Below are 72,089 nucleotides of genomic sequence, written 5' to 3'. Positions count from 1 at the left end.
TGACTGGCAGATTAATTAGCTTGATTTAATTATTCAATACTGTATTCATAAATTATAAAAACATTTTGTACCCTACAAATACAGACAATTATAAATTATCAAATTTTTAAAATTTAAAAATTGATTTTATAGCAATATTTTTTATTATTAGCTAGATAAAGTAGAGATTTTGTAGTCCAAATGTGGACTTAAGTGAATGCATGAAAGCATAAGCTGGTGAGTACTGATGACTGGCTCATTTCTCTCTGAAAGGCAAGATACTTCATGAAAGCTAGAGGCAAACTTTGATGTAGAAATTAAATTTAAATCACATCACTAGGATAGTCAACTGGGCCAATAGATAGTTGACTTCTTAACCTACAGAAAGTTGGAGTTCAGAAGAAAGAACTTTTAGTAGTAACCATCTTTGTTATGTATTGATTATATTGATGAACAAATCTAGTTCACAATCTTGTGACTTAAATACCATCAATATTGATGTCAGCAAGATGTCAGATATTATCACCCACTCATACTGCCCCTAAACAATAAGAATTCTTCACTCATTTACAGGCAAAAGACTTTGTGGGAGCTTTGGAATATAGGTAGGAGGTTGTAAAATCCTGGTGTAGTTGAAGACATAGGAGGGTTGTTTTGAGAATGCACTCACGTGGCAGAAGTGCTAATCATGTTGCTTTGTTTAAATATAGAAACAGCCCCATTTTTCGAAATGGCCCAATTTCTCTTTAGTCACTTTCTTACAAAGTCTGGGAAATATCACACCTGTGCAAGAAGCAGCTGGGAGACTCAACCTTATAAGCCTATTTGACAGGCTGCCAGCCTCCTCTCACAGGAAATCCTGAAGAGGAGTTTTAGAACTGAAAGCACCCCTGTGAGTATTCTTAGGGACCACAAAGTCAGTCTGCTCAGAACTGACAGAAGGCCTACAGTAAAAGAACTGCCACAGACTTCTTTAATGCAAAGAGATCAACATGACCACAAGGGATCAAGCGCTATCTAGGAACATCACATCACCAAGCAAATGAGGCAATGTATCAATGTCTAATGAAATGGAAATGTATGATATGCCTGAAAAAGAATTAAAACAGCTTTTAAAGAAAAGCTCAATGGACTTTAAGAAAATATATAGAATTCAGAAATTTATATGGAAGATTGAAAAAATAAAAAGATCAAACAAAAATCTTTGAACTGAACCATACAATGAATGAAATGAAAAAATGCAGAGCGAGATCAGTGGAACTGATCAAGCAGAAAAGAGAGTGAGTTAGGGGGAAAAAAAGTCTATTTGAAAATAAACAAAGGAGAAGAAAGAAAAAGAATGAAAAGATATAAAAAAAAACCAGTGGGACTTATGAGACAAAATAAAAGGAGCAAATCTTTGTATCATTCAAGTTTAAGAAGGAGAAAAAAAAACCACATAGGGGTAGAAAGCATATTTAAAGAAATAATTGTATAAAACTTTCCAAACTGAAGGAAAAGTATAAATATCCAGGCACAGGAAGGGTAAAGGGCACCAATAAATCCAACTGAAGATATGAAAATCATATTGTGAAAACATCAATACAAAGAGAGAATTTTAAAAGCAGCAAGAGAAAAGAAGAAAATAACATATAAGGGAGTTTCAGTACACTCACAAGTAGATTTCTCAACAAAAAACTTATAGGTGAAGGCAATAGAATGATTCATTAAAAATGCTAAACGTATCTAGTTGTAGTGGCATATTTCTGTAATTCCAGCTATTCAGGAGAACTGGAAGGAGAACCACAAGAGTGAGGCTGACTTGAGAAACTTAGTGAGAACCTGTCTTTAAATAAAATAAATGTTAAAAGAATTGGGGATGTAACTTAGGGATAGAGTGGTTGCACAGCATGTGCCAGGCCCTGGTGCAATCCCCAGTAGCACAAGACAAAACAGAAAAAACTTCGTACCAAGAATAGTGTACTCAGAAAATGTATTCTTCAGAAAATAAGAAGAGATACTTTCCTAGAAAAACAGAATCTGAGGGAATTTATTGTCACCAGACCTATTGTACACAAATGCTAAAGGTAGATCATAAAGGTACACATGAGGAACACAAAACATCTGAGGTGAAAGTAAGTATGCATTCAAATTCAGAATAATTATAATAATTGTGATGTGTTCCCCCTTAAGTATAAAGATTGAAGACAATATTATTTTAAACAATAACAATTTGTAGGAAATTTTAAAAAAATGTAAATTACGGTAACAAGACCAGAATGGTATTGGCACCAAAATAGACAAGAAGACTAGAGGAATAGAATTGAAAACACAGAGATAACCCCACATAAATACAGTTATCTCATATTAGATGAAGGCACCATAAACATATATTGGAGAAAAGATAGCCTCTTCAACTATTGGTGCTAGGAAAACTGGAAATCCATATGTAGTAGAATGAAATTTAACCCTACCTCTCACTCTGCATAAAACTAAAATCAAAGTGGATCAAAGACCTAGGTATTAGACCAGAAACCCTGCACGAAGTAGAAGAAAATATAGGATCAACACTCCAAAATATCAGCTTAGGAACTGACTTCCTCAACAAGACACCTAAAGCTCAAGAAGGAAAATCAAAATCAATAAATGAGATGGTATCAAATAATCTTCTTCACAGCAAAGAAAACAATCGAGAGCATGAAGAGAGAGCCTATAGAATGGAAGAAAATCTTCACCACCCACAGCTCAGAGCATTAATCTACAGGATATTCAAAGATCTCAAAAAACTTAACATCAAACAAAACAAGAAAAAACAAAACAAAACAAACAAACACCCAAATAATACAATCAACAAATGGGCAAAGGAACTATACAGAAATTTGTCAAAAAGAAGAAATATGAAGAGTCAACAAATACATGTAAAAATCTTTAACATGTCTAACAATTAGGTAAATGCAAATTAAAACTACAATGAAATTTCATCTCATTCCAGTCAGAATGACAATTATCAAGAATACAAATAACAATAAATATTGATGAAGATGTGGGGGAAAATTACATTCATACATTGTTGATGGGACTGCAAATTGTTGCAACCACTCTGGAAAGCAGTATGGAGATTCCTCGAAAAACTAGAAATGAAATCACCATTTAACCCAGCTTCTCGGTATATATCCCAAGGAGTTAAAATCAGCGTACTACAATAACATATCCATATCAATGTTTTAGCAGCTCAATTCACAATAGCTAAGCTACAGAACCAACTTAGGTGCCTATCAATAGATAAAGAAAATGTGATTTATATATACAATAGAATAATACTGAGGCATAAAGAAGAATTACTTATAACATTTTCTGGTAAATGGATGATCTGAAGACTATCACGTTAGGTTGTGAATAAGCCAACCCCTGAAAACCAAAGGTCAAATGTTCTTTCTGTTATGTGGATGCTAAGACACAACAAGGAGGTAGAATAGAAGTTAACTGAATGAGACAAAGGGGAATGAAGGGAAGTGAGGGAGAATAGAAATAGGAAAGATAGTAGAATGAATATGACACAACTTTCCTATGTACATAAATGAATGCACCACAAGACTGGGATCTTAATTGGAATAAGATATATTTCATGTTTGTATAAATATTCCAAAATAGATTCTACTGTCATACATAACTAAAAAATATGAAAATAAAAATTAAATAACTATATAAGTTATGATATCATAAATTAAAATTGGAAATATGAAGTTAAAGTGTGTGATTTTGTGTGTATGATTATGAGTTTAAAATGAAATGTTTACAGTATTTTACAATTTTTGTAAGCTTCAGGGTAACCACAAAATAAAAACCCTGTAATAGGCAAGATGTAAATATCAAAACCCCAAACTTACTAACAGAGAAAAACACTAAATCCTAAAGAAAGAATTGAGAAGGAGAGGGAGAGGGAGGGGTTCAGTGAGGAGGAGGGGGAGAGGGAAGGAGAGAGGGGAGGGGGAGGGGGTCCACAAAACAAGTAGGAAAAAATAAATAATAACTAAAACATTTATAAGTAAATAATTATCTTGAATGTAAGTGGATAGGATCTTCCAATTAAACAGAATGACTGAATGGATAAAAAACAAAACATAATTAAATGCTGCTCACAGGAGACTCTCTTTGCCTGTAAGGATACATATAGACTGAAAGTAAGAGATTGGAAAAATATAATCCAAGGAGATTGAAACCAAAAAAGAGCAGGAGTAACAATAGTTATTTCAGAAAAAATAAACTTTAAGTCAAAAAGTATAAAAAAAAGACAAAGAATATAGTTATGTAATATAAAGGGATTCACTCATCAAAAGGATATAACAATTATAAATATATATGAACCCAACATCCGTGAACCTAAATATATAAAGCAAACATTAATAGAGCTACAGGGAGAGGGAGACTTCAATATAATAATGGTAGAAGACTTCAAAACATCACCTTCACAAAGGACAGATAATGCAGACAGAAAATCATCCAGCATTACATTTAAACTGTTCTCTAGACCAAATTGGTTCAACAGATATTTACAATTGTTTTACCAAACAGCTGTAGAATATAAATTCTTTTCACAAGCACATGGAACATTCTCCAACATAGATTGTATGTTAAACCAAGAATAGTCTTGACAAATTTAAAATCCAAATCACATCAGTATGTTTCCTGGCTACAAATTAGAAATCAGTAACAGGAAGACTTTCTGAACTTTAGACATACATACGAAATTAACAAATGCTCTTAAACAACAATGGTGATTGAATAAATTAAAAGTGAAATAAACTGGGTGTAGGAGCAAATATACCTGTAACCTTACCTACTCGGGAAGCTAAACAAGGAGAATAGTAATTGGAGGCTACTCTGGGTAATTTAGTAAGATCCTTTCAAAAAATTAAAAGATTAAAAGGGCTGGGCTGTAGCTCAGTGGTGGTAGATTGCATGAGCCGCTCTCTTGATTTAATCCCTAGGACTGTCAAAAAAAAAATTATTGAAACTGATAAAAGCTCAAGTGATTGTAGAATGATCAAGAGAAAGCAAAAAATTATTTTATGAGCCTTATGGACTTGTTGACAGTAATAAGGTGCTACACAGAGACTGAATAAAAAACTAAAATGAGGGGTTGAGGTTGTGGATCAGCGGTAGAGTGCTTGTCTAGCATGTTCGAGGCCCTGGGTTCAATCCTCAGCGCCACATTAAATAGATAAATAAATAAATAAATAAATAAATAAATAAATAAATAAATAAATAAATAAAGGTATTGTGTCCAACTACAACTAAAAAATTAAAATTAAAAAAAAACTTAAATGAAAAAAAGTTTCAGAACTTTGTCAATATTTAATGGGCATTTGGAACCCCCAGATGAATAGACTACCTCTGGTATGGATATTTCAGTACACTTGCATATAACCACTCTAATTTGTTCCAGTAAACCTTATTTATCTCCAAAGAATATTTAACTGTATGCCTTACCCCTAAATACTAAGTTGTGTGTTCTGTGTTCTCCTTCCATTTAAAATAAAAGCCTCAGTCCTACCTCAATTCAGAACACCTGTTCTGTTTCTAACGGAATTAGTGTCTCTTGATTTGCAAATGTGTTCTGCACCTGAATAAAATTGCCTTTGCTTTAATTTTAACCTCATTTCTAATAGTTCATTCACAGTTTTGAAACCATGAATAGGCCTAGAGACCTATTTATGATACCCGCCCCCTGATTTTCCCCAGCCTCTCAGACCTTTGAAACTGCCAGTGACAGCAGCACATTGCTCTTCCATCAATTCCTGGTTGCTCAGGGGAAACCCCAATTCTGGTTAGGTTCATTTTGTTCCAGTTGATATTATATTCAGGTTCACTTCTCTTTTGGAAGTGTTTCTCCTTCTCATTAAAGAGAAGGTGGACCTGCTTTAGGCCAGTGGTTTGAATATGAGGTGTCTCCCTAAATCTCATGGGAATAATACAATGCGAAAATACTGCACTGATGCAGCACTGGCCAGAATTGAATTCAAAACTGTGAAGGTAAACTGTCCCCGGCATTCCTGGCAATAACTTGGAGAAGGAAGTTCCCAAGATTGCTCCACTTGGCTGAGATTCCTAGTCATACTGCATTTCAGTTTAATATTATTTGGTTTATGCTGACATCTTGTGGCTATTTAAAAAATCGTAACTGGAACGTTTTAGTCGCTTGCCTATAGGAGGGATATTTATGTTCAGATATTAGAGACCACTTCTCCATCTGACTCCCTTGGGTGTGTTTTTAGATATCTAGAGACCTCACAGTAATGTTAAAACTTGTGGTTGATAACATATGTTGGCTCAGTTGTGTGGTGCTCACAAGACTAGTCATCTCAGCACCTTGAACACCCTTTCCCCAATGGGAATTTAGCTTCCTTCCTGAGACACATAAGAAAGTGACTATTGACCCAGTTGGTGACCCTTTGGAGAGAGAACCTTTAAACAGCAAATTTTATAGCTCAAAACATGCATACTGGTATTATTCAACTAAAAGCAGCTTTCTTAAATTTTTAGTGGGCAGCGATTTTCTAAAAATAATACATTTCCTCCTGGAATATTATATGTTTAAAATTTATGATCCCTTTTCATGCAAGGACCTGTCACAATGGACCTATATCACCTGGAATGATTAAAATTGTCTTGACCAACTTAAGATCTTTTAATACCCTCCCTAATTAGTGTATTTGTTTGCTCAATTGGAAAAATAAAATGCCTTGACAAAATCCCCAACATTTCCTGAGAGAGATTATAGAATTTTGATGAAAAACAAAACAAATTCTAAATAATGCAACTTCTAGAACATGCAAGAAAATATCCCCTTCAGTGACCCCACCTTTATATATTATGGTCCAATCTAGTGTACATTTCACATTTTTTAATCCATAAAAAAATCATTATTTAAAAAATTTTTTCTTTTAAAGAAATTGAAGAAGAAATTAGAAGATGAAAAATCTCCCATGTTCTAAGATAGGAAGAATCAATATTGTCAAATGGTTCTACTACCAAAAGCACAATATAGATTTAGTGCAATTCCTATTAAGATGTTCTTTGTAGAAAGAGAAAAAGCAGTCATGAAATTTATTTGGAAAAATAAGAGGTTCAGAATAGCCAAAGCAATCCTCAGCAAGAAACATGAAGCAAGAGGTATCACAATACCAGACCTTAAATTATACTAGAGCTATAGTAACAAAAATGGCATGGTATTGGCACCCAAAGTAGACTCATGGAATAGAGTAGAAGACACAGAGACATAACCACAGACATAAGAGTTATCTCATACTAGACAAAGTCACCATAAACATACATTGGAGAAAAAATAGCCTCTTCAACAATGGATCCAGGAAAACCTGAAAATCCATAAAATAAAATTAGACCCCTATCTCTCATCCTGCACAAAACTCAACTCTAACTGGATTAAGGACCTAGACATTAGACCAGAGACCCTGTGTCTACTAGAAGAAGAAGTAGGCCTAAATCTTTATCATGTTGTCTTAGGAACTGACTAAGCTCAGAAGTAAAATCCAGAATAAGTAAATGGGATTGTATGAAACTAAAAAATTCCTTCAGAACAAAGGAAACAATCAAGAATGTGAAGAGAAAGCCTACATAATGGGAGAAAATCTTTACCACCTAGACCTCAGATAGAGCATTAATCTCCAGAATATATAAAGAACTCAAAAAACTTAACACCATAAAGACAAATAAGATAATCAATAAATGAGCAAAGGAACTGAAAAGACACTTTACAGAAGAAGAAAGAGGATTGATCAACAAATACATGAAAAAATGTTCAACATCTCTAGCAATTAGAGAAGTGTACATTCAAACCACACTGATATTCCATCTCCAGTCAGTATGGCAATTATCAAGAATACAAGTAACAATAAATATTGGTGAGGATGTGGGGAAAAAGCTACACTCACACATTGTTGGTAAGACTGCAAATTGGGGAAACCACTATGGAAAGCAGGGTAGAAATTTCTCAGAAATCTTAGAATGGAATCACCATTTGACCCAGATATCCCACAACTTGTTTTATACCTAAAAGACTTAAAATCAGCATAGTATAATGACATAGCCACATCAATATTGAGAGCACCTCAATTCACAAACTTAGCTAAGGAACCAACCTAAGTACCCTGCAACAGATGAATGGTTAAAGAAAATGTGGTATATATACACAATGGCATATTACTCAGCAATAAAGAAGAATGAAATTATGGCATTTGCCAGTAAATAGATGAAACTGGAGACTATTATGCTAAGTGAAATAAGACAATCCCCCCAAACCCAGAGCTCAGCTATTGTAAATTGAGCTGCTCTAAACACTGATGTGATTCCGTCATTGTAGTATGCAGATTTATGTAAGTCTTTTGACTAGAGACCAAGGAGTGGGATAACTGGGTCAAATGGTGGTTTCATTCCAAGGGAAAACACCATTCTTGAGCTGCAATTATAGGATTAACATTTAGAGGCCTTCTAACTTTATTTTTTCTTTACTTTGAATCTGTTAACATTTTGCTTATATTAAGATAATTTTGTTATTCAAGTTTGCTTGGAAATTTATTTCAACAAATCTTACCTAACATGTAATATCAAGAGTTATCTCAAAACACATTTGAGACTGAAAAAAGCAATAAAATGATAAAAGGGAACATTTGAAACAACCAAGGTGCAATGGGAACAGTTTTATCCCAAATTTTGGTTCATGGCCTTCATAAGTCTATCAAGGCAATGGATCATTTTAAAGTTTCATCATATAAACAGAATGTCTTTACCTTGTCCCATTTTGCCAGAAATATAAGTTGGAATGAATTGTCTTTCTATATACTGGCAAATTTATATTACAACATTTTTTGTTCCACGAATAACACTCTAAAATCACTATATTTGTTTTAAGCAACAATAAATCTGGGCAAGGATGTGGGGGAAAGGTATACTCACACATTGTTGGTGGGACTGCAAACTGGTGCAACCTCTATGGAAAGCAGTATGGAGATTCCTTAGAAAACTTGAATGGAACCACCATTTGACCTTGCTATTCCACTCCTTGGTTTATGCCCAAAGGACTTAAAAATCAGCATACTACAGTAATGTGGCCACATCAATGTTTATAGCAGCTCAATTCACAATAGGTAAACTATGAAACCAACTTAGGTGCCCTTCAAAACATGAAGGGATAAAAAAGTATATGTATATACACACAATGGCATATTACTCAGCCTAAAAGAAGAATGAAATTATAGCATTTGCTGATAAATGGATGGAACTGGAGAATATCATGCTAAGTAAAATGAGCCAATCCCAAAGAACCAAAGTCAAAATGTTTTCTGTAATATGTGGATGCAAATTCACAATAAGGGGGCAGAGCTGGAGAAGACTAGAGGTACTTTGGATTATACAGAGGGGAGTGAAGTGAGGGGAAGGGGTATAGGGGTAGGAATGATAGTAGAATGAATTAGACATTTTTACCCTATGTGTATATATGATTACATAACCAGTGTAATTCTACATCATGTACAACCACAATGAGAAGCTATGTTTCATTTATGTATGATGTATCAAAATTAATTGTATTGTCATGTATAACTAATTAGTACAAAAAAGAAGAAGAGAACTAAAGGGGGAAGTAGAGAAAAGGGAAACCCTTAATGAGTGAAAAATCTTCATAATTAAAATCTTTATATTCTTTTTTGTCATTGAAATAAAATAATGGGTTTATTAATAATAAAAAAGAATGATGTGAATTTTCAAAGGTAGGGGTGGATCTCCTAAAATCAAAGGGAGATCAGTAGAAGAAAGGAACCAAAGAGTGGGAGGAAGATAGGGAGGTGGAAAATGCTGGGGAGTGATATTGGCCAAATTATGTTGTTATATTATGTGCATGTATGAATATGTAGCTACAAATCCCACTGTTATGTACAGCCTTAATGCACCAATAAAAATGTGGAAAGAAATGATCTTCATCTTTCTGTGTTTTATGCATGTTACACACATATGTGGCAATTGTATGTTGTGTCTACATAGTAAAATTCCTGAAGAACTCTTGTTAATTGGCTCACAGATAAATATGCTAATGTAAATTAAAATTATTAAATTATCCCAAATAACTTTTAATTCACTGACTTAGGTAAATCTTTGACAAATAAGCTGTTTTTAAATTTTCTGGTAAATAAAAATTTTATAATGTCTTCAGAATTGTTAGCATACACTTTTGCCCAGGTTTGCTGGCTAAGCAGGATTATGTTTATTTCTCTTAGTTGTAAAAAAAATATAAAAAATATGTTTGTCCTAACATCAAATAGTTCAGATAAAAGTACATAATATAATGTCCTTTTTTGCATATATATAAAACAGTTGAACTTTGGTTTTTTTTTTATAGATAAATAACTTGAAATGATGATTATGCTTGTTTAATATTCTGATTTTCATAGATGCTCTAAGAATAATTTTCAGAAATAAATTAATTAACATAAATTATATATACATTTTAAATGAAAATTTCATGTAATTTAAATCTTCATAGTACATTGTGTTAAGCTAAGTAATATTGCCTACATATATTATATATTGCATATATAGATCTGTCAACTCTAAGTTAAAATGACTTTTGTGGCCAGTAGCCTTCATCCCCTAAGGACCAAAGGAGCTGGAAGGCAGGGCAGAGGCCAGGTTGTCTTTGTCCAATTTTATACAGCTCAGGCAGATTATATGATTTTGTTTTCAAGCCCAGGGCTGGTGTCTCTGACCCACAGCCAGATGATCTGCAGTTGTCTGAGGTCAGGCAGAGAAACTGCTGGGATTGCCAGCACAGGTTTTAAATGATTTTTTTATTTAAACATTTCTTCTGGTGCCCTGCTATCCTTGAATACCAGAGGCAGTGCCTTTTTGTATCACCAACTTAGTTTTTGACTGTTCAAAACTCCTTATCATGTAACTATGTAAGTGCCTGCCCAGGCAAAATCTCTTCCAGACCAACTCTGAATGCAAGATTATGTAATAATCCAGAAAAAAAATATTTAAAGGCTAGTGTTACAGTAAAACATATTTCTCATAGACAGGCTTATACCTATCAGTGGCCCATTCAGCCAAGATCTCTCTCTGCAATAGGCTACTGGTAAGATCAACATAGATGCTGGTCCATGTATAAAAGGAACAGCAACAGATACAATAAAGAAAGAGAGAGAGACAACAAGAAAGGTTCCCTAAAACCATGGCTGACAGACAGGAACTTTGAAACAGAAAGACTTGTATGTACAGGCCAACGTCAACTGCAAGATCATGTAATAATTCAGAAAACTCTTCAGAGATTATATCATTACAGTAGAGCATTATCTTTTTTTTTTGATTTATACCCATAGATGACTCTTTCAGCCAAGGTCTTTCCAAAACACTTCTCACAGGATCAACACAGTATTGCTCATAGGTTCATAATTATAGGTGGCCCTTTCTTCCACTAACTTTACCTCTGACCAACAGATTCCCACTGAAATATTTTACAAAAATAATTACAGAGACATACAACCAGAAAGGGTCCCCCAAAACTATGGCCAATAGATAGAAACCTTTAAAACACACCAGCCTCCAGGCACAGTGGCACACACCTGTAATCCCAGCAGCTCAGGAGACTGAGGTAGGTGGATCATGAGTTCAAAGTCAACTGCAGCAACTTAGCAAGGCTCTAAGAAACTCAGCAAAACACTGTCTCTAAATATCAGAAAGGTCTGGGGATATGGCTCAGTGGTTAAGTGCTCCTGGGTTCAAACTCTGGTACTAAAAAAAAAAAAATCAAAACAAACCACCCCAGATATTTCCAAAGAGACTACATATAGGATCAATGCAGTATTGCCCATGTCTTAAAAGGGACAGTAATAGATCCAAACAAAAACACAGACAATCAGAGAGAATTTACAACTCCAAGGCCAACAAATAGATAAGAAACTAGAACAGATCAGAATGGAGTAAATATCTCTTGGTTGTTCTTTTTTTTATTTTTTGTTTTAGTTGGAGACAATACCTTTATTTATTTTTATGTGGTGCTGAGGATCAAACCCAATGTCCCACACATGCCAGACAAGTGCTCCACCACTGAACTACAACCCCAGTCCCCTATGTTCTTGAGTCCCACTTAACCATGACTCCTACACCAGCAGTTCCAAAGATGTTCCTACAAAGAGGGGCTAGCTTTCCCATAAAGAGGAGCCAGATATGTAGAATCGAGTGCACACTAGAGTACTTAACAGGTGGCTGGAATGTTATGACTTTATTGAGTTCAGTTTCATTTTTCTCAAAGTGGACCAAGATGGAGAAACCTGTACTGTTCAAGGAAAGAATGTAGGAGTTCCCTGAAGAAAAAGGAGCTTCAGTAGCTGCTGTGAGGGTCCCTCAATCCTCCCTTTACTCACAGGATAACTCCTCCTGTTTGACCCAAGGCAAAATCATCTCTCTCCTATCTCTCCAGTAGTTGGCTGTCAAGTTTTCCAGGTACCTTGCATCCTCAGCAGGGAAGTGAGGTTGCTTGGAGTGCCAGGTCTGCCAAAGAAAGACAGATCAAGGGTTGCCTTCAGATCCCTTTGTGGGTCGCTAATTTTTCTACCAAAATCTTGGTCCTTGTCCCTGAAAAAGGAAAAAGAAGTTTTATTGCTTTGCTAATAAAGGAGAAACATAGGAGATTCCTGTCCCAGAGGCTGTGATTCAGCCCATCACGGACAACAGAGGTGGTCTGTTTGTTTGCTTGTTTGTTTATTTATTTATTACTAGGGATTAAATCCAGAAGTTCTTAAACACTGAACCACATCCCCACCCTATTTTATATTTTATTTAGAGACAGAGTCTCACTGAGTTGCTCTGGACATCACTAAGTTGCTACACCTGACTTTGAACTTGCTCTCCTCCTGCCTTAGCCTCCCAAGCCACTGAGAATACAGGTATATGCCACTACACCCAGCACAGAGAGGGTGTTTTAAAAGAGGTTTCAAAATTCCTGCTAATGGGCAGAATCTCAGCCTCTGGGACAGGAGTGCTGTGTTCCTTCTTTGATGGAAAAGCATTAAACTTCTTCTTCTTCTCCTCCTTCTCCTTCTCCTTCTCTTTCTCCTCCTCCTCCTCCTCCTCCTCCTCCTCCTCCTCCTCCTCCTCCTCCTCCTTCTTCTTCTTCTTCTCCCCTCAAATGCATGTCTCATTATTAGATTGGCATCAGGGATAAGGATCAAGATTTCAGCAACAAATTTGTTTGGGTTACACCAGAGAAGCTATTCCTGTGAGCAAATGGAGTGAATGAGGGACCATCACAGCAAAATACTAAAGTTTCTTTTGTTTTGTGGATGTCCTGCCTTCTCTCCCTGATAGGTATAGGTTTTTTCATCATGGTCCACTTTGATGAAAAGGACACTGAACTCAGCAAAGTGATGACATCTTTGGCCATCTGGTAAGTTCCCTGGTGTGCACACCAAAACCCTTGATTCCACACATCTGATTCCTCTCTGTGGGAATATCTGACTCCTCTCTGTGGGAATATCTGGTTCCTCATTCTGGGACATCTAGGTACCACTGGTGTAGGAGCCATGGTTAAGCAGGAATTGAGAACCAAGGGTATATTTATTCTGTTTTGATTTGTTTTAGGTTCTTATCTGTTTGTTGGCTGTGGGTGTGGGAATTCCATCATAGTCTGTGTTTTTGTTTTTGTTTTTGTTTGTATCTGTTACTGCCCCTTTTGATACATGGCCAATGCTGCATTGATTCTATAGGTAGTCTCTTGGGAAAGATCCTGGCTTGACAATTTAAAGATTTCTGTCTGTTTTCTTTGGTTTTTGGGTTCCACTCTTATTTTTTCCTCTCTGTGTCTTTTTTGTACAATCTTGCAATTGGAGTTTGTCTGTTGAGGTAAGGGGAGTTAAAGAGTCACCTATAGGTATAAGCCTTTCTAAGATAATGTTTTATGTAGGTATTCTGACCATGGAAATGTACAGGGAAGCATTCCTCTGGTGAGAAAACTCCCAGGGGGTAACAGGTGCTCTGTTTTCCACTTTTGGAATGCCCAGTGGTTTCTCCTTGAAGCTAGAAGATAACTATACAGGTGCAGTATCTAGCTACTATGGTAATATCCTTAGAGAAAAAGGCTCTGTGTCTTATCAGCCTGGACTGTGATCGAAGTTATCTAGTACCTGGGATTAAATGAATACTAAATAATAATGTAGTCATGGCATTAACAAACTAATGTAACTTTTGATATAAATAAAAGCAGCTGCTTGGAGGAGCAGTGACTTCTTTTCCTGCCTCTGCATCCTGTCTCTGTGTCTCCTTTTATTTTCACTACAATTGGTGCTCAATGTTGGGGCATGAGAAGAGTTCTCTCCCCACATGGCCTCCCAGTGCACAGAGAGTTTTGAAGAACAGAATTCACCCTAATAGAGACCCTCATGGACACTTTAACAGGTAAGAGGAAGGGAGTAGCTTACTTATGCCTGGAACAGGCTTTTGACGTGCATCTTTCATCAGCTGGTAATGATCCCTAATCTATGGGTAATTCTCAAACTGATGCTCAATGATGTCATTGGGTTGAGCTTTCTCTCCTACTTAGCAAGACTGGACATAACTGTAAGTAATGCTGAACTTGCTGCTTTTCTGACAGAGATAAGCATTTATTGTCCTTTTTATCCAGAAAGTTCATCACTAAACTTGAAAGATTGGGAGAAGATAGGTGAAAGGCTTCATGAGGAGCCATGAGCACTGATACCTGTGCTACAAGCTTGTTTTTTTTGTCATGATGTTATTGATAAGGCCTCTGTTTCTTAACCTGCCTGCTCTTTTCCTCCTGTGCCTGGGTATGCAGCACCACTCCCATCACAGCAGCACAGCTTTGGCAGTAACAGGATGCCTTAACTGTTCTGGAGCCTCTTGGGTACAGGGTTCCTTTAAGTAATTCACTGCTATTGCCTCCATGGCTTGCTTTGGCAGCCACCCCACCCTCTACTAGATCCAAGTTAATAGAATGTTTGGGACAAGCTGTGGAGGAAGGGGAGTTATATATTATCTGTCTGTCCTATTAAGCAACCAAAATATGAATAATTACCCTTTGCTGTATTTAAAGAGTTGCAACCTACCAACCCAGGGCAAAAGAAGGGAGAATCCATTTTTTCCAACCTCCCTCCAAAAAATCTCTATTGCTCAATTTATTGTAATTTTCCATATTTCAGCTCAACAACATTTAAATGAAAGGGGAAATGCAAGGTTCCACTCTACAGTTATTGGAGCATGTTTATAAGTTACTGAAAGTAGACTTATATTAACTCTTTGTTTAAATGAGCAGTCTTACAGGATTATCTGACACAAATACTAATGTCATAGAAATAAATACTTTTATGGTATGGTCTTATGCACTGCCTCAAAAGGCCACCTAGTCTGGGAGAGAAAACAAAAACAGACAAGTGACCAAAAGCTCCCTGTGGCTACCATGCTCTGTTCTTACCAATCCACAACAAAGCATTCCTTATATTCAACCATAAGTGGAAACTATTACAAGATTTGAAAGATTTAAAACAAAAAGAAAAAAAGAACTCCCCAGAAAGAATATAAACTACAACACCAGCCTTTAAGAGAATAGTCTTATTTTTTTTTAAATGGTTACAACAGTTTTCCTTACTTTTTAACTTCTACAGGATCTCTAACTTTCCTAGCCTTATACTTAAAATATGAATTATAGGCCCTATATGATTTATTTGGTTATAAAAAAACAGTTTACACATAAGAAGGAAAAAAAATGTCTCTTTTAAATCCAAGCCACTTGGCTGGTTATCTTCTCTGTTTTCAACCAGCTTTCTTAACCAGTTCCTCCCTAATGTTACAGGACAGAAAGAGAAAAGTAGAAAGATTCCAAATGTACAAGCTTTCTTTTCTTTTTTTTTTAATATTTATTTTTTAGTTGCAGTTGGACACAATATCTTTATTTTATTTATTTTTATGGGGTGTTGAGGATCAAATCCAGGGCCTCGCATGTGCTAGGCAAGCCCTGTATCACTAAGCCATAACACCAGTCCCACGCTTTCTTTTTTTAAAAAAACATTTTTTTAAAGAATTTCACAGGCTTTCAACTGACTCTTTACGCTCTGACCTGATAAAGAAGTTAATATTATGATGATGTATATTTTTAAATATTCTATGTAAGTTGATGTATTTTTCTGATCAGTCTTGTTTTATTTAACTATAAAGGTTTTTACATTCTGTCTTTATCCAAAGGTCAATTTCTCCAGAGTTAACTCTCAAATACATTAAAATTTTCTTTTAATAAATTCTTAGAAGGATATGAACATGATTATGTTGGGAATAAGTCTGATAACTATCAAGGACAAAAATTCAGCTATCTGAAACCTTTAATTTCAGTGTCCATCATGGCTGTTGGATTTTATAACTGACATTTCCAATTATGCAGGCCTGTCTTATGTCTATATATTATATACTTGGTATTAAATTGACATTTAAACAAATGAGTGCTTATCAATAAAATTTTAAAAAATTAAATGGATCCAAATACTTTAATTCAAATGAAATAATTAAATAAATATATAGATGTCTTTAAGGTTCTGATTCCTAGGTTTTTTAGGTGGCCAAACAATAAAGTCTTAATTTCTAAAAAATATATAAAATATAACTTCCATTACTTCTAAAATTTTTATTCAACAGGAAAGTGATGGTTAATATTATTAATCATGTTCCTCTGGTATTTTTATTTTACAATTAAAATAAATAAATTAAATTTAACATAAATGAGATTAATCTTCATAAGCATGGTTTCTTAAATAAATAAACAAAAAATTACAGCTGACACCCATCTGATCTCTCCTTTTTTCCAGTTGTTAAAGAAACAAGAGGACCCAGCCTCTCCTTTGTTTATTTAACTCCTTCTTTAAAACAGGTTTTACAGAAAATTAAGAAGGATTGTAAACAATAATGGTGGATCAACTTTCAATATCTAATGTACCATTGTCATTAATAATTTTTGTTAAAACACCTTATGCTTTTGCAGTATAATAAAAAAATTATATATATATATATATATATATATATATAAAATTATATAATTATATTATTATATTGTCCTTATTTTTCAGGCTGTAATTTTTTGCCTTTTGCTGTTATGTATGCTCAATTAATTGGTGATTGTCATACTAAAATTTTATCCTTAACAGGCATGGAAATTCATGTTTTATACCTTACTTATAAAAAAAATTTATATCTCCAATACCTACAGTTTCACCCTACTATCAAGTTGTATTTACTGACTTTTTAGCACCAATTGCCTTTAATATGCCTCTTCAAGGCTAATTCTCTTTGTTATATCAGATTACTTAATTATATCCCTCTTTCTTAATTTATACATTCCTCTTGTAGATGGACTAATGGTGTACACAGGTAGAGGTAAACAAAGAGGAGTAATATCTATTTTTATTAATGGTAAATGAAATAACTATTAATCCCTGCCTCAGATCTCTCCACAGCAAGCTTCATTAGCCACCTTTATCCTAATGCTGAGATTATTTTCTACTACATTGAACATCATTTTAGATTCTCAATATAAAACTAAATTTGTTCCTCATATTTTTTTAATTAATTTTTATTGTTGGTTGTTCAAAACATTACATAGTTCTTGATATATCATATTTCACACTTGATTCAAGTGGGATGTTCCTCATATTTTTATAGCTGTGTCATGTCCTCATTTGGATTACAATTTACTATATCTCTTTTTTTAATCCTTTAAATTCTTTTGCAGCATTGTATGTCTCCTATTTTCCTTGCTCATACATGCAGCAGACACCAAAATTCCTGGACCTTTGATGGAGGGCAACATTCATGCAGATGAAGCTGTGAAATTCCTTTGTCCTTTGTTTTCAGATGTTGTAGAATTCCATTGATCTTTTCATCAAAATGCTCAGTCACTAATGAAATTGTCTTTCATCTCTTCTCAACAGGCTCATGCTACAATTAATGACTGTTCTCATTGTGTACCCTTTCAGGCCCCTATTTGGGAATCATTGAATCCATTGAGCCTACGTTCTAATATACTTTGACAAATGGATGTTATTCATCTCCCTTCTTTTCATCCTTGTTTCTTTCTTTATGTTTTTATTGATACTCACTTTGGGTTTATTTGAGCTAATGCCCACAGGTCTACAAAAGTATCTGATTATATTTCTTAATTATTACTCTGCTTTGCCACTACAGGCAAGTCTTCTCATTTAAAAACAGATAATGCATATACAGCTTGTGTTTTTGCACAATTTTGTAATCAATTTTAAATCATAGAATTTCTCAAAATCCTACTGGACAGGCTTTGGTTAAATGAGCACTTTGTACTATTAAGACTTGCCTTTTTTTAAAAAAAGGGGGGGATCTAACCTCTTTCATATTAATAATGCTTTAAATATTGTTTTATTTACAGTTAATGAACACAATATGCAATACAAAGTTAATGCTCACAATTGGTCATCTGCTTTGGGTAGATATTTTATTCCCAAACAGCCATTACCAAATTTATGTAAAATATAGAGTTCCACCAGACCCAGGATAAAAAGAACCTATGCCTCTATCACATGGGGGAAAAGGATAGACTGCTATGCTTACACCAACAGGTTCTGTTTGGATTCCAGCTTAACGCATGTGATCTATCAATTATGACTAGTAGAGGAAAGCTAAAGGAGCAAAGAGGCTTTGCACATGTGCCTGGAGTGATCTCTGAGGAACCTCAGCTGACTCATAAGAGTAGATAGGAACAAGGTCAGTTTTGACCAACTTGGCCTTAAACACCTGGCAGGAGAGTAAAACATAAGCATGGTCCTACATGGACAATTTAAAAAAAAAAAAAAACAATTTTTTTTCTAAAAAAATGTAACCTAGGATGTACACTTATGGGCTGAGGCTGTGGCTCAGTGGTAGAGTGCTCACCTAGCATGTGTGAGGCACTGGGTTTGATCTTCAGCACCACATACAAATAAAGACATAAAAATATTAAAAAAAAAGATTTAAAAATTAAAAAAAAAGATGTACACTTATGACAGCCCTACCCAAAGTAAGTAAACCTGGAGGCTATAAGGGACCAGACAGCCAGGCGCTGAAAGAGAAGAGTAGTGAGAAAGTGAGGTCTTATCAGTTGCATCCCTACAAAGCAACCAAGTTTGTAACATGGGTATACAAGCATGTGGCTGCTTATGAATTATTTCACCTATCTCCTCCCAGTCTTTCAAATTTAGTGATCTACTTTTTGGATAGGAGGGATAGTGAGATCTTATCTCTTCCTTGGAAGAGTAAGGAAGTAAGATTATTATTACTTACAGTATGTCTAGCCTTGCAAAGTAGGAAAGAAAGTTCAGTCCAATGATGCATTTGTGCATCTGACAGAAAATTTCTCATGGAATCACTGATTAGGGATTCACACCAGCTGATGAAAAGATACCTCTAATGCCCTCTTTGGGCCAGTATCAACCACTCCCTTCCCTCATTACCTCCAACATCTGGAAGGATTTCTGCCAGGGCTGATTTTGTTTTCCCAAACTTTTTGAAGACTGGGAGGACATGTGGGGTCTCCTGTCCCATGTTGGGCACCAGCTGTAAAGGAACACCTGTGGAGAAAACCTGTGGGGAGATGCACAAAAGAACAGACACAGACACAAAGTATCAGTGGGCAGACAGAGGCGGAGCAGAGAGGAGTAAAGTAAAATGCTGAAGAAGAAGTGTAGAAGTGAAGTGTCTGTTCCTCCCTTCCTGCCTGGGAGTTTATTAACTCAAAGAACACATACCTCTCATTACCATGACTATATTAGTATTTCTTTAACTGGAGGGCTAGCTAACTGAGATAAGGTCCAGATTAATACAAACACCAGAGCCTCTCACATCCAAGGACATTACCATGAAAACCAGGTAGTGCCTGAATAGTTATCTTATTACCTCAAAGGGAGACAACTGGGTATCCTGGGTCTAGGAAGCAGGGTACACTTGTGAAGAAAAATTCTATGGCATCCAGGCATCCCCTGCTTTTGCATAGGAGTTTCCCTGTGTCTAGGTATCTCCTAGCAGCCAGGAATTCTGTACCTTTACACAGAAACTTCCTAGTCACCAAGCATGTCACAATCACAAAGTTTGTAGACCCCAATCCTAAACACAGAACTCCCACAGCTCCAGTTTTGGTGACTCTCTTTCTGTATCTTTTTGACATTGATTAATCCTTAGAGATGTGGGCCATGTTGCATAGATATTCATGGTAGGACTTGAGCAGAGATCTTGGCTGGATGGGCCATCTATATGTATAAGCATGTCTGCAAGAATGATGGTTTACTGTAATGTAGTCTTTGAATAGTTTTTCTGGATTATTATACAATCTTGTCATGAAGATGGTCTGTCAGCGGTAAAATATGTTAAAGAGATTCTGTATGTATAAGCATTTAGGAAATTGCATGATAATGGTTCTGAACCAGCAGAAACTAAGTTAAAGCCATCAAAAGGCATTGCCTCTGGTGTGCATGAATAGCAGAACACCAGAAGAAAGTGTAAGAAGATGATTTAAATCCTTTAAACCCAGTTCTGGCAGTCTCAACACTGTTTCTCAGCCTGGCTCCAAGTAGATGAAGATTATCTCACTGTGGGCCAAGAACACCAGCCCTAAATTGGGGTGGGAGGGAATTCCAGAAAAGTTGCCACGGCTGTAGAAAAATGGCCAAAGAGAACCAGACCTGTGTCCTACATTCCAGACCCTTTTTTTACTGGGGGGTGGAGACTTCTGGCCACAAAGGATGTAGCAGTATGTTCCAGCACTGTCAGTTTATGACTTGGGGACAGAAATAGTCTCCCCTTTTGAGATCTGACAAGACACCCCATTTGGCAAGGTATGTTCATCACTGGGGCAAAGCAATTCTTGCTACAGTATCCCATTAAACTAAATGTCTGAGGAGACTGACAGAATAAATAACTGTACCAAACTATTAAGGCACAATTGTTGTATGTGCTGGATTGTCTAGCCCTCTTCTGGGATTAAAATTTATTGTGTAAAATTACATATAAGAGGTTGTGAGGGGAATGGGAAAAAAAACAAGGAGAGAAATGAATTACAGTAGATGGGGTAGAGAAAGAAGATGGGAGGGGAGGGGAGGGGGGATAGTAGAGGATAGGAAAGGTAGCAGAATACAACAGTTACTATTATGGTATTATGTAAAAATGTGGATGTATAACCGATGTAATTCTGCAATATTTGTAATGTTTTGAATAACCAATAAAAAAATTTATTGTGTAAACTAAATGCACAAACACAATTCATAAGGATTGTTTCAGAATATAAACTTAAGAATCCAAAACTAGAAGAGATAAAAAAAAGAAAATTATTGGTATGGAAGCATATTTTAGTACAAAAAATTAGAAGGTAAAAGAAATGTTTCTGGATGAGAAAGTAGCTAAAGTTTAAGATGAAAGAGGAAAAAACTAAGGATATAAATTGTGAAAATTTAATTAAGCACAGAAGGTTTGTGGAAGGTAAATCTCAAGAAGTTTGTGCTTGTGATTAAATTGGCTATAATTAGCATCATCAGTTAAAGTTATATGAGCTTTAATATAATGATATAAAGCAAAGTCTGAAACATTGATCTGCTCTTATCTAGTAAGATAATTTTCTTGTACTTGTTAGTTTTTATTACTCAGGGAAACTAAGTCTTCAAGGAACTGGGGCTGTGTCTATTTTCAAATCATAATTAATTACTTTGTAAACTGGTTAAACAAACAACTAAGTGCTATGTAAAAGTTAAAAAATGAAAGTTTATGTAAGTTTACTGGCAAGATAACCAATAAGTTCTCTCTTTTATACATTATATCTGACATATAAGGGCCATACTGTCATTTAAAGACCTATATCTTTTTGCTATGACTAAGTAAATTTCTGGTCCTTAACACTGTTTTATAAATGTACAAGAGATTTAAGGTTATCTTTAATTTTTGTTAACCCATGCATACCTGTGATTACTGTTAATATACACTTTGTATTCTAAAATGTACTGTAAATGTTAAATAGTTATATGTAAAGAGAGCACTTTGCCAAATTGCTATTCTTCAACCTAAATTATCTGTAGCAAAAGACATGGATTTATATAGAAAAAACAAATTTGGTTGGTATTTATTTATGTCATTTGATGTTTTATGGCTGAGTAAAGTAGCCTGTTGTCAATAAGGTATATATAATTTTTTTTGTTACTCTTCCTGGAATTGGAATTTAAATGCCTTTTTTGAAAGATAATGAGGAGATCCTGATCTGTTTAAAGGTGACACTATAAAACATGGAAGCATTTTGCCACGTTTTCCACAAAAAGAATGTTAAAAAGTTCTCACAGCCCTCCTAGCCTTTCTTTGATTCATGTTTCAGATGTAATGTTGTATTGTGTTATATGAGATGAGCCCTGTCTTACCTGAGATAAGGCTCTGCTTCCCACCTCACTCCATGTTAGAATGGCTCTAAAATAGTTTAGACTTCAATGCATTTAAATTTGTGTTCAAAAGATTGATTTTTGTTGTAAAGATTACTGTGATCTCAAACAGGGGATATAACATATAAATAAGTAAGCTCGATATGTTAAAATCATGTATCTTGATTCATAGGTATTATACAAATTGAATATTTTTGTTCCATTAATTTTATTCTGCATTTTCCCTGTAAACTTTATAACTGTTGCCTTTAGTGTTTTGCATAACTACTGCTTCTAAACAAAACAAAACAAAACAAACAAAGAAAGAAACAAAAACAACACAAATAAATTTGAGATAATAAGCCATCACCTACAGGACAAAGAGTATAAAATTCTAACTTCCAGTACTAACGCTGACCCAAATTAAATGAAAGGAGTAACTGTAAAATTATAGATATTGAAGTTATAACCTGTTACTCCCTCTTTAAGACTGGTGAAACTGGTTTGCTGGGTGTTTAAAACCAAAAAACTTGGTCAAGGAAGTAAAAGGGTCAAGGAAGAAAGCAGCCAAAATTTTGGCCCTTGCCCTCTAAGATCAGCCATTAATCCAGAGAATGATGGGACTCATCTCTAGGCCCTGCATTCTGATTAATCAATCTGCTGATCAAGGAGATTGAGAGGATCTTAGAGAACAGGAAGCCAACCCGTGCACATAATGAAAAGAGGAGTGTCATTCGAGATGGAAACATTCCTGATGCTTCTAAGAGAAGCCACATATTGCCAGCAGGACTCTGACCCATTCTGGCCAATGGCACCACTGGTAGAGGAAAGCAAAAGGAGCCAAGAGGCTTTGCACATGTGCCTGGAGTGATCTCTGAGGAACCTCAGCTGATGCTTAAGAATAGATAGGAACAAATTCAATTTTGACCAACTTGGACTTAAACACCTGGCAGGAAAGTATAACATGAGCATGGTCCTACATGGACATTTTAAAGAAAAAAACAATGTTTTCTTTTTAAAAAAATATAACTTAAGATGTACACTTGTGGAAGCCCTACCAAAAGTAAGTAAAGTTGGAAGCTATAAAGTAAGAGTTCTTATTATGGGAATGCCTTATAATAATGTTCACAAAGAATTCCTGAGTTAATTTGAATCTTATCTCATAGACTTACACATCTTCCTAACCCCCTATATTGATAAACTTGACATCTGTTTTTCACTGATAAGATTAAGAGTTACTTTCCTCATGGTATTCAGAGATTGGCTGAAATAGTAATTTCTTTTGTGGTAATTTTTACAAAAAAGTACTGCTTTGCTGTCTTGTTTATTGTTGGCTTAGCATAATCACTGCCATATGTATGCCTTTTCCAGTTACCTGCTCTCTGCCACTGTGGACCTCTGGATTGCTATAATGTTGAAGGCCCTTAGCTGTCCATGCTCCACCTGATAGAGAACAAGGACTTCATCCCTCTTCAGCAGGAAGCAATTTGGAGATGTTGTTGCACAATTTTCCATAGAAATAGAATGTAGAAATTGACAGTGGGAAAATGTAAGTCATCCACTTTATGCTTTAAATATAACCCTTGCTGCTCTGCCACTGTAACTGGTTTTTAAAATGGACATGTTTCTTTCTCTTCCTCTCTCCTGATCCTCCCTAATCTCTCCCCTTCCTCAATCTCATCAAGGAAAAAATATTACTTTTTTCCCTAGAGTATACACCCACCATAGGAACAATGTAATCCAGACTTTGGAGATGGTACCAGAAGATCTCAAAAATGACTATCTCCCAAATTAACAAGTGAATTACAACTCCATCAGAGATCACATGGAATGTAACCTTTGAATCATCTGTTTAAAATCTATTTGTTCCTGCTAATGGGCAGAATCACCACCTTTGGGACAGGAGTCTACCTGTGTTTCTCCTTTGCTAGCAAAGCAATGAAGCTTCTTTATCCTTTTTCTCAAAACTGTTACCTCATTATTCGGTTGGTGTGTACTCAGTAACAGGTAAATCTGCCTAGGATGGGGAAGAAAGAGAATTCTGTTTCTCCTGAGATTAGGGAGAGGGAGAAATTAGGGATGAGCAGGGAGAGAGAAAGAGAAAGAAATATGTCCATTTTAAAAATAAATTGCAATGGCAGAGCAGCAAGGGTTATATTTAAAGAATAAAGTGGACACACTGTTTCAGAGCCAAGTAATTCAGACTTGGGGGTGTGGCTCCAGAAGATCTAAGGCATGGCCATCTCCCAAATTAACATGTGAATCACAGTTTTCCTACAAGAAATACTTGGAATAAATCACTTCATCAAAATCCCTCTGTTCTGGAGAAGCAGAATCACAGCCTCTGGGACAGAATTTCCATGTGTTTCTCCTTTGCTAGCAAAATGATAAACCTTCCTTTTCCTCTTTCTCAAAACCATTTTCTTGTTATGGAATTGGCATCAGTTACAGGACTGAGATTTTGGTAAGAAATTAGCAACCCAAATGGAACCTGAGCATAGCCCCAGCTCTGGCTTTCTTGGGCAGACCTGGCACTCAAAGAAACCCTTTGTTCATCTTGAGGATGTTAGGTAAACTTTTGAAAGACAACTTCTTGAGAGTTAGGAGATGTGTGAGTTTGCCTTGGGTCAAACCAGAGGAGCTATAGCTGTTAGTAAATGGAGGGAGTGAATGACTTTCCTAGCAGCTGCCAAAGCCCCTTTTGCTTCAGGGAACTCCTGCCTTCTCTCCTTGAACAGAACAGATTTCTCCATCTTGGTTCACTTTGGAAAAAAAATAAAGACACTAAACTCAGCAAAGTCACAACTCTTTGCCCATCTAGTAGTCTCCCCTAATGAGCATACTGGAGAACCTTGATTCTACACATCTTGTTCCCCTTTGTGGGAACTGAAAGGAAAGTGACCACAACACTTGGAGCAACCAAGAGATCTTTATTGCAGCAGTGCAAAAGAGGAGAAAGAGAGAGGGGGATGGAGAGAGAGAGAGAGAGAGAGAGAGAGAAGAAAGAGAGCAAGGGAGAGCAAAAGCAAGAGAGAGAGACAGAGAGAGCAAGAGCACAAGAGAGGGGCCTGGCAGGAGGGAGTTTTTATAGCCCAAATCTAATGGGATCTCTGGGTCTGCAAGCTGCCTTGTTGGCATACAATGATTGGACCACACAGTAGTTGCTAAGGGTGTCATCTTCTGCCTTCAGGCAGATGGGGAAGGGGTCAGATGTGGGTTTCTGTTGCATCAGACCAGTAGGGGTTGAGTGTTCAGACTTGATGCAAACAGGTGATAAAGGACCAGACAGAGGGGGTTTGAGTGCATGGGTTATCCTGCAGCTAACATTCATTCAACCTGCCCTGCAGACAACATAGTTCAGCCTGTCCTGCACCTGATTGGAACACTTCATTTCTCTTTGTGGGGACATCTCTGGTGCCACTGGTGTAGAAGTCACAGTTTAGTGAGAGTTGGTAATTTGGGGGAATAATCTCCTCATCTGGTCTGTCTATTTTAAGGTTCCTGTCTGTTAGCCATGGTATTGGGAATTCTCTCTGGTTGTCTGTCTCCGTGTTTTTCTGTTTGTATCTGTTACTGACCCCTAAAGACATGGGCAATACTGCATTGATCCTATAAGTCTTCTCTTAGGCAGAAAGACCTTGGGTAAATGGGCCACCAATAGGTATAATCCTGCCTAAGGAAAAATAATGTAATATTTGACTGCAACAATCTGGCCTTTGGATGGTAAGTTGTTGTACAATCTTGCAGTTGAAGTTGATTTGTCAGAGATAAAATAAGTGAAAGAAATTCCATAAGTACAAGCATATGCAATTGCATTATAAGAAGTTTGAACAATCAAAAAGTAAGCTGAGAATGCAAAAAGTCAAAGCCTGTGTGTGTAAAGACAGCAGGACACCAGAAGAAAAGGATAAAAAATATAAGCCCTTTCAATTCAGTGCAGGCAGTCCCAGCACTTCTTCTCAGCCTGGTCCCAGCAGCTGCAATCATCTTACTGAATGTCAGGGACACCTATCCTCAGCCAAGGAAAACAAATCCCAGGGAAACTGCATGGGATGTAGATAAATGGGAAATGAAGACCTGATTTCAGCCCTGCTTTCCAGCCCCTGTTTGCTCAGGGAAATAAAACCAGAGTTTAAGAACAAGGATCATTTCACCACTTCTGCTGGTGAGTGGCATCTCAGTGGGCTGTAGGCCTCACTGAATTCTTTCTGATTTCTTGTCTCATGGGTTCAAATAATAAAATCCACTGATTTATTTGAATAATAGGAGAAAAGATGAAACTCCTGTGGTGTAAGAGGAAAACTGGCAGAAGGCTTTTTCACTTGAGTGTAGTGATTTGGGGACTTACAGCCTCTGCATGAAGGCATTGATCAGAGTCCATGATGAAGACATTGCTGGGGCTAATTGCTGGAATCTATATTCTAACTGAATATGATTTTTTTAGTCTTCAATGAGGAACCCAGCCTAATTCCATCTTAAGATTGGAAGCCATCTTGTCACAAAGTCATGAAATGTTAATTTCTGTTTTACTATAAATTACTGAGATTTGTAAACTTGCTTGGAATGCCTGCCCGTGCCTTGAACTCACCCATGCCTGGCCTTCCCTGACCAGATAACAACCCTCTCTGAAACCTTAGTGTCACCTCATAAATTCTGGTGTTGGGATCTAAATTTATTTGCTCATTTGAAATGTTGAACCATTTAGATCATTAACCTACTATCTGCCTTGTATTATGCTTGTCAAAATCCTGTTATCTGTAAGTTCTCAAGACACCCTCCCTTTTGCAACTTTTTGTGCTATAAAACCATGCTCCTAGAGAGCTGGGGCACTTTCCTCTAACCCAAGGATTTTGAGAGAGACAGTCCTAGCCAGCTGGAATTACAAGCTTGCTTTAATTTGATTTAAAATTGAAGTTGGTGGTCTTTTCTTTGCATTGTGGTTTAACACTCAAGTCTTAATTTGTAATTTCCACTTATATTTTCCTGCCTGATAATTAACCTATCTAATTCAGGAGATGAAAACCACTAGTCAAAACAGGCATGGCAGTGGGTTCCAGCACTATTAGATTAAAACCTGGGGACAAAAATGCTATCTCCTTTTAAGATCTGAAAGGATGCCACATTTGGCCAGGGGACACTTCTGAGTGTATCTGTGCCTGCTGCACACAGAGCTAAAATACAGGGGCCTCCTAGAGTGCCCATGTATGCAGAAACCTATGTTTTGGCCTGCTGATTTCTGCAGAGAGAGGTCCCTAACAGTCTCTGTATGATCAATGTGGCCTTCATTGGACAGAGTGCTCGGAACATAAAAAATGTCTCTGAGTGTTGTGGGAATCAGGCAAGAAGTGGCAAGCAGAACTCAAAAGAGTAGGAGAACTCAAACTTTATTTTATGCCAGTGGGCCCAGAGATCAGAATTCAAGTTCTGAGCACCCATCACCAGTTTTTCACAACATATATAGGCTATCTAGTGTCATAAACATTCTAGTCTACATGATATATGGTTGTGCACAGGGTTTCTAGTGGGAAGCATGTTAACAGAGGCAGCGTGCCATAAGGGAAAGAACTGGTTTCTTTTTCAAAGCCTTCAATAAATCTCTAGCCTTGAGCCTGGAGCTTGCACAGGGGCATTTACACTTCAAAAGGGAGTCGTTATAGCCTTAGGGGAAGTCATTTACAATCCAAAAGGTAGGGGTGAATGCTGTTAATCAGGTTTCTTGAAGATGGAATGACTAGTAAGGGAAAGGATACTCTTCCTCTCCCAGACACTAATTGTTATGACAGTGTTCTTATAGTTTATTTTACAACCAGGCTTTTTTTTTCCTTTTTCTTTCTTTTTTTTTATTAGTTGTGCATGACAACACAATGATCTTGACATATGATACATTTGATTCAAATGGGGTATGAATTCTCATTTTCCACGTGTACAGGTTGCAGGATCACATTGGTTATATGGCCACGTATATACATATAGCAATACTAGTGTCTGTTGTATTCTGCTGCCCTTCCTACCATTACATGAGTACAATTGAGTGTGCAGACAGCTTGAAGTTGATGGTATTGTGAGAAGAGAGAGAGAGGTCAAGTTCCAAAATATCATGTGCTCCAACCTCTTAAATCCAAAGTGGAAAGAAAAAAGATTAAGGCACAGTTTTTCTTTGTATGCACCAGATTGTCCAAGTCCTCTCCTGGGATAAAATTTGTTGTCTAAATTAAATGTACAGATAACATTTTTGAAAGGAAAGCAAGGAATCAGGAGATGGGCAAGTGAGAAATGAAAGATGAGGACCAGGCAGAGATACACAAGTGTTTATTTGCCAGAACTGACAAATAAAGGCCATATCTCCATAGACAGAGAGAGGCAACACAGGCTTGGGGTTTGAGACTTTTATGAAGGAGGCTCAGGGATTAGAGCTGGTGGGTCCCAATGTAGGCAGTTAATGGTGGAGTTGGTATCAAGTGTGGTGAGCCTCTCAGAATGGCCTTTGGCTGGAAAGCAAATTTTTTCTTAAAATGGCCACACAGATGTTAAGCAAGGACCTTACAGTTCTCACCTAAAATGCAACAATGTGTTTTTGTAAGTGCCTCATAGGAAAAGAAAACAAAGCCTGCTATGCTGTAGGCCTACTAAGAGTGAATAGGGCCTTTTAGGTCAAAGTGGCCATGAGTATTATCTTAACAAAGATTTTGTTTAAGGAAGAAATAACTTGCTCTAGGGAGAAAAATAAGCCCTTAAAGTAGAGACATTAAAGGGGATCTATTCTCTTCTGGACAAATGTTTAAAACATAAATTGAGTCAGCTTTGTCAGATACCCAACAATATACATATTCTGCTTGTTAAAATCACTTCACTCTAAGCCAAGTACAGTGATGCATGCTCGTAATCCCAGCAGTTTGGGAGGCTGAGACAGAAGGATCACAAATTTACAGCCAGCCTCAGCAACTTAGTGAGACCTGAGCAACTTATCAAGACCCTGTGTCAAAATAAACAACAACAACAACAACAACAAATAAACAGGGTTGGTATGTGGCTCAGTGCTTAAGTGCCCCTGGGTTCAATCTGTGGTACAAAACCAAACCAAACCAAACATTACAAATAACCCTTCCAAAATAAGAAAGCAAACAAACAAACAAACAACAAAACAAAAATCTCACTCTGATGAGTACCAATTTGTGTAAGCCTTGAGAGATATAAAATGTTTAAAGTGTAATGTCCTTTATTTTTAGGAATTTTCTTTGGTCAGGGGGAAAAAAAACGACAGCTTAAAATGTTGACAAAGCTTAGTTTTTGTAAATAACCTATGTGACTAAAATTTGTAAACACCTGAAACTAACTTTGTTTTTCTGAGCCTCATCTAAATGTTCTTTAAAAGTTTACAAAGTGAACATTTGTGTAGGTTTATAGGCAAGGTAACAAATAAGTCCTCTTTTACATACATTGCATCTGGAATGAAAGAACCTCACTGCCATTTGAAGAATTAGCTTATATTTGTCTGCTTTGCCTAAGTCTATTCATGATCATTAGTACTGTTTCCTAAATGTATAAGAGATTTAAGACTATTCTTTGATTTTTGCTAGTACTAGTAGACTATATACAACTGTATTTATCATTATTGTACATTATAGATCCTGAATTTTACTTTAAAAGTTAAATTTAATATAAATACATCTGTGTAATTATGCTAACAAATACTGGCTTCTTTTTATATTATATGTATTTATGTTTCTCTAGTATACAAGTTTTTAAAATGTCAAGCTTAGAAGAGCACTGGTATTTTCCAAACTAAACTTGTCTGTAGTGGTAATCTCTTTTGAACTTATATAAAAGCAGAAAGTTTAATTGGAGATTTATTTATGTCATTGAATGTGCTGCTACTGGATAAAGGTAATCTATAAGATATTTATAAAATTTTGTTACTTTGTATACTTGGGTGGGAATTTAAATGTATTTTTAAAAGATAATAAGAAAACCTGATCTGTTTAAAAGTTAACAATATGAAACATATAAGCTTTTTGCCAAATTTTCCACAAAAAGAGAGTTTGGAGCTTTCTTTTGTTTGATTGATGTTTCAGAAGTACTGCTGTATTGTGTTATTTGTCAAGAACCCCACCTCACCTGAGATAAGGCTTTGCCTCTCTCTTTACTCCAAAACAGGCTCATTTAGAGTTATTTTCAAAGGATAATTGTGTTTTTTGGGTACTGGGCTTGTTATGCTCGAATTTGGGACCCCCAAAAGACCACCAGAGACCAAGATCAATGTAAGCAGCAAAGAATTGTTTATTGCAAGCTAGCTCGGTCCTCTGTGTGCACAGCTACTGGTGATGCTGAGAGGCCCTGGGCCCAGGGTTTGCAGCAGTTTTATACACTCTTGAGGAAGGCAGGAACTTCACATACATCATAGCATCTCTTAGCAAATCACCACACACCACGGGAAAATCACAAACAACTCTAAAACATGATTAGTACATTCACTGGCGGGAACGAGTTGGGTAAGGGTGACTGGTTAGTACAAGAGGGGGATTCCTTTGAACTGATTGGTTTAAGCCACGAGGGGAGTAGTGCTGAACTACATAGTTTCCCAACATGTTATCAACCACCAAAAACTACTGGGAGGGTCATCTGGCATCTCAGGTATTTTCCCTGTCTCATGTTGATTGGTGGTTGCTAGGGGGTTGCTATGGGTCCTCACCTAGCCTGACTGAGTCAGGGACACCTGGCTCCACAGATCTCTCCTGTTATTTGTAGATAAACAACTCAGCAGGGTGGATATGTGCCTAGGAGTGCTCTGTGGGACTTTCTAAGGACAAGAGTCATGCCCCTTTCCTTGGACAGGCTTTGATCTGAGATAGAGGCTGGTTTTTCAAGCTGGGAACTCAGGGATACCCTACCACTATGTCACATCCCTAGCCCTACTTTGTATTTTATTTAAAGACAGGGTCTCACTGAATTGCTTAGCACGTTGCCATTGCTGTGCCTGGCTTTGAATTCATGATCTTTCTGTCTCAGGCTCCCAAGCCACTGGGATTACAGGTGTGCACAATCACTCCTGCTAGGATAGATTTTTGTTGTAAATATTACTGTGATCTCAAACAGGCAATATCATACATAACTAAATAAAGGTTTAAAATTCTAAAAATCATGTTGCTTGGCTTATAACTCTTATACAAACTGAATATGGTTTTGATCTTGTTAATTTTATTTTGTATTTTCCTTGTATACTTTATAACTATTGCTTGTTGATGTTTTGCAGAGGTACTTCTTCTAATAGAATTACCTGAGTTAATTAGAGATAATAAGACATTACCTATAGAACAGACGGGTTATAAGGCTTGCATCTAGTACTAATCTTGACTGCAATTAAGTGGAATTGATAACTAAAATCATAGACATGGAAGTTAAAACCCATTACTCCCACATCAAGACTGGTGAAACTGACCTGCAGTGTTTTAAAAAACAAAACCTTGGAGACTAAGGTCAAGGAAATAAAATAGCCCAGGAAAAAGCTGCCAATAATTTGGTCTTTGTCCTTTAGGGTCACCCAGAGTCCAGGATCCAGGAAACAATGGGAACCCTCTAAGAGGACCCTGGAGGACAAGAAGAAAACCAGTGCACATTTTGCAAATAGGAGGATCATTGGAGAGGGAAAAAGGCCCTTATGCTTTCAAGGGAATCCAATTGTGGTCAGCAAAACTCTGACCCCTCCTGGCAGATGGCACAACTTGTGAAGAAGTCAAAAGTGAAGCCAGAATTAAGGACAGGCAGTTAGTGTAGAGTAGGTGATTGGGTCAAATCAAGAAAATGGAGGCTGATTTGAGTCCAGGAATTTGAAAACTGCCCTTGGGAGTATGAAATGTATGTCTCCAGAGCCCTTCATACTACCCCTCCCCAAAAGGTTGTTTTAGCAAGTCCTTAGCTGACAGAGAGTTACTAATTAAAGTCCTCTGGGCTGCCACTCCCTTCCTGCTTAGCATTTCACCTTGACCCTTCCAGCCCACCTGTTCCTGCCTCTGGGGGATGTCATTCCACCAACATTTCTGAGTCACTATGCAGGAGAAGATTGCAGAAGAACAAGGGAAACTTTAGATGTATAAAAGGGACAGGATTTTCTTATCCCATGGATTCCACCTTTGGGTCTTCTTCCACAAGAAAGAAGTCTTTCTTACTATCCTTTAATAAAGCTTATTTTCTACTCTATACTTGTGTAGACATGCTTCTCTGTTGTCATACTTCAACATTTGAGGAAGCAGGACTCATCAAGGTAACTGGTAAATGGGTGGTATCAGAAGGAACCAAGAGTTTTTTTATGTGTTCCTAAGGGTGATCCTGAAAAATCTCAGCTGACTCTTAACAATACATAGGAACAAAGTCAATTTTGCTCAACTTCATCCTAAGCACTTGCAAGAGAGTATAACCGAAGCACTGACATACATGAACATTTGAAAGGAAAGATGATTTTTAAAAAATGTAACATATACTTGTGTCAGCCCTACCAAGGGTAAATAAAGCTGGAACCTATTAAGGAAGGGTTCATTTGGAAATCAATTACAATGAGCAGAAAGGAAATGGTATTGGTAGAAACTTCAGAATTCAGGATAAAACTGAATTCTCAATTCTGGCATTTGGAGGTATCCTTTTATTAAGTATAATGTTCCCATACTTCTCTGGGACCTTATAGGCTCAGGATTCAGATTTGAAACCTATGTTCAATATGTAAACTGCTTTTTATAGGAGATGGAAAACTGTACTTGGAGGGAGACTGTAGAAGAAGTATCTTGCAAAATGCTCCAAGCACATTAAGAAATTATTTATCATGGGAGCAAAGCCTCAATATTGATCTTAAGGGCAAGTAAGGCCTAAACTCAATGCAGCTGAATATGTGCATTTTGAAAATGGCTTATAAGAACATGAATGAAATGAAAATGGCAGGCAGCTTCCAGAAACAGATTTAATTCACAAAGCGGTCTTATTGAGTCTGCTTTTTCTGCAACAAAGGCTTCACATTCTTCCCAAGGGCTTCCTAGTTAGCATGCTCAAAAGAAATGAATATATGCCATTGGAAAACAGCTACAATGAACAGAAGGCAAATGTTATGTTAAGAAAGCTTCACTACATAAGATCAAGCTGAATCTTTAATTCTTGCATTTATAGTTACTCCTTTGTTATCTATAACATTTCATAGATCTCTGGGGCCCTATGGGCCCAGGACTCAGATTTAAATCCCAGGTTAAATTAGTAAACTGATTTTACTAGGTTTAAGAAAACTATATTTGGAGGGATTTTTCAGAGGTAGTTTCTTCAGAAATGCTCCAGGTGGCATTAAAGAATCATCTTTCATCACACACAGATGTTCACATTTATCTAAGGGCACTCAAGGCCTGAAGTCTGTACAGCTGAATATGTCTACTTGGAAAACCAGTTATATATAGGAACAGGAATAAAATGAAAGTGGCAAACTGGGCATAGTAGCATGTTCTTGTCATTCCAACAGCTAATGAGCCTGAGGCAGGAGGATCATGAGTTCAAAGTCAGCCTCAGCCACTTAGTGAGGCCCTAAGCAACTCAGTGAGACCCTGTTTCTAAATAAAATATAAAAAAGGGCTGGGGATGTGGCTCCATGGTTAAGCACCCCTAGGTTCAATCCCTGGTACAAAAAAAGAAAAGAAAAAAGTGGCAGGGAACTTTCATTAACAGATTTATCCTTAGTTCTGAAAAGGGTCACATTGAATGGGCTCCTGCTGCAACGCAGGATTAACTTTATTCCAAGGGGCTTAGTAGGTGCAGTGCTAAACAAGGTCAAATATCTGCATTCGAAAACAGCCAGAATGAGCAGAAGTGAACCCGTACATGTAGAAATGTAAAAGTATTCACAATGGAGGATCAAACTTAATTCTCAATTCGGGTAATTGGAGTTATCTCTTTAATAAGTACAATGTTTACAAAGTTTAATAAGTACAAAAGATGGGAAACTATAACTGGAATGAGTTTGCAGAGGTGATTTCTTCCCTAATCCTCAGGATGACATTAAGGAATTGTCTTTTAACTCATCAGAACATTAGCTTTCCTGCTAAGGGCATGTCAATACAGCAGAGAATGTGCATTTTGAAAATGGTTTATTGCAACAGGAGTGAAATGAAAGTGGCAGGCAGTTTCCAGAAGCAGATTCAAACTAAATTCACAAAGGTTATTACTGAATTGACTATTGTTGCAATACAGGCTCACTTTCTTTAAAGGGGCTTCCTAGTTACAGTGCTCAAAATGCCCAAATATCTTCCTTTGGAAAAACAGTAGAATAAACAGAAGGGAAATGCTACATATAGAAAGCTTCACAATACTGGATCAAGCTGAATTCTCAATTCTTGCTTTGAGATTTATCTCCTTTATTAAGTATAATCTTCCCATTCTTCACTGGGGTTCATTAGGCCAGGACTAAGATTTGAAGCCTGTATGTAATTTGTAAAATGCTTTTTGTAGGATATAGAACAGTATTAATGGAGGGAGTTTCTAGTGGTAATTTCTTCCATAATACTCCAGGTGGCTTTAAAAGACATTGTCTTTATTGGCAGTACAACAGATTAATTTGTCACACCTGGGAGTGAGGGGCTGGTTGAAGAGTCCTGCCCTGGGTTTACTAGGGTGAACTGATGTTGCTCTCCCTCCCCCCCTGCACACAGAAACAGGGTACAACCAGGATGGAAGGGTGCCAATTTCAGGCAGTTTGAGGCCATCCCTGGCAGAACAGTGAGGAAGAAATTTCTGGGAGGAAGAGAAATATTTCTTTCAGGTGATGACCTTGGCTTGGTCTCAGGTTGTGGTTGCTATGTGAAGTGTCCATGTGTAGAAAATTGCACCCTGACTTCTGTTCTAGAATGACAGATTTCTGTGGGTTCTTATGATCTAATCTTTGTGCATTGCAATAATTCTCCATGGACAGATTTTGGGGATATATTGGTCACCTCTGAGAAGCCAGAGGCTGAAGAATAAAACAACAGAACAACATAAAAATGAACTCACCCTTGTTGAATCTCTGTACAAGTAGGAGGGAGAAAATTAAAGATTTTTTCACAGACTTATTAGACATCCATGATGTCAGGGTGCCAGTTTCAGGCAGTCTGAAGCCATTCCTCTAGAAACAGGGTAAAGAAATATCTGCTATGAGAATAATTCTTTTTTGAGATGGTGGTCTTAGCTCAATTTCAGCCCTATGGTTTGGGTCATGAAGTGAAGTGCACATTCATGGAAACCCACACCCACTGTGGTGTCCCAGAAAGCCTCTTTCTGAGGGCACTTCTGGCCTAACCTTGGGGAGTAAGAACTACACTCCTCTGGATAGGCTAAAGAGGGGTTTGAGTATTCTCAGCTAGGGAGTTAGGAGCTAAATGAAGAGACTTGTCTCATATGAATTGTTAGCAGACTCTGGAGACACCCAAGATTCAAGGGTTCCAGCCGTAGGCAACCACTTGTGTTAGAAAGAGTTATAAGGAAAATCCTGGAAATAGATGAAATATTTCCCCAAGCACGGGAGCATGGCTAGACCCAAGGTTGGTTGGAAGCAGGATACGTGCTTAGTCCCTGCTCCCAGACTGGGATCCCAGTCATGTTTCCGATGATTCCTTTGGCCCAAATGTAAACATTGGAATAACCCTTTCCTGGCCAGACTAAGGAGGAGAGAGTTCAGTTACATGTGGGCAGTCAGGAGACACATGAAGGGCCTTGGTGTGATAACCTTGGGAAAAAAATGAGATAAAGAATTCACTAAAGAAGGAGGGAAAACACAAACAAAAACTTTTCTTCTTCAGGCAACCTGAGGCTATTCTGGGTAGGAATCAGGATAAAGAAATTCCCAGAGTAAGGAGAGCTCTTTGTGGGTATTCGGTGTGAATTGGCCTGAGCTTAGGGTTGAGATGTGAATTGGGTATGTGCCAAGCCTAGCACCAAGAATGGGGCTCCCCAGCTCACATTCTTGTGGGCTTTGGGATCCAATGTTTGCTGAATGAAACAATATTCTGCCAGGTTTCTGCTCTCGACTAAAAGGATCAGGGGTCACTCCAGTTGAACTGGGCTAACTGGGCTGCATGAAATAACCACACAAGAGACACAAGTACCTTTTTCTTTGGGGTCTCTGTGATGGCTCCTCTGACCTTAAGGGTCTGCAGAAAGAGAGAGAGTGAGAGCATGCGCTGACCCCTTTTATTGAGGAGAAGTTATTTAAACGAGGCAAGGGGTCAGGTTTCAGGGGGCTGAGTCTATCTTCATGATGTCCACTGTCAGCAGATTGACTGACACCTGGGTAGGCCACACTCAAGGGCACAGTAAGAGAAGGGGACACACACAAGGCATTTCCATGGAAGATTCTATCCTAATCAGGGCAAGGGATTATATTATAAAGGAACAGGTGAGAGTAGCTTCACTCAAGGGGCTGTAGCAAGACACACCCATGCACAAAACACCGACCCTCGCACCCAAGAAGGGTGGGGAAAGCTCTGCCCCATTTCTGCAACTGAGCGCCTCAGCACCCAGCTGGGGAGTGTGACTCAGTCACGTGTAAGGTTGGTCTCCCACAAAATTCCTCTGGCCAGACTTTAGAAAGAATTGATTGGTCAGAGCTAGGAAGCAAGGGACAGTAACTTATGGCCATTTCTGGTGGGAGTAGGGATGACAAAATTTTGGAGTATGAAGACATCTTTCTCCAAACAAGAAAAAAGATTTGGACCAAGATTGGTGGTGGCGTGTGAAGTTTGCTTGGGCAGAGCTCTGCTTTAAACTGGGATACCACCCGCATTTCTTTGAGTTCTGGCCTCTACATGAACATTGGAATTACTTTACACTAGCCAGATTTAGAAGGAGAGAGTGATTACATGTGGCAAGCCATATCCCACATGAAGAGCCTTGCCTTGTGGCAACCATAGGAACAACTTGCTAAGGTTGAGGTGAAGATTTTACTAAAGAAGTAAGGCAATGAAGAATACAAATACTAAGGACATTGCTCGCAGAAATAAAGAGGAAAACTTTTCAATAATGAAGAGAACAGGTAGGTTCTCCTCAGGTACACCAATCCTGTAACAGTGCCAGTTTCAGGCAGTCTGAAGCCACTCCTGGCAGAAGATTGAGGAAGTAATTCCTGGCAGAAGACAGCTGTTAACTCAGGTGATGGCCTTAGCTTGTCCCCAGATTGTAGGTGGGCAATGAAATGCTATTCATGGAAATGGTAGCCAGTCTGATGTCCCAGGAAGCCATATTTGTGAGAATTCTGGTACATCCTTGGGGCTTGTAAATTATTCTCCCATAGGCAGTTTTAGGAGATCTAGTATTTATACCTGGGTATCCAAGGACAGGATAAAGAATCTTTCCCCACCCTAACCACTAGGAGAAACTGGAAAAGCTGAAGTAAATTCTTTACCACAGAAGTAGGAGTCAAACAAGACCCAAATGATCCACCTGCCCCCAACCTGAGGCTAATTCTGGGAGGAAGAAAGATATTAAGAAATTCCTGGGAAGACAAGAAATATTTTTTTCCAAGTAAAAGTGCATGATTAGGCCATAAGTTTGTGATGGGATGTAAAGTTCACATTCATTGAACATTGTCCCCAGACTGGGACCAAACATAAGCATATTCCTGCAGGTGCTTATGAGCCAAACTTGAACACTGGAATTATCCTCCCTTTATGAGATTTAGGAAGAGATTGGTTATATGTGGGAACAAGGGCCCACATAAAGAGCCTTGATCTATGGTAACTCCAGGAGTAGCTTTCTAAAGCTGATATAAAATTTTCATTAAAGTCGGCAAAGCAGGATGCAAAATTGCACGTTAAAGGCAACCCTGGGACATTCCTGGTAGGAATAAGGAGGAAGAAAATCCTGAAAGGAAGAGTATAGTTTCTTCTGGTCAGTGCATGTGGCTTGGTCCCAAGTTGAGGTTGGAGTGGGAAGTGGGCATGGGTGCATTTCCAAACTCAGGATGGGGCTCCAGAAAGCCACATTACAAGGATTGCTGTGGCCCAATGTTGGCATTTGGAATGATCCTTCCCTGGACACACTTCAGAGATGCATTGGTCACAGATGGGAAACCAGGGGCTGGAATCAGAAACTTGCCCTTTCTTAATCACTTGTACAAGGATGGTAAGCTGAGTTAAATGTTTTCCCACAAAAATAGAGTACAGTCAGGATTTAAGGGTGCTGGTTTCAGGCATTCTGAGGCCATTTGTGACAGAACAGGGAGAAGGAAATTTCCAGAGAAAGAGAACTGTTTCTCCAAGGCAGGTGATTGGTGAGCTCAGAAGTGTGCATGAGTGGAGACTGACATCTAGTCCCATAGGGTCCCATAAAGTCACATTCCTGAGGGTTCTCCCAGCCCAATATTGGCTTGTTGAACTAATAATACTCTTTTGAACAAACTTAAGAGAAGTTTCATTGGTCACAGCTTGGAGAATCAGACGTTGAGTGAAGAGCCTTGCCCTAAGCAAACCCTAGGAGAAGCAGGGTTGAAGTATATTGTTTTTTAATAGAAACTGGTCACAACCATGAAGTAATGGTACCAGTGTCAGGAAGTATTAGGCTATTATTGGCAGAACAAGGAGGAAGAAATTTGTAGGAGAAACAGAATGGTTTTTCTGAAATTGTGGACTTGGCTTGGTCCTAGGTTGTTGGCTGATAGCATCCCATGCATCCTTAATATACTGAAAAAAACTGGAGAAGTGTAAGGTCACATTTTTAGATAGAGCATATTGGGTGACACAAATACTAATAAATTCAGGGTCACAAGTGAGCCTTTGCAACACAAACAGAATATTTAGTTGTTCCTGGTGGAGGTCTAATTCTTGCTGAATGACTAAAATAACGGCTTGGTGCCGCAGTCTGGCTGGGCACAAATAACCGAGCTGCCACAAAGCACTTGTAGGTTCAAACAGCAACTCTTTATTCCCAAACTCTCACTGGTACTCCACACATGCTTCCCAGGAACACTCTCACCCTCCACTGGGCTCTGTGCGCACTCTCTCGGAACCCCGCGAGAACTCAACATGAACTCCAAAGTAGCAGGCGCCCGAGGCAGCAAGAGCCACCCTATTGCCAGACAGCAAAGGTCTATATACAACTAAATACACAGCTTAACTTAACCATTATCATCTCAATGGCTTGCTGGCGTCACCTCTCAACCACTCCCTCTGGCAAAATGCCAGGTGCCACCCCGACTTGGCTGTGGCTCTCAACATCTCCTCCCTTCTGTTTAATTAAACAACAAGCATGTGGCTTAGAGACCGTGCCTGTCTTAGGTTGTCCAATACTACATATGGTTCTGACCCGTCATCATATGAGCTGACCTAAAGACATCAGTCTCCTGTCTTAGGTTGGTACCATTGCAATTGGATCTTACTCGTCATTGACTACTGGTCCAGCATACATTCATACTTGTGGATAGGCCTTTGTACCAGTGTGTGTGGGGGGTGAGGTTCTTTGCCTCACCTCTGTTGGCCCCCAAATTTTAGACCATCAAAAGCCGAAGGGAGGAGGATGCAAAAATGCCATGACACCAAGCCAAATGACAGTTCCTTTTGGAAAAATTATACCACCGATGACACCATCAGCAAAGATACCCCACCACTACCACAATTTGCTGCACCAACAGATAGTTCACAGTGCATACAAGTGATACATAGTCCAGGCAAGTTCTGCAAGCAGTTCAAAGCAGAGGAATCTATTAATATGTCCATTTCCCCCCAAAGTAAATTGACTCCTTGATTGAGCATCACTTGTTGAGTTATATTATTCATTGATGTATCAGTTTATACAGTTTGTTGTGATAGCTATCACAGAAGCTGTAGTTTGGTTTTATCTTTGTCTTCACCGGCACTGGGATGAAGATAGGAATTCTGGCAATGATGACTAAAAAAAAAATTATGTAGCATTCTAGCAGGCACTAAAAAAACAATTTTCTAAACAATTTAGTATCCTGAATAGAATTAGATATAATGAAAAGGAAAGGTGAAAGTAAACAAACAGATCTGTTAACATCCTTTTTAAACAATCCTCAACAGTTGTTTACCTAATTTAAATTAAACAATTTAAATCACGTGAATAAAAAAAAATTTGGATCCATTTTTTCATGAGCACTTCTCATATATGATATATGGACATATGCACATACAGACATACAACACAAAACACAAGTGTGCACGCATAATACAATACATACAACATATAACATAATAGTAAAGGCCTTGTAGCTTTTCACAGGTGAAATCTCTATTGCAATGTTTAAAAACTCCACAGTCAAAAATTAGAACTGATCAGAAAAACATTAACCTAGGTCTGTATGAGCTCATAAAATAAAATAGAACTTCATGATGTGGGAAAAGGCAATGATAAAATAGATATTGAAAAAGGCATCCTGGTTACCACCTGGATTTGACTCTTCTTTGGATATCCCATTCTTTTTCCTGTAACTTGCATATGGGTCTGACGGTATTCCCACAAGCAAGTCTCAAGGTTTTTATTGCGTTTGAAATAGGCCTTAATGGTATTCATTATTCATTAGCCTGCAGGTATGGGGGAACCACTGTCACAGATGTAAGAATAGCCAAACTGGAGTTCTGGATATCAGCTGTTATGGATTTGAGCCAAATCATCTTTTTGGTCTGTAGAAATTGCTTTAGTTAGTCTCTCTGGAATCCAAATTGGCTGCTGTTCTCCTTGTGGAAACACATAAACAGACCCCCAACTCCAGACAATCACTGGGTCAGGACCTTTCCATTGTCCTGTTAGAATATCCTTCCAAAGTACCTTGGGCTTATGAACATTTTTTGGACACATGAGCCTTTCTGTAGCACTAAGTCCTGATGAATCCAAATTTTAAAAGTTTAGAGTGAAAAGGGTTATATTAATTTTATCTTTGGGGGATATATACCCCTTCCCAATTCCCTCTTTTTGCTTTAATAAGTACATTTTAATAGTTTGATGAGCTCTTTCAACTATGCCTTGTCCTTGTGGATTGTATGGGATTCCTGTTATATGAGTAATGCCAAATGATGAGCAAAATTGTTTAAAAGAGGTAGAAGTATAACAAGGGCCATTATCTGTTTTTAATTGTTTTAGAACGCCCACACTGGCAAAATTTTGTAAGCAATGAGCTATAATGTCTTTAGTTTTTTCTCCTGCATGAAGGGACCCCATCAAAAATCCGGAAGAAGTATCAACTGTAACATGCAAATATTTTAATTTTCCAAATTCTGGAAAGTGTGTGATGTCCATCTGCCAAATATGGTTAGGTATCAGTCCTCTAGGATTGACTCCAAGATTAACTTGTGGTAAAAAGGTCACACAATTTTGACATTGTTTTATTATTTGTCTAGCTTGTTCCTTAGTTATTTTAGAATGCTTTTGTAAAGTATTAGCATTGACATGGAACCTTTCATGAAAATGTGTAGCTTCTTCTAGTGTAGAGAAAATATGTATGTCATGTGTAGTTTTGTCTGCTAAATCATTGCCCAAACTAAGGGCTTTAGGCAATTCTGTACGTGCCCTGAATATGTCCTATAAAGAATGGATCTTTCCTGTCCCATATTAGACTTTGTATAGTGGAAAACAAAGAGAAAACAGTTGAGAAAGGGGAAATCCTACCAGCATCTTCAAGGGGTACTATAGCATTAACTATATACTGACTATCAGAAAAATAAATTAAATACAGAATCTTTAAACATCACAAAAGCTTGTAATACTACATTAAGCTCTACCTTTTGAGCTGATTGTTTGGGTACTAAAAATGTAAAAGTTTTATCAGGGGCAACTACTGCTGCTGTACCATTATTTGACCCATCAGTGAATATATTTGGAGCATTTAAGATATGTGTTTTTCTTGTCATTTTTGGAAAAACTACAGGATGAGAAGACCAAAAAGACAACAAAGTATTGAATGGTAAGTAGTTATCAAATGAAACATTAGATTTACACATGGTTATTGCCCAAGTATTTAATTCATTAGCTAACTCATCAATTTGATTTATAGTATATGGAGTAATAATTTTATTGGGAAAAATTCCAAACACTCCCTATGTTGCTTTTATTCCTTTGAGTATCAATTGTCCTACAGCCTCAGGATACCTAGTAAGAATAGTGTTAGGAGAATAAGATAAATGTATCCACAATAATGGACCTTCTTGCCAAAATACTACTGTAGGAATATTTTTTGTTGGTAGTACAATAAATAATAAAGGCAAACTTATATCAATTCTATCCAAATGCATATTTTCCATATATGTTTCAATATTTTTTAATGTCTTTCTTGCTTCAGGTGTTATCATGCGGTGTGAATTTGGATCTGATGGACCTTTTAGGATATCAAATAAAGGTCCCAATTCTCCTGTAGGTATGCCTAGATAAGGCCTTATCCAATTTATGTTTCCTAATAACTTTTGAAAGTTGTTAAGTGATTTGAGTTGATCTACTCGTATTTGAATTTTTGGTGGACGGACCATGGTTGAGGATAATAGAACTCCTAAATAATTAATTGGAAAATTTAATTGTACTTTATCTATTGCTATCTCTAGATTATAATTTTTTAATAAGTTTGTAAGTGTGGCATAACATTCTAGCAATATGTTTTTATCTTTGTGTGCTAACAATACATCATCCAAATAGTGAAATATTTGTAGTTCAGGATTTTGATTTCTAAGTGGCTGGATTGCTTTGTTAACATAAATTTGACACATAGTTGGGTTGTTAGCCATCCCTTGAGGGAGTACTTTCCATTCATATCTCTGATAGGGACCTTCATGATTCAGTACAGGGGTAGTAAATGCAAAACGTGGACTATCCTCAGGATGAACTGGAATTGAAAAAAAAAAAACAATCTTTAATATCTATAGCTAAAACATACCAGGTTTTTGGCAAAGCATACAACTGGGGAATCCCTGATTTAGCAGGTCCCATAATAACCATCGCATTATTAATGGCTCTTAAATCTTGCAATAATCTCCATTTACCAGATTTCTTTTTGATGAGAAAAATGGGAGTATTATGGAGAGATATGGAAGGTTGTATACGTCCCTCCACTAATTGTTGTTTGAACAGGTCATGGGCTGCTTGTATCTTTTCTTTAGTCAGGGGCCACTGAGAAACCCATACTGGTCTTTCTGATTTCCAAGTAATTTTTATTGTCTCAGTGACCCTTCCTGAAAACCCAATCCATGTCTGTCTATTCCTTGATGTATTTGTATTGGTGCTGCTATACCTTGTTCTTGTTCTCCTAATCTTTTTCCTTTCCTAAAACCTTGTCTAGCCATAATAGTGGGAGCATTTGGATTGATGTTATTTGTTAATGTCAAACCTAATTGATCTAGCATATCTCATCCCCATAAATTTATATGAAGATGATCCAATACATATGGCTGTATAGTTCCTTCACATCCTTCAGGATCCTTCCAAACTAATTCCATTGCACTTCTATGGGGATTAGTCACCACTCCTAGGCCTTGAAGCGTTTGAGTGGCTTGTTGTAATGACCAATGTTTCGGCCATTCTTGACGAGAGATGATGCTAAGGTCTGCACCTTTGTCCAGTAGCCCATTAAATTCATGTCCTTGAATATTTAGTTTTAGGATTGGGTGAGAATCTAAATTTAAAGAAATCATAGCCCAATCTACACCAGTGGAGCCTAATCCCCTGGAACCTCTTTCTATAGTACTACTGGAAAATTTATCATGTAGGCTGGGTATTATTAATAACTGTGCTATTCTATCTGCTGGTGAAATTACTGATATACCCCTTGGAGAACTGGCTATAATTTTTATTTCACCTTCATAATTGGGATCAATTACCCCAGGACTTATCATAAGTCCTTTTAATGTAGAAGAACTGCATCCCAATAATAAGCCTACTGTTCCTTGGGGAAGAGGTCCTTTTACTCCTGTGGGAATGATTTGAACTCCCATCTCTGGAGTTACTACTGCTCTGGCTGAGGCACAGATGTCCAGCCCTGTGCTCTGTCTGGTTTGTCTGATGAGAGATCTAATGGATAATGTGTCCTGGGCACTACCCTGATGGTGTTACTGGGTTCCTCCAGTGCCCCGTATGTTTGTGGTCATGGGCCCCGGAGCATTGGGCCCCCCTGTCCATTTTTTGGCAATGGAGCCTGGTTCCTTTCTCCATGATATTGTGGGTAAACACCTGGTCCTTGTCCATTTTTTGATAATGGAGTACCCTCTATGGTGGTTTGAGAACAGCATTCATTAGCCCAATGTCTCCCTCTGTGGCATCTTGGGCAAATACCCGGTATTCTACCCCTTTGATACCTATTTTTGTTAAACCCTCCTCCTATGGGGCAACTCCTTTTAAAATGGCCTGTTTGTTCACAATTGTAGCATGTTTTTGGCCTGGCATCTAAAGCCTGTTGTACTGCCACTGCCAAGACTTGCCCTTGTTCATTAATGTCTCTACATAATTTAATATATGTGTTTAAATCTTCATGTTTCCATGGTCTAATGGCCTCCTTGCACCAACAATTTGCTTGCTCATAAGCCAGTTGTTTGATTAATGACATTGCTTGTTCTGTATTCCCCAAAACTCTGGTAGCTGTTTGAATAAGCCTATCTACAAATTCAGCATAAGTCATTAGCTTCTTGTATTACCTTAGATAATTGACCTTGTAAATCTCCATGTCCTTGTAAAGTCTTCCATGCCCTAACTACATCTGCAGCAATTTGGGAGTATATAGCAGGATCATATCTAATTTGTTGCTGCTGATCCTCATAAGGTCCCTTTCCTAACAACATATCTAGATTTCTCTGAGGATAACTGGCTGCTGCATTTCGCCTAGCTGTCTCCATGCAAAATTCTTGATTGGCAACCTTCCATAACAAATATTGCCCTCCATTTAGCACAGATTTACACATGCTAGTCCATCCTGCTGGCATCATGTCCAAGTTGGTAATAGATTCCACCATGCTTACAGTGAAGGGTGCTTGGGGACCATAGGTTGTTACAGCTTCTTTTAACTGCTTCACTGTTTTGAAATCTAAAGCAGTGAATTTGGTGCCCTCCTGTCTGCTCAAGTACAGGGCATGCTAATCTTTGAGGTCCTGTCTCAGGATCCCATCTATCACTACAGGGGTTGGGGGTCCCCCAGCATATGTTGTCTCTATAGGTGGAGCTGTTGGTTGGACACTTACACCCTCTGGTGATAGAAAGATGTTAGTAGCAGTCTTCTGTTGTAACTTTTTCTCTGATAGCCCCTTTTCCTTTAAATTTTCTTTCTCTGTCTGACTAGCTCAAGGGACCTTCTCTTTTACTTGATCTAAAATGTCTTCTACCATAGTCTGAACCTCTAACAATTTACTTAATATTCTTTCAGTTTGTTTTTTACTAATTTCTGATCTACTATAAAGATAACACAATCCCACAAGATAACACAAAACAAAACCGAAACAGAATGAAACAAAAGAGAACAAAAATTCGTTGTATCAGTTTTTCTATTTTCTTGATATGTGTACCCATGGTTTATCTCTATCTCTTCCTCAGGGCCAAACAACTTCAAACCCTGAGCCAACCATTTTCCCCAGTTTGCCTGAGAAAATTCTAGTGACAGGCAAGTTGAAATAAAAACAAAACAAATCAAAACAAAAACACATTGTTTTTTGAAATGGTCACCCATTCTTTCGCTCTCCTTCAGGGGCGAGCGATTTCACTTACCCCCAAGCTTCAGGTGTTCCCGTCATGGGCCTCCAAATGCCGCAGTCTGGCTGGGCACAAATAACCGAGCCGCCCCGAAGCACTTGTAGGTTCAAACAGCAACTCTTTATTCCTGAATTCTCACAAGCACTCCACACACACTCCCCGGGAACACTCTCACCTTCCACTGGGCTCTGCGCGCACTCTCTCAAACCCCGCAAGAACTCAACGTGAATTCCAAAGTAGCAGGCACCCGAAGCAGCAAGAACTGCCCTATTGCCGGACAGCAAAGGTCTATATACAACTGAATACACAGTTTAACTTAACCATCATCATTTAAATGTCTCGCTGACATCACCTCTCAACCACTCCCTCTGGCAAAATGCCAGGTGCCACCCGGACTTGGCTGTGGCTCTCAACAGCTTGGGACAGTTGATTTAAGTCATTTTGAATGGCAAAGGCTTCTGCCAAGGCAGTAGACTAATTTTTCACAGTCTGAGCAGTGTGGATACTCTGAGTGAGCAAAGCAGTGGCAGTGGTGTCTTGGTCAACAAGACCTTTGATATCACCCCAAGTTACTTTACGTGAGGTTCATTTGCATCATTGAGTCCTTTGTTTATGAGTTTTCTCCTCTAGAGTTAGTTTTTTCATCTTCTTGGTTGGTGGTTCTGGGGGTCCAGGGTTTGACTTTCTGGAAGGACTTAATAGGTTAAACGTCTAGTATCTAAGAGAGTGTTCAGCACTTGCAGCTGCGAGTCTTTGATGGAACTTGGTAGGTTCCCCCTTTCCCCTTCCTCACTACTCTGTGAGGGGACACACCCTGTCTTATAGACTTACCTCAGGTCCCTGTTCAGATGCCAGTTTCATGGGCTCTCTTTTGTCCAGGAAGGAAGTCCATCGAATAGGGTCGAGGAGAGTGTGGCTGCAGAGTCTCTAATCAAGACTTCTGGAGAACAAGCAGGAAGCAGGTCTTTCTTTTATGCAGCTGCCATGGCTAAGGCCAGCAGAGTGGCTTGAGCTGCTTGTGTCTCTAATATCCTGCATGGCCAAAATCCAGTCATCCAGCACTGCTGCTCTGTGTTCCTTATTTAGTCTGTCCCAGGTAAATTCCTTGGCTAAAGCAGCCCTAGCTCTTTCATGAGACACCCTTCTTTCTACCACCTTGTTTACTCTGTCAATAAACTGTGGCAAGTCCTCAGTGGCTTTCTGCCTTAAGCCCTGTATAGAAATTGTACCTTGCTCAGCAGGTACCTCCTCTGGGCTCTTAGAGCACAGAGCCACACCTAATCCAAATAATTTAGTGGGCCAGTGGCTTGTACTGAAAGGGAACTGTAGATTCCCTCTCCCTGCAAGCATTCAGCTGGGAGGTTAACATTTGTGGTGTGGTTATGATCCCCCTGCTGTTCACATTCATCATAGAAAAATGCCTTTCACTTCAAAAATATTGCATGCTCAAAAGTGGCTCTGGCTATGTTTTTCCAGTCTTGAGGGCAATTAAGTTCAAGACTAAATGATTCTAGCATTTGCTCTGCAAGGGGCCTGCAGGGCCCATCCTCTTTTATTGCTTTCTTTAACTTCTTCAGGGTACCCAATGCATGTGGTTACCAAGTGGCAGGGTGCTGTGGTATGGAGGCTGGGTTGACTGGGAAGGCTTGTATTCCCTTACCCCACTTTTCATCTCTTATCCTACATAGATCTTGAAAAGGATCTCTGGCCTCCTGGAATGGGTTTCTGGGAGATGATGGCTTGGGCCTGTCTGGTGGCCTGGTCATTTCTAAGCTGTCAAAGGTTCTTGCTGGCATTGATATTGTCTCATAAGGAGGCAGTTTCCATTGACTCAGGGAAGGATATAATCTTTGCCTGTCAGCAGAAGGTGCACTTGCACAATTTGTGTTCACCTATTCCTGAACCATGAAGGCTAGTGGCACTGTTTTCTGCCTTTCTCCCTCCTGCAACTGTTTTGGTTGCTTACTTCAAAGTAAAATTTTGCCCCTACTCTCCTGTGCCTGCTGTGGTTGCTTGCTTTGAGGTAGACTTTTGCGCCCACTTTTTTACCCTTGTCTGTCTCTCACAGCTTCATCTTCCCTCAGGGCCATCATTATATGACAAGGGTTTGTAGCAGGGCCCCCTAAAATTTGCTGAATGGCTGTCACAATAGGGAAAAAATGTAATGGTAAAGTATACCCTGTCTACTTTTGCTTGCCATGCATTTGCCATTATTTTGTCTCATATCCTAAGATCAAAAACATCAGCAATATTGATTCATGGGTTGATGTTTATTATTATCATATCCCTGAACTTCTAGGCTTCTCTCTTATTCAGGGTTAAACCTCTAGTATCTAATAGAGTGTTCAGCACTTGCAGCTGTGAGTTTTTGGTGGAACTCAGTAGGTTCCCCCTTTCTCCTTCCTCACCGCTCTGTCAGGGGCCACACCCTGTCTTATAGGCTTACCTCAGGTCCCTGTTTGGGTGCCTGTCGTGTGGGCTCTCTCTCATCCAGCGAGTCCATGGAACAGGGTAGAGGAGAGTATGGCTGCAGAGACACTAATCAAGACCTCTGGAGACCAAGAAGATAACAGGTCTGATTTTATTGTGCAGTTACTATGTATATATATATACAGGCAGTAGCTACATAGATTATAGGCAGCAGCCAGTACAATTTCTTACTAACTGTTCTTGCAGTGACCAATTGAAGAGTGGGCCATGGACTACAACACATGGCCTCCTGACCAGGGCTGTGTCTACAGGGTAAGTAATTTGCTGCTTACGTGCCTAGCACAAGGGGAGTGGCCTGTCACTCAGATGCCCTTAATGTAATGTTTTTCTTGCACTTGTTTCCTCAATAGCAATTTGTAGAAGTGTGTTTGCAAATGCAAAATGTGATAAAAAGAACAAATTCTTTAACAAGGCCTCTGGCCTTGAGCTGGAGTTTCACAGAGATCTCTACATTTTTACAATAAGAGAAATTACCAATTGGGCTCCATGGTTACAGCTGGCAGTGGGAGAAAGAAAGGGGAGAAGAAGCTCTTCCTTTCTCAGGTGTTGTTCTTGGAGAATTGACTTCCCCAGAACAGTGAAAGAAAAAGCTGCTTTTATGTGTATTTCCACAGCTGTATACTTCTGAGCCCCTCACCTTACATGCTGAGTATAAAATTCTGAAAGTACCTGAACTCAGGGTTCAGGTGATTAATTGATTACAGCAAAAGCTGTGCCCTCTAAGCCTGGATGCAGCCAAAAAAACTGTTCCTGCTATCTTTGGTACCTTGCCTCATCTGTCCCTACAACATTTTTGGTGACCCAAATGGCCCAGAGGAAGTAGGGGTGACTATTCTGCTTCTCTTGTCTCCAAGGACCAGCTTCCTCAGGGTGGTGGAAGACAGTGTTTCCCCTCAGCATGCACCGGCAAATCTTGGCCTGAAGGAGAGGCCACTCACCTAGTGCCCTGGAGCTGCCACTCTCAAGCACAATGGAACCCCCAAGAAGTAGGAACCCGAATTAGGATCTTGGGGCACCACCCAGCTGAACAGTCCATTTGTTGTGGTAGCCCACCTGAGTTTCCCTTAGAGGCCTAAGCAGGTGGAAGAGAGGCTTCATCAACCTCTGTTGGGTCCCAAGTATCCTCCAAAGGTGGTTGGAGCTGAAATGAACCTGAGGAGTCACACAGTAGTCTCTGTTTGCAGTCAGCAAGGAAAGGGGAAACTGACTCCCATTTTATTTGGTTTGGAATTGTTTAAATTTGGGTGGTATAGAAATTTTGTTCTTATCATATCTGTGTGAAAGTGTGTGAAAATGTGTGAATGAGACAAAGGGAAGGGCTCTGACCTAAGCCAAGGGCTGAAGTGAGTGTAAAGTCCCAATCCATGGTTCTGTGGCACCTCCTACAGTCTATGGTGGAATTTCACCAACCAAAGTTCTAGGTGAAAGCTCCAGGTCAGGGGTTGATAGCAACCTGCAAGGCTAAGAGGGCCCAAAGTCTCTGCTAGGGGAATGGCTAGGATGAAGTGAGTCTTGTCCTAAATGTGCGACACTGATGCAGGGTAGAACATGGGAGGCACACAAAGGAAACTGAGCCTTTTGAAATGTGTGTTAGAAACCTTTAGGAAGATTTTAATGGTAACTGTGGGGTGAAACTCACTTCACAAAAGTTGCATACTCTCTGTGAATTAGAATGGCCCACCCAAGGAGTGGGTTGGCCACCAGAAGGATCTTTAAATGAGAGAGTCATTGCTGAACTCCTTTTGATTGTAGTTGAAATACCTGAACCAATTCTTTTATATTGATTGCTGGCAAGAGGTAATACAGAAACAGCCCCCATGGTTGAGAGCCTGTGTATATGGACAGTTCACGCTGATGTTAGCCAGGAGCATAGTGGTCTTTAAGACCCAGTGGAAAGCAGCTATCCAGAAAACCTGACAGAGAAAAGACAGGAAGGGAAACAGTTTTCCCCAAGAGGACCCAAGACCTTATGTGCCACTCTACTCAACTTTGCCAAGACTACTGGGATAGCAGGCTGTCCCCTTACCCCCTTGTCCTCAGAGGCAACAAATGATGGCCCCCAATGCTGGCTATTCCTTCCTCCATGATGTCCTCAGAGTCAAAGCCTTCCTAGAACCAAAGACTCTTTCACCTCCCAAGATTAAGGTGGGAGATTTGTCCTAAGACCAGAGCCACAACCCAGTTGAGAGCACTCCAGATGCTCCTACCATGGACTAAAGGACATGCTCATGTTGACCAGAAGGGAACTCCTGAGGGAAACAAGGCCATTTTGTATGCCAGCCTTTCACCACCATTGCGCTAATAAGCTGGAAAAATCATACTCCCTCCTACATGGAGAAACCCTGGGCCATGACTGATCTGATGCAGCCCATTATCCAGACATAGGATGGGGCCCCAACAAAGCATAATGTCTAAAGATAAAGACATATCAAGAATCCCTTAGGAAGTCTAAGAGAAAAGGAAAAAGAGAACAAAACAGTCTGTGCCCAAGAATTGGAAGGAATTGGAACCAGCCCTAAACCCTGCAGGGCTTAGCAGTTGCAAGCCCAAGAATGCACAGGGATTAAGTTCTTGTTAACAGCCAATTGTAGGCCATAGGGCACAAACTCCAAAAGGACATGCCACCCTAGCTCCAGCGGGAAGGGCTGCAGAGCCCCATGCACCCAGCATAGTGAACAAAAACACAAGCAGGGCAGCTATTATATACAATTAGAGCAGACTCCCACGTGGCAGGAGGAGGGAGCCATCCAAAGAGCAGCACCTAGGTGAGCACAACGTGTCTGGGATACCAGGACCTGCACGGGATCGTATTGCTGCCCTCCAACCTCAGCAGACAACCCATGGCAAGATTTACGTAGGTGCCTTTTATACAAATGATGTCCAAAATCATTAGATTAGGAGTTGGGGAATCTCAGCAGCCAAGATCCCGCACCAGGAGATAACAAAAATTCCTGCATCTTAAACACTAGAGGCTCTGTGTACACTTCCCTTTCCTAAATGACAGTTTCTCCCAGATACTTGAGTATATATCCTTGGGACAATACTGGTTTCTGACTCAAAAGCCCATATCTATCATGAAAAAGTCAAATACCTTGGTTACCATCTGACTCAGGAATAGAACAGACAACAGCAACTGGGCCTCAAAAGAAACAGGAGATCTGCTCAATTCCAGTCCCTTCAACCTGCCATCAGACTAGATAATTCTTGGGGGCTGCTGGATTCAGCCATATATGAACCCCCAGAATTCAGTTATGGCAAAACCCCTCTTTGAAGCCACAAAAGGGGTAGAATGGAATCCTCTAATATAGGGGCCAACTAAGCAAAAGGCCTTTGAGGACATTAAACAAGAACTGGAGTGTCTGTAGGAGTCTTGACTCAGGTTCTGGGGACATGAACATCTATCCAAACAGCTGGACTTTGTATCCCAAGGCTGGCCATCTTGTTTATGGGCCCTGACAGCCACAGATCTTCTGGTGTTGGAAACTGATAAGCTGAGACAAAAATTGGTTTTCAGGGTTCCTCATTCAATTTTGACATTGTTAGAGTATAAAGGACAATATTGTTTGACTAAATGAGAGAATGGTTAATACCAGGGCATATTAATACCCATATCGATGTTGAAGTTGTCTTGACTCTATACCCAGCAACTTTGCTGCCCATTGGACCTGGACAACCTGATCACCACAGTATTGAAATAATAGATGAAGTGTTCTCCAGCAAACCACACTTGACAGACAAGCCCCTCAGGAACTCTGATGTGGAGTACTTCACAGATGGAAACAGTTTTATAAAAGATGGGGTATGTTTGGGTGGTCATTCTGGACTCCACTGTTGAGGCACAATGTCTGCCTCAGGGAATTTCAGCACAAAAAGCAAAACTTATTGCTTGAGTACCTAAGTTGATAGCAGGAATTTGTAAAATATGCATTCACTACCTTTCATGTTCATGGGGACTTATGTAAGGAAAACAGGATAATTAACTCAGGAGAAAAAAAAGCATAATATATGGACAAGAAATTCTTAAACTTTTGGAGACAGTGTGGGTTGCGAAAGGTTGCGAGTATATGTTGCCAAGATCATCAAAAGGGAAACACTGTAGTTACTCAGCGAAACTGGAGAGCTGACAGAAAAGCAGGTTAGTTGCCTGCAAGAAAGAGGAAGAAATTACAGTCTGAGGTTTAAATGCTGCTCTTCTGCCTGACCATCTAACAGAATGGGAGCCAATATATTTCTAACATGAAAGTAATTGGTTAAAACTGAAAAAGAAAATTTTCTCCCAGGTGGATGGTGGAAATTTCTGATGACCACATAGCCATCCTCGAGACTCTAGCTCCAATCTTTATCAGACAGTTCCACAGGGGAACACATATTGGACATACAGCACTTGAGACAATTCTAAGTCAACATTTCTATGTCCCCCAGCTAACACACATTATCTAAGTGATCTGTGAACACTGTGAAGTTTGTGCATGCAACAATCCCTGCCAGGGGACAAACCTTCCACCAGGAATCCAAACTATAGGAGGAACACCTTTTGAGGACTTCGAAGTAGATTTCACTAAACTACTACGCTCATGGGGCTATAAATATATTTTGGTTTTTGTGCATTCATATTCCCACTGAGTAGCAGTCTTTCCAACCCATACTGAGAAGGCAAGGAAAGTAACCAGGATGCTTCTCCAGGAAATTATTTCCAGATTTGGTATCTGAATAACTATCAGCTCAGAAAATGGGCCAACTTTGGAGGCAGAGGTGATGCGATTACCGGCCAAGAATTTAAATATCAGATGGCAGTTACATATGCCTATAGGCTACAGAGTTCTGGTAAAATTGAAAGAATGAACAGGACTTTAAAGGTTCAATTGGGTAAGCTGTGTCAAGAGACTCACATTGTGATGAACTGCTCCCTATTACACTGTGGAGGATTAGATCCACTCCCACCTAAAGGACTGGATTCTTTCCTTATGAGATAATGTATGGGAGGCACCTTCTATTTCCATCAGGGTATTACAGGGAGACTTAAGAGAGATAGGAGAATTAACCCTGAGACAACAGCTTTAGGCCTTAGGAAAAACTTTACAGGTTCTCAACCAATGGGTTAGAAAAAGATTGCCAGTAAGTTTGACCAAAGATGCACACCCCTTCAAGCCTGGAAATTGAGTCTGGATCAAAGAATGGAATATTCAACCCTTGAACTTCTTTGGAAGGGCCGTTTTACTGTTATTTTATCCACCCCAACTGCAATACAGGTTGCAGAGATAGGTCTCTGAGTTCCTTACAGCAGACTCAAGCCTGCAGCTGCAGACTGGAAGTGCACTCCAGATGCTGCTCTGCCCTTGAAGCTGACTATCCAGAAAAAAGGAGCACTGAAGAATCTTGAGGATCAGAAGGACAACAACCCTGCTCCAGTCACTTCAGAAGCTGACTGGAATATGCATGGAGAAAGCTTGAGGAGACTACAACCCTGTTTCAGCCACTTGAAAAGGACTGGCTGATCAACACACAGCAGAAGATAAACTTCCCACCAGGAATATGATGGACTCTTTCAGCCTCTAAGATAGTTTTCTGCTGTATTGCATTGCCACTCCTTGTTTCTAGGTATATACATATTTCTCTGTTTGATTTTTGCTACTGGTTTGATAACAGTAAATCCTAGTGACTGGACTATTGGTATCAAAATTTTATTTATACTGTATTTATCTTATGTAAGTTTTCTAAGATTTGCTTGTTGTTATTAGTTTGGCTTTTTCCATTTATGCTGTTTAACCTCTGTTAACCAAAATGCTAGTCTATTATTTAGCTTGGTTTTCTTTGATAACCTTAAGGGGTTCTGCCCTACTTCTATTCCAACAGTGGAGATCATGTGAACCATTGTTAAGACAATCTACTATAACCAAGAGGTGGTAAACATATATTTATGACCTGACCCACCAGAGGAATGCTATAGATGGATGACTGTTTGGAAAGAAAAAAGAGGTCCATTGGGATGAAACTTGATTTAGGAGGTCACCAATCTGGGGTGATGGTAACTGGTCACCCAAGAGAATTATTGCCACTTTTGGTCCCACTACCTGGGCACAAAATGGCAGTTGGGGCTATGAAACTCATATTTACATGCTAAATAGAATTATTCACATACAAGCTGTTCTAGAAATTATTATTAATCAGACTGCCACAGCCTTTGACCTCCTATCCACACAACAAACCCAGATGCGAGTAGCTCACTATCAAAAACTGCTTGGCATTAAATTACCTGCTGATGAGGAAAGAGAAATATGTGGAGAGTTCAACATCTCAGATTGTTGCATCCACATGGATGACAATAGGAAAACAGTTAAGGATATAGCCAACAACACAAGAAAACTAGCACACATGCTAGTTCATACCTAAAAGGGCATTAAAGCTTGGGTCCCAAACATGATTTGGGGAGATTTCAACTCTTGGTAGATTTAAAAGCTTAATTGGTATAATGGGTATTCTGCTGTTAAATCTGTTTATTGTTTCCATGTTTTGTTCCACTGTGCATTAAAACTATTGGGTCCAATATAGAAGCCACTTTTGAAAGGATGACTACAACTAAGGTTTTGGCATTATATAAGGCTTTAAGCCAAGATAATAATAATGATGCTCTTAAATTTAAAGGATTAAATTATGGGTAGCATCAAGGGGGGAATTATAATGGCACCCCCCCTCTCCACAAAAAAATCTTAGCTGGGCTTCTCCAGAAATCTTCACCATGGCTGATTTTAGAACTGTCAGCAAAGGAGTCTCTACAAAAGAGTTCAATGTAGATAAACTTCCTATTTTCATGTTGCCCTATTTTACTTGGCCACAGGCTGGGGAGAAATCAGCACCAAGTGCTGAACACCTTTTTGCTTGTTTTTCACAAAATGTATCCAATATAGTAGTTTGTAGAAGTATGTTTACAAAGACAAATTCTTTAACAAGACCCCTGGCCTTGAGCTGGAGCTTCACAGAGATTTTTACATTTTTAAGATAAGAGAAGTTACCAATTGGGCTCCATGGTTACAGCTGGCAGCCTGAGGAAAGAAAGAAGAAGATCTCCACTTCTCAGGTGTTGTTCTTAAAGGGTTAACTTGCCCAGAACAGTAAAAGAAAAAGCTGCTTTTATATGAATTTCTGCAGACTTTGAACTTCTGAGCCCCTCTCCTTAAATGCTGAGTATAAAATTCTGAAAGTACCTAAACTCAGGGTTCAGATGATTAATTGATTACAGCAAAAGCTATACACTCCTAGCCTGGCTGCAGCCAAATAAAACTGTTTTCTGCTGCCTTTGGTGCCTTGCCTCATCTTTCCTACAACAGAGGCAGGAGGATCCTGAGTTCAAAGCCAGTCTCAGCAAAAGCAAGGCGCTAAGGAACTCAGTGAGACTGTATCTCAACATAGAATACAAAATAGGACTGGGGATGTGGCTCAGTAGCCAAGTGCTCCTGAGTTCAATACCCAATACCCCTACCCTTGGAAAAAAAAAAAAGAGAGAAATTTAGTGCTGCTCATCAGGTGGTTCAGGTGGGGCATGGAGCATATGGGCCTTCCTGAGTATAGCCCACAGACTGTCTTGCAGGCTAGCTCCCTGGAGTTATCTGGAATGGTGGTTCCAGTGGTGATGGTTGTCCTCATTAGCTGTTCTCATTTACCTAGAATGTAAGAGGAATTCTAACTATAGAAAACCTTAGAAGTTACTGGCATTTACCAGAATGGGAGGAGGCATGCCTGGGAGGTGCTTGAAATGCTATCATTGGAAGTGTTCAGGTACCACCTGGTGAATTCTGTGGAATATGGTTCAAAAAAGTGATACCTACGGTCTGTATCCCTGTTCCCTTTTTTGACAGAAATGATTGTATCGGAACTCAATTACCACCGTTCATTTGTGGCCAGACTGAGTAGCAATTTGAATTCCACATAGGTTATATAAGCCATGATATTTACCACCTGGTGATTTATAGAAAATGTTAGCTACTACTCTAGAACAGCATCATACAGTACTTTTTTTTTTTTTTTTTTTTTGCTTTTGTGGTAAGGTCCTGGGTCAACTGAGTCTATTTCAGTAGCTTTCAGCACATTAAAGTTTGACATATAACTCCTATACTAAGGAACATAGTTTGTGCATTTGATAGATTGCATGGCCAATGGCCACCATATTGGATAGCATCAGTATAGAACACAAAAGCAGAAAATGGATAATGGATCACTTAAGTGGTGTCCAAGTTTCAGCCATCCCCATACACAAAGGTTTGCTTAATTTTTTTATTGTTTTTTCCTTATGGAAATATTACCTTCAAAGAAAGTAAAATTGGACATAAGGAGGATATGGTGGCTGAGTTCCTTTCTTGTATTGATAATGTGATTGACTTTGAACACACAGGTGCTATCTAGTGAAAGCACTGAGTCTTTACAGGTGCTTCCTGTTTACTAAAAAGGCTTGGATAATGAGTGGGGATGGGTAGGGTCTGCTGTGTGTGGGTCTGTAATGGGCTGAGCCAGAGGGGTGACACCCATTCCATGCCAGGGCAGACTATCATTCAAGGATGATAAGAGATTCAAAAGAGGAAAATGTTGGGGGTAGGAAGGGGCATTAGTATCCATAGCACAGTCCAGAGGAGGTAAAGTATGGGTTTGCAGGAGGCCAGGGACAGGGACTGAAGGAAATAGGTCATAGTATACCTACAAATGTAAGTTTAATCCTTTGCAGAAAAGCACAGGTGCATAGACAAACACACACACACACACACACACACACACACACACACACACACAGAGAGAGAGAGAGAGAGAGAGAGAGAGAGAGAGAGAGAGAGAGAGAAGCATAGCCCTACCCCCTCTCATTTGAAAACTAAACATCTCATGTACTTTCTCTGAGTTGGGAATTGGGAGTGTCTATATGGGTGGTTCTGGCTCAAGATCCATGTGAGCTTGCAGTCATCTCAAGATTGGACTGACGTATGCACTTCCAAGCTCATGTGTAAGGATGATGGCAGGCTCAGCTCTTCACTGGCTGTTGTGCAGAAATTTTATTTCCTTTCCATGTGAGCCTCTGCACAGTTATGCACAAAACATGGTAGGCTGCTTCCTTCATAGAGATACACCTTTTTGAAGCAATGTACCACCATTTCTGATGTATAATCTTGGCCACAGAAAACAATCTTGGTAGAGTATGGAAGGGGAACATAAAAGAATGAGAGTGTCAGGAAGCAGGGTCATTTGGGGGTATCTTGGAAGCTTGGAACCACACAAGTTATTGTAAGGAAGCTGGATTTTATTTTGTAGAGTATGAATTGAGGAGTGTTATAATGTAATTCATACTTTTAAAATACTTACTTAGAATTTTTTTCAATTAGACGTTGGAGAGGACTCACTTAATTTTGCTACCAACCCCCAAGGTGAGACTATTTTAAATATTGAACACTGAGGTTCAGGGACTTGCATGTACTAGGACTTGGCAGAGATGGGATTTGAATGTAGGCCTTAATTCCAATAGTTAACTCCTACTTGACTGCAATCTTCTCATTAGAGAGTAGGTTGGAGGGTGGGAAAAAGAAAGAAAAATAGTAGACACAAGGTAATTGTAGTGGTTCCAATAAGAGAGAATAAGAGCTTTAGGTGAGTAAACAATTGTTACAAACAGTTGGCTACAGACACATTTGGAATACATTTAGATGTTTCTGAAATGATGTACTTGTTATTCAGTACTAAATGCTAATGCAGGTAACATCCAGCCTAAAGAGAGGTGCTTTTTATTTATTCATCTCTCATTTTTGTTATTTGTAAAACATTAAAAGAGAAAGCATAATTTAATAAATCTATTCTGAATAATGAGACTTTTAGTCACAAAGCATAATAATTGCTTTTTGTTACTATCCACACTCTCACACCTAAATTATGCCATGTCATCAATAAGCCACAGGCAGGGCTAAGTAACAATTTTTCCATTTTTTTTGCTGTGGGAACAGCAGCAATTGGGGAGTAAGAGCTAAACTTTTCTGCCAGGTTCATTTATGCAGAAGAAGCTTTTCTATGACTTCCCCATAGATTGGGGCTTTGGATGCATGCATGCACAGACTGTGGCAGTGGGGATGGCAGTGGATGTCCCCATTCAGGCCCACATGGAGAATGTTTTTTTGGAGTCCTTTTCAGGCTTGCAGATGCTGCCCAGCTACAGCATAAGCATTTGATACTGTGTATTCTCACCCTATTCAGTTATGTCTTCCATGTTTGGCGCATTTCTTTATTTAGGGGAGTTAAATGTAGATTTGCTTACACTAAGCTGCTATCCCTGATCACTCTGTGACCATTAAAATCAGCCTTCTTCACCCAGGATTCCCCACATCAAATTTATTTCTTCTTTCTTTTCTTTCTCTCTCTCTCTCTCCCCCCCTCCCTCCCCCTCCCTCTTTCTTTCTTTCTTTCTTTCTTTCTTTCTTTCTTTCTTTCTTTCTTTCTTTCTTTCTTTCTTTCCTTTCTCTTTCTTTCTATTCCTCCCTATGTGTTTTTAACCAGGGGCTGAATCAAGGGGCACTTAACCACCAAGAAACATCTCCAATCATTTTTTTTTTATTTGTTTAGAGATAGGGCAGGCTGAGTGTCTTGGGGGCTCAGTAAATTTCTGGGGCTGAACTTGAATTTGTGATACTTCTACCTCAGCCTCCCTAGCCACTGGGATGACAGGTGTGTGCCACCACACCTGGCTTGTTCCATAGCTGACAGGTACGCCATCTCTTTAGTCTACACTGCCTCTCTACTTTGCTGGTGCCTGGGCTGGTGCTTCACTAATTTATTTCTTACATTCCAATTTATTACTTTGTGTTTCTCTATAATTTGACAGTTCAAACTTAAGTTTCAATGAGTTTCCTTTTGTTACCAACCTCTCTGAGAAGCTGTATCTCACACTGGGAGTCCCATGCTGAGGGACTGTTGTGTGCTTCTTTCCTTTATCTGCCATCTTCCTTGCCATGTTTAGCCTTCCTGAATGCATATTTTAGTGTTGTGTCAAGGCTTTTGGAATAGAGCTGGTTAGTTTTTGTTTTGTTATCCAGGGTACACTGAATATAATCCTATTGCATGCACTGCTGTGACTTCACAGGAGGCAGAGCATACTTTCTCATGTCCACTAGCATTAGCTACACTCCAACTGATTGCTGCTTTGATATATTTCTCTTGTTCTTAAGGAGTTCGTAAGAGATAGGATGTCAGTATGATGTACTGGGACAGAATCACAGACCACCATGGGGCTAGGCAGAACCAACCCAATCCTGTCAAAGCACAGGTGACCCAATTGTTCCTGGAAGATTGAAGGCTTTGGTGCCCACCTGAAGAGTCTGTCCCTGCCCTCACAGGCCTGGGCCAGTAGACCAGCAACACAGTGTGACCTGGTTGACTGAGCAACACACCCTTCTAGTGTTGAATATAATGCTTGAGGTCTCAAGTTAGGCCACCTGAAACAGGGAGAGTGTCTGATTTCCATCCAATGGTCAATGGTCAATGGCTCCAGGGTGCCTAAGGCTGGCTGCATCTCAGGCATCTGTTAATGGCTATTTGGTGTGGTAGTAGAATCTTGTTCATGTTACCCTGGTGGCTAAACCATATCCAGGGTCGCTAGAGGTCATCCCAAAGTTGCTGTGCATTGACCAAATGGCTTTGGCCCTACAGAAATCCCTTCTCCCATACTCCTACCCTCTCCTCAAACAGCATAGCCTTGCCTTGATTTGGATCCAGAAGAGCCACATGAGCATTGATGGTGGTTGGCGTATTGCAGTTTGAAGGACCCTGAGGGCTGAGGATCACTGCACTGGAAAGGCAGAACCTCCTTAGGTGGTAAAGAGGTCTGAACACTGTGCTAGGGGCCACAGGACAGTATGTGTGCCTAGTGGCGCTGTTAGTGAGGTACACCTCTTCATTGCCTACTGTGTCCTATACTCTCCCTAGTTTCATCTCCTGCAGTCCTCACCTGCTCCCTACACATCTTATAGGCTGTTCACTTGCCAGCTACTGCCACTGTTTGAGACTTAGTTGCGCATCCATGTAAATATGTCACTCGGAGTCACTGGGGGCCCATTCCTCTGTCTGCCACCCTGTCATGCTGCTTTGTTCCACCCCAAGTGTGGGATGGGTTCTCAACCCATATTCTTAAAGTTTTCATGCTGCCTTGCAATGCTGCCACCAAGTGTTAGGAAGGGATTTTGCCAGACCATATCCACCCTTCATGCATTTGGCCATGGGCCACAGCCTCCATGTTGGAGCCTGATTCCAGTCTAGCATGTTCGGTCAACCAGTTCACACTGCCCTCTCTTGAGCTCCACTCAGCTTTGGCTGCATCCTGCAGATCTTCAATTAGGCAGATCTTCCCACTACAACCCTGAACAGTGCCTCAAGCTCCTGCCTGCTAGTCCCCTGCCTTCTACTGGTACTGCCTGGATGCCCTCCCTGGTGTGGGAGCACACACACTAGACTGAGGCTGAAAGCACTCAGCTTGCACTCAGAGTGCCTAGGAGTAACCACAGGGCAGAAGAGGAGGGGAATGCCCAATCAGAGTGGTACCATGTCACCTGACATATTCCACACCCCTTCATGTATTGCCCCTGGGCTGTGACTGGTTCAGGGAATGGCATGGAATGAGGAGACAATGTGCCTGAGGATGCCTTCTGACCTCTGTCCCAGGGGAAGTCTGGGATTTGGTGGGGGCAAGGCCAGGACCTTCTCCCAAAGACTTGGTGAAGTGAGTCCTGTCAGGTGTCACATTTGAATTCCTCTTTCTCCCTCCAACACAGTGAAATTACCCACCCTACTTTCCTCTGGTTGTAGTTTCTTCCACTCTGGCATAGGGCTTTTAGGGTCTTCCTGAACAGACAGACCAGCACATCCCGGAGCCCTATAATCCCTGAGCAAGGGAAACCAACATGGGTCATTTGCATTTCAGAGGCAGGTGGTATGATCTCCTAAACATCACTCATTTTATGGAAAGTTCTTGGCTTCAATTTTTTTCTAGTCATTATTTTACATCTGGGACACTTTAAGGACACCCAAGGAATGTGATAAGGCTAGGTTGAAGCCTCCCCTCAAATCTAGCAGGATTTTTTTTTTCTGTAAATCCAGTTTAGGAGATGAGGGCTGGCTAGAACTATCCTGTAAGGCCTGAGAACTTCAGGGTCACTCCATGAGCTCACTCCATGTTTGTTCTTGGAGGGTGATCTTCTAAAACACCTGTCTGGATTTCTTTTCTCAATTTCCTCTGTGGCGAATAGTGAGGGTCCTGGGCCTATAGGTGTTTGGATAGGTTGTACCAGCCTTGCTTCATCTCCCATCCAGCGTCGGCCCATTCAGGTTCCTTCTTCCAGTCTCAACCAGATTATTGCAGGGACTTGGCATCTGTTGGAGTTGGGGTAGGGGGGGCTTGCAGGTGTGTAATATTTCTGCAAGATAGGTACCGACTGTGGAATGTCTTCCCCAAAGAATTTGGTGTGTGTTTTTACACAGGAAGTGGGTATACTGACCTTCCCTGCTTGTTGGTAAAGAAATTGGGCCTCTGTATGTGTTCAGGATCCTCATCTACTGACTATCTGGCACCTGACCTTGCTGCTATTTTCACTGGCCTTCTAGGTCCGAGTAATGCCCTTGTACATCTGAGCATCAAAATCTGATGCACTGCACTTCCATGTTTCTGCCTGCTCCACTGCCTCTACTCCACAGATCCCTTGTCAATCCATTTACAGTAAATTGTTAGTGTCTTGCGGATACACCCAATGTTGTGTTTAATTCTTTTATTGTACAAATTCATGAGTTACAGTGTGATAATTTAATACAAGTATTCATTTTGTAATTATGAAATGCATTTTCTTTTCTCAAAACATTGTTAATTCCTTAATATGTGATGTTATAGCTATATATATATAGCCATAATATAGCATATTAATCTTTTAATATGCTATAATTGAATCACATTGTGATATTTCAATACATGTATATAGATGATGATTGAATCACATTAATTAAGATTTCCTTTCCTTAATAAAATATAAATCCTTAAAAAAGTTTTTGAGTCAAAAAAGAAGTTGCATGTAAAAATGGTCCATATGTAGATAACCAATGAAAACACTACATATCAAAACATATGTTATGCAGGAAAAACTGCTGAGATGGATTATTAGAGATGAAAATATACCTCAAAGTTAAAAAAAATTGCACCTTAGGTGTGCTGGGTATATAGTTGAGTTGGTAGAGTACTCGCCTTGCATGCACAAGGCCCTGGGTTCAATTACCAGCACCACCACCAAAGAAAAAAAAATGCACCTCATGAATCTATATAAATATCTAAGTACAGGTTAACATAGCAGGGGAATGAAAATATTAAATATTAGAGGAGAAAATAAATGAAACAAAGTATAAACATACAAAATTAATTAGGCAAAGAGTTTTCTTTAAAAGAACAACAAAAGTCACAGACTCTTAGGTGGATTTACTTGGAGAAAATTAAAATTTTGTGACTAAAGTCACAAATGTGAAAACATTTGCCTCAAAACAAAACAATGACAACAAATAGTCTGAATATTTTTTGAAAGCATGACTTCAATAGTACAAAGAGAGATTATATTTGTTAATATCAAAGGATTTAGCAAGCAAAGGGAAAAGGCAATAGCGAAAGAATTGTATTAGTGTGTTTTCCATCACTGTGAAAAAAAAAATACCTGAGTAATGCCCCCTCAAAAAAGGACGGGTTTGTTTTGGCTCAGTTTCAGAGCTTTCAGCCCATGGTTTCTTGACCCTGTTGCTCTGGGCCTCAAGGCCTACTTAGGGCAGCATGGTACATCATGGCAGGATCATATAACAGGAGTAGCCTGTTCACTAATGTGTTGCCAAGAAGCAAAGAGCGAGAGGCAGTTGTTGGGGGAATTCTAATATCTTCTTCAAAGTGATGCCCCAATGAATTAACTTTGTCCCACTAGGCCATTCCCCTTAAAGGTTCCACCACCTCCCAGTTGTGCCATATTCTATGGACAACAAGTTTAACACATGAACTTTGGGGAACATTTCAGATTTGAACTATAACAAGCATCACTATTAAGCAGTCGATTCAAAAATTAGATCAAATCTAGAATATATGGAGAAAGACTCAAACACAGACAGCAAATATAGGCAACTGAGTGGCCAGGCCAGTCAACAGAGCAGTCACCAATGCTCCTGTAATTGTGGGACATGGACCAGAAATAACTGTCTTTGAAATAATCTCTCTTTACATGGAGTATCTGAATGGCCTTTGAAGATTGGCACAAACACGGGGAAAATAATGAAAGCAGAAAACAAACAAACAGTGAAAAAATACTGTGCAATATTGCATTTCAATAAATAAAGTAACTCTGGAGATATGGAGAATTTTCTAGAAACACAACCAACCAATATCAAATGCTTAGGGAGCATAAAGCCTTATGAGATTGAAATTTGAATCATTAATCCAAACCTCCCTTAATGTACATTTCTAAACCAGATAGATTCATTGCAGATCATTATCAAATATTTAAAAAGATTTAAACGTAATTCTCCCAACACTTACAAAATCTGAGAAGAAGGAAATACCTCTCAACTCAGTGAAGCCATCTTTACACTGATGCAATAACCAAAGCTGTGCCAGGAAAAAAAGAGTTTATATTATATCCCCAATGAAAACTGATGCAAAACCCATGAATAATACATTAATAAAAGAAGTTTAGGAACATATTTACAAAATCATATACAATTTTACAATTTTGTAGGCCTGTTTTTTAGAATTCTAGGACAGTTCAACATGAAAAATTAAGAAATCAATAAAAAATAAAGGAAGGGAAAATATGCATGATAATGTCAATTGATGCAGAAGATTATCTGAGAGAATTCAACACTATTGCTAAAACAATGCTAACACCAGATGCAGCCCAAACCACATCCACCATTTTAATCACCAAACACTCCCTTATACCTAAATGCCTATCTCAAGTCTTTACCTGTCTCTCTCTTTTTTTTTCACTTGTAGATGGACATAATACCTTTATTTTATTGATTTATTTTATGTTCTGGCAATCTGCTTTAAGAACAAACAATGTGGTGCAACCTCCATAAAAGCTCCATTTGTGATGGAGGCTGGAAGGTCTTTCCCTTAACTCCCAGTTTACCAGGAACTGGAGGTGCCCTTCTGTGTCCTCTTTTTTTTTTTCAGATTTCAAAAGCCTGTAGGTGAGTTGACATTTGCTCAGCTACCTGAGAGTGGCATAGTAAGAATTCAGGAGTTTTTCCCAAGCTTAGCTGTGTGGACAGGTCAGACTGGGACTGCTCCTGCTCACACAGTGGAAAGAGGCCATTCCACACAATGTTCCTTGCCCATTGGCCAACCAGACTTAGGAGGGCCACCATTCATGTATTATTTTCCTTAGGCAATCTCAACAAATCAGCCACAGGCAAGGATTTGGGACACTAAATTATTGTGGATAGACAAGGTGCCTGACTCTGTGTTGGGGATGTAGGCAATGTTAGACAGGGTGGGCTTGTCCATCAGATGGAGGTTTGTGTGGCAAACAGTGACAGCAAGTGGAGACAATATAGTGGAGAGAGTTGGGGAATTGGATAGCTGGCATGTGAATTTCAAAGTTTCAGGATTGGGGCACAGGTGGAATCCTAGTTGTTGGCTCAAGGAAAGGGACATAGAAAAATAGTAATATTTAGAGACAAGAATTAGTTCCAGGCTGCATTTCCTATGTTTGGGAGTTCTCTACTGAGTCTCCTTCCTAGCCTGCTTCCCTAAACCCTAGCAACTGACCCCTAAGTACAATCCCTGTCCAAAGCATTCATGGCCAGTAGGAGTTCATGACCTAAATTTTATGACTTAAGCACTAAAACATCAACAAAACAACACCACCTTTCTCCTTAAAAAATCATAGTCCCCAGATTAATGGTCTAATCCTAATTCAACCAAGAACCTACCTGAAATTCATATTCATTATACCCTGACCACCAGAAACACTCACCTTCCTAAGCCCTTACATGAATAGTCTGATCAGAGATCTGGTTGCAGGGCCAGCAGCCTGTGGAGCCTGGAGTTTTCTGGTGGCCCAGGCTTCCTGTACCCTGATAATGGGTGACCCCATCCAACAACCCCATTTAGCCCAGAGGTCCATGCCTGGGGCCTCCCAGTCAGAGACATGGGAGAGAGAACTAGCACTGCCTGTCCTGGGCTCTCAAGGCCTCATTCACCACTACCCATCATCACTGCTCTGTGGCTTCCCTATGGACTGCCACTAAATCCTTAGGCAATGCCTTCTGGGCTGAGTTTTGCTGGACATTGTCTTTTTAATTCCTGATTCAGGAAAATAACTAGAAATAACTACTGCATGTTATTTCTAGCTGCCCTGGTGTTCCCAGACCTGTCCCCAGGACATTCCTCCACTTTCCCTTATAGGTACTACACTGTCCCACCATTAAGCAGGAAGTAGCCAGATGATTTTGTGCCACCCCATGTCACTTAGGGGAAAAAAAAAGGAGGAATATTACATACAGGACAGGCTGAACTAAGTTGTCTGCAGGGCATGCTAAACAAGGGTTAGCTGCAGGATGACCCAGCCACTCAAACCCCCTCTGTCTGGTTCTTTATCACCTGTTTGCATCAAGTTCAAATGCTCAAGCCCCCGCTCAAGGCTGAACGCTTAACCAACCTTGTGCCAACAAGGCAGCTTGCAAACACAGAGACCCTATTAGATTTAGGCAGCACAGCAGAAGGACTATAAAAACCTTTCCCTGCCAGGATCGCTCGCCCGCCCTCTCTCTCTCTCTATCTCTCTCTCTCTCTCTCTCTCTCTCTCTCTCTCTCTCTCTCTCTCTCTCCCTCTCCTCTTTTGCACTGCTGCAAAAAAGATTTCTTGGTCACTCTGAGTATTGTGGTCACTTTGCTTTCACAAACACATTTGCAAATTCATTCCTTCTACAAATGTTTACCAACATCTAAGGCTTGCCAAACACTGTTTTCAGGGTACCAGTAAGGTCCAAGGTAAGTAAAAGGCCAGAGAAACTGAGAACTTTCATTTTCACTCCCACTTGGCCTTCTTAGTCTTCTACCAAGTTTCACATACCAAGAACCTAAAAGCAGCAATCCAAGGCACACATCAAGTCATTATCAAAACCATTATCCCTAGGGAGGAATCACCCCTTAGATTAATTTGATAAAATCATGGTTTCCTGTTTTTAAGTAGTCAGAGATCCCCTTATCAAGAACTCTCAGTCAAGGCACTAGTTTTAACAATGGTGATGATTTTTACACTTACCAAAGTGGGGTTAAAAACTTTCAAGGATTGCTTTGCCTGGGATCCAGAGACCACAAGCTTGCTATATTTTAGAAATTATATACTAGATTTTGTATGTACTATAGTTTTTCTCAGATTAAAGTTCATACCTTCATGGGATTCTCAAAGTTGTTCAACCAAAAAGAACAGCTGTGAAAAAGAACAGCTCCCAACAAGTTGAATAGTTCAGCTTTTGAGGGACAAGTCCATGTAGTCCCTGCTAGGTCATCTGAATTGAAACCTAGCTGTCCTGACCCCTAGGCCTGTGCTCTCAATGCCCAATACTTACTCTAAGTTCTTTGAAGGCTTCACCTAGAGTGGAGAACTGGTGGCCCTGGTGAGCCTCAATGACCAGACACAGGAAACAGAGGAGCTGCCTATCTTTCTAGAAATTGGGGCTCAAATCAACTCCTGGCTGGACACTTCCTCTGGGCCACTCTCTGCTTCCTATTCTATTTCTGGGTGAAATTTGCTTTCTGCCTTGGTGGCATCCCCTCCCTCCTCAGACACTCCTTGGTTGTCTTCCTCTGCCTCCTTTTCTTGTGCATCTTCCATTTCCTTTTCAGGGCCCTCCTCACTCTCTGTGTTGCTCTTGTCCTCACTCTCATCCTCTGAGTCATTGTCCCCCTCCTGCTTGCTTGCTACCTTCCCCTCTGTCAGAACCTGCTGACAATCTATAATTCCTGGTACAGCAGAGATGCATAAAGAAAGACACACACACACACACACACACACACACAGTAGAAAATGAGCAGCACGTTTATTTTTTCCCTGCTTCTTTTATACAGCAAAAAAGAAATACTTCCTCTCTGCAGCTTAATGTTTTCAAGCACGGATAAACATTCTCAGAATAACTTTGTTCATGGTCACAGTGCTCCATACTTCTTATTATCTGACTTGTAGTGAGTTAATTTCTTGGCAAGCACACACACACACACACACACACACACACACATATATATATATATTAAACTTGGCAAAACATTCTTTTCTCTTATATTCTTAAGACAGCAACAAGGACACAGTTCAAAGAGTTTATAGTTTCTCACAGAACCCCTTTGTTTTGCTAAGCACAGCAAAACTTAACACTTTCGTGTGCGTGAGCACACACCCCTCCTGTTCCACCTTGGCCTGAACTCTTCTTCTAGGCCCCTCCCTGCTAGTTGGCAAGGTCCAGGCCTGGGTTTCATAAATGTGCTTAGCCAGGTAGTGACCTAGGAACTTCTGCCTGTGCCTTTGGCATTGCGGTGGCAGTAGCAGAAGCCACATTCTCTACACTCTTGCTCCAGAAACTTTTCTGAGTGGCACTTGTCATGTGCTATCATGGGGCAGATTCTTCAATGACAAGCCTATTCAGGAGGGGGGCGGGGGGGGGATTGCTGTGCCTCATTGGCCTAGGCCTTGGGCCACAGGCTTCTAGCTTCCCCTGTTCTGGAGCTAGGTCCCCTCAGCAGGAGTTACCACCATGATGAGCTATGTGGGGTCCTGGTGCAGAACCTAGAGCATAGTGCCTCCCCACAGGCTCCACCTGCTTCCTGTGCTCTGTGTGCGCGTGTGTGTGTGCGCGCGTGCGTGTATTTTGCGGGAATTGGAGCCAGGGCCTTGTGCATGCAAAGCATGTGCTCCAATAGTGTTATTCCAATACCATTTTTAAAAGTATCATCTTGCCCTATGTGATTACAGAGGTGATCTTAGATGTAAATTAAGTAAACATACAGTAATCCCCTTCCTCTTGATTTCCCTGTCCTGCTGCAGCCAGGGGCGACCTCTGCAGAAGGGGCTCAGCTCAGGGGCAGGGTAAGGGGACTCAATGTACAGTTTGTTTCATTTTTATAATTACACATAGAGGGTCACTGGCGGGGAAGAGGTGGGAGATGCCCTGGAAGACTGAGGAGCTCTGCCCTCTGGATCCCTAACCTGTCCTTCTCTTGGACCCCAGGTCCCTCCAGAATCTAGAAAGCCCCTGCCCACACCGCACTGCGCTGACCTCGGATCTCTCTCGGACCCAGCTCAGCGGCTTGTCCTAGGAGGCAAAAGGTCTCTGGGGACCTCACCTGCCCAGCTGGGCAGTGCTGCCTCAGAAGCCCCAGGAGGCTGTCCTTAACCTACAGGTTACCCAGGCACAGCAGTCAGAGACACCAGCTTCCAGAGGTGGCAGGAGCTTGAGGCGGGTCCCTCCATCCCGGGAGCCCATGCGAGCCCTCAGAAAGGCGGGAGAGACACAGCAATGGCTGCTGGAGGGCTCTGTACTGAGAGCTGGAGCAGGCCTTGAGGGGCCCCGCCTGGCAGGAGAGCGTTATCTGCCAATCTCCTCTGCTTTGCATATTCATTAGACTGACTCCGCCTCCTGTCCATGAAAGCCCAGAGAGAAAAATAAATTATTCATGAGGAAGCATCGCCCCCACCAGGAAGGCCAGGCTGATTCTTTATGAAGAAGCGTAACCCCGCCCAGAAGGCGGGGCTGATTATTCATGAGACAGAGAGGTCGGTTTGGAAAAGGCCCAGGAACCAGGGCAACAGGGTGAGAGGGAGGCTTTGACCGCTGAAGTGAGCGCTGTCCTGGGCCCTGTCGCCAGAGAAAGGGTGCTTGGGCCCTGTTCATCCAGAGCTATTCATGTTGAAATTTTCTTCTTGAAATTTGAAGTTCAATTTTAAAGTTTTCCCCGGGAGTCCTAAATTTCCCGAGGAGAAGCAGAAATAGGAGGCTGAGGGGGTGACAAAGGGGAGCCCATGGGTGAACCTCCGACTTTTCACCAGGAAAAAATTCCAAACTACAGAAAGGAGACCGAAAAGGAAATAGAAATGCAGTGGGACCCCCACATCCCGCCATCTAGCAGCTTAAGGTTCTGTTTGGAGGTGCTGCAGGGATGGGCCTGGGTGAGGGCCCCACAGCCATCATTACCCGCCAGGCAGCCCTGGGCTGTGCCCTGGGAGGAGGCGCCTGTGGAGCTTTGGGGGTCTTCCTGGACCTGCCCGGTTCTCTCTTCCATTGGCGGGTCCACCTGTAACCACTGCCTGGTGAAGACCAAGAGATGAGCAGGTGGCCCCCAGTCTCCTGGGACAGCCTGTGCTCCCCTCTCACCTTATGGAGGGTGTGCCCCTTAATCTCTGTAGACTTCAGTCCTCCCAACAGACCAGGGCAGCCAGTGTCCTGGACCTCAAGACTGCCAAATTACCAAAATGTGCCAGGTGTGCCCAGCGCTCCACTGGCTGTGCTCACCTGGTGAAAAAGAAGGAAAAGCTGGTTGTTGCCCCTGAAGGGGTTTAAATCTCATTAGGGTTTGACTCCACTCTCTCCCCCATGAACTCAGTCCCTTGAGATGGGAAACATGACTTCCAGCTTCTAATCCTGGAGGATGGCTGGCACAGGGCAGTTGCCTAGTGAAGGCTGAATGAGTAATTGAAGTAGCATGAAACAGATTATTCAAGACCAGAAGAGCATGAACAAATATCCAGTCAACAGAGTGGCAACCATTTACTCTGAGTGAGCCTGAGTAGAGAATTATTAGGCCATATGGAATTTATTAAGCTGGTGAAAGATAATGTATTGAAACAAGCTCTGTGACAAGTCTAAGCCCCTGGGTGAACTCTGGCAAACCAAGTTCCCTTGCTGAGCTTCACTTTTCTTTTCTTTATGGCTTTATATTTACATTTTAATCCATGATCACTTTGAATTAGTATTTGTACATGGTGTGAGTTTTAGGGTGAGGTTCTTTTCTTCCCCCCCCTTTCCTTCCTTTGTCTCTAGCTGGGACATTATCTTGTTCTACAACTATTTCTTGAGAAGACTGTCCTTCCTTTGCTAAGTTCAGTTTCCTCTTCTTTCAAATGAAGGAGTCTGATTTATACTAGAGGAAATCACTGTTCCCTTCTAGCTTTACGAATCTTTTCAACCCACTTTTCCTGATGTGCATTTTCTGTGAGCAAAGCTATTCTTCATATCATATATATGTAAAAAATGTCATCAGGTTGAAATTCAGAATTCATGTTGAATATTGTTCAGTTGATAGATTTTCCTGTAAAAACTATGGTTTTAGAAGTTTGATGAAAATGTATAGAAATTCTTAGTATTAAAAAAAGAAAAATCATTAGTCTATCATGTATGACTTTTTTGGACAAACTTAATGGATTGTGGGTTTTGCTTTACTTGGAATGGAGGGTGAAAGATGGTTTATTTCTCAATTAAAAAGCAACAACTGGTTAATCTTTGTATTGGATTCACAAACTGAAGGGGTAAAATAGTAATTGTGTCATGATTATAAAATAGAATGAGGTGGAGATCAAGAGGTAAGGCTGGAGTCATTTTTTTCCCTCAAAGGATCACAGAAATCTTTATTCTCAAAAAGATCATCAATCCTCGTCATAGAGAAAACATATCAAACAAGAGTGAATGATATGGATGCCCTGTGGAGTTTTACATGTTTGTGTATCCAGTTTGTAAACAAATATATAAGCAAAAGACATTTTAGAGTTCTGTTCCTAAAGTCCATAGTTGTGAAATTTTTTTAATTTTTAAGATATGAATCAGAACAAGGGGATACAATAATGTCAGAGCTATTCTCTGAGAATGGTTGAGCTCTAGAGTCATACTTCCTGGGGCTGCCAGCTTGTGAGCTTTCAAAATTAAGCAGAGCTTGTACTTTAGTAGGAAATCTCCACAAAACACATGCTCAAAGGGAGAAACAATGGTAGCAACCAAATACTAGACCTTGAAAGGCACCTGGTTATATTGAGAAAATGATTTAGGTCTTGTTCTTGAAACAAGTTTGTCCTAAAACTCAAGAAATAGACCCAACCTTGTTTAGATACAGGCAAGTAGCAAGCCCTACACCTAAGGAAGTACTGATCACTGAATCATATTACATGAAGTGAAAGAAAAAGGGAATTTTATTTTGGAGAATCAGTCTACAAAAACTCCTACATTGTAAACCAAACCCTTTGTGTTTTAATTCTCACTTCTGTCACTCTGTGTCTGACTATCCCTGGGTCAGCCCAGGATTTGGGGGGATCTAGATTTTCTCACCTAGAAAATTAGATATTTGAACTAGATGACATTCAAATTTTCTCCTTCCTCTAAAATTGTGTGACCTTTTTCTAGATCATAAATTCTTTCTATACTGCTTCTCCACTAGTTCAGCAAATATGGAGCCACTCTTTTGTTTCCATACTGTGACAAAACATGTCACATCTTATATAATTTATA

This window comes from Callospermophilus lateralis, unplaced genomic scaffold (assembly GCF_048772815.1).
Source record: "Callospermophilus lateralis isolate mCalLat2 unplaced genomic scaffold, mCalLat2.hap1 Scaffold_101, whole genome shotgun sequence".
NCBI lineage: Eukaryota > Metazoa > Chordata > Mammalia > Rodentia > Sciuridae > Callospermophilus > Callospermophilus lateralis.
The sequence above is the reverse complement of the archived record's forward strand: the minus strand, read 5'-3'. Positions refer to the sequence as shown.